The 71,466-nt window shown below is 45.8% G+C and overlaps 3 protein-coding genes across 3 annotated transcripts; all 3 read left to right on the forward strand.

Moving 5' to 3' along the window:
* The first annotated feature begins 13,954 nt into the window (after nucleotides 1-13,954).
* LOC148138329 (putative G protein-coupled receptor 139) lies at nucleotides 13,955-32,271 on the forward strand. Its single transcript, XM_087981541.1, has 2 exons — nucleotides 13,955-14,024; nucleotides 31,367-32,271. The coding sequence occupies exons 1-2, from the start codon at nucleotides 13,955-13,957 to the stop codon at nucleotides 32,269-32,271; spliced, it is 975 nt and encodes a 324-aa protein (XP_087837667.1).
* A 15,096-nt stretch (nucleotides 32,272-47,367) lies between these two features.
* Nucleotides 47,368-50,034, forward strand: LOC148138330 (putative G protein-coupled receptor 139). The gene is made up of 2 exons (XM_087981632.1): nucleotides 47,368-47,422; nucleotides 49,085-50,034. Exons 1-2 carry the CDS (start codon nucleotides 47,368-47,370, stop codon nucleotides 50,032-50,034), a joined length of 1,005 nt encoding a protein of 334 aa, XP_087837758.1.
* An 8,799-nt stretch (nucleotides 50,035-58,833) lies between these two features.
* On the forward strand, nucleotides 58,834-63,018 carry LOC148138331 (putative G protein-coupled receptor 139). The gene is made up of 2 exons (XM_087981633.1): nucleotides 58,834-58,900; nucleotides 62,117-63,018. Exons 1-2 carry the CDS (start codon nucleotides 58,834-58,836, stop codon nucleotides 63,016-63,018), a joined length of 969 nt encoding a protein of 322 aa, XP_087837759.1.
* The last annotated feature ends 8,448 nt before the right edge of the window (nucleotides 63,019-71,466 follow it).

Raw genomic sequence — 71,466 nt, forward strand, 5'->3', positions numbered from 1 at the left:
TTACTGGATGTTTTAGATGGATAGCTGCGATTTATACGAATTTATGACTGTAAAGACTAAACATGGTCTTTCTTTAGCGGAACGCTAGATAGTCTTTGAAAGGATGAACGCAATTTTAATAAATAAACCAACGGTGACCATCCCTGATTTTTCCAGACTTTACAAACTGGCAGTGGAATCTTGTTGACCTGGGACTGTGTGTGGTCTTGCTACAGGATGGTGAATCAGGAATATGAATCAGGAAAAATCTTTGGATACTTCTCCCAGAAACATTGTCGCATTCCCCTTCCACACTTCCCTCATCACACACAAATCCCCCTCCCACACATCACCTTCACACACAGATGGCCCACGCACACTTTCCTCCTCACACACGCATGACCTTCGCCCACTTCCCTCTTCACAGACACATGACCCTCGCTCAGTTCATTCCTTACTCATATATCCCTCTCCCACACTTCCGTCCTCACACACACGATAACTCCTCACTCCTCCCTTCTCACACACACATCCCCCTCCCATACCTCCCTCCTCAAATGTACACGCTTGCACGCTTCCTTCCTCACATACACATGACCCACTCACACCTTATTCTGCGCCCCACACATGCTCACACACATACCAAGCGATTGTCTTTAATTCCCCGTTCCGTTTTCTCATTGTATCAATGACCCTGTGGTAATAACAAGTCTCTGCTGCGAGGTTTCTGAAGATCTGAAGAGTTTAAGTCGGGGTGGGAGAGCGAGAAAAGTCTCTCTGACACTGAGAAGAGTTTTACAGACCGCCTCTGTGCCCTGGGATCTGAGGCTCTCACCACGGGGAGAAATTACTGGGAGCTGTAGATAGTGGAAAAACTGTGCTGGAGGATGGGAGTAGCCTCAGAGTCTGTGCAGAGGAAGGACTGGGTTGGTCAGAGAATGGATTTGCCCCACTGAACCTTTTGGTGATCAGTTTTATATTAACTGCTTCCCTCAATCCGATTTCCCAGTGGGTCTGATCTTCAGGAGGTTGGGATTTCATCTCAGTTATGCGTCCCCCTGGCAGACTGTAACTAAAATACCAATGTTAGTGGATTAAAAGAAAAAAGTCACTGAAAAATCTTCCTTTCTCTTCATTTGCGCCCTGCTTCAGTCAAATGTCCCCTGACCCACTCACGGGTTGAAAGCATTTCTGGTTGGAACAGTATTTATTGCCCATCCCTAATGACAGGGTCGTTAAGAATCACCACATTGCTGTGGGACTGGTTTCACACTTAGGCCAGACCCAAGGTCAGAATGTCTGATTTCATTCCCTGAAGTTTGTTCCCTCCAACACTCAAGAATGATTCATGGTCATCATTAAGCTCTTAACTCCAGATATTTAACTTAGTTCGAAGTTCACTATTGGAGGATCGGAACTCAGCTCTGCAGATCATTTCCAGAGTCTCTAGATTAACAATCGAGCAACAATCCCACGAGGTCATTGCCTTCACACCATTCAGCTCCTCACCAGACGCCGAGTCTGGAGATGGGATTTCTCTTTGCTTTCATTCTCACTCCATAACGTGTCATGGAAATTAAATCGACTCGACTCAAATGCTAGCAAGAGCAAACAAAAAGCTTTATTGTAACCTCTGCGGGGGACCCATACACTTGGCAAAACGCCTCATGTAAGGGCTCAGAACAGCGTTCACATGTTCTCTTTATACTATACTTCGCTTCTCCTTATCACACGCTCAAGGACATGTGCTAGAAACATTCGAGTTCCTTTCCACATATGGAGTTGTTTTTCACATTCCTTTGCTGTTGATATAATTGCTTACTGCCCTTATATTTTACCTGACTCTTGCTGAATCTGACTGTTTGCAAGACTTGCAAGGTCAAGCTGTCTGCTTGCAAAATCCAGCAAAGGTAGGCTGTCTGCATAAAGATTTAACAAGACATTAGATTTAGCAAAGTATTCTCTTTCAGATTTCACAGCAAATATTAATTTTGTTAATTTTCCATTACATCTCCCCCTTTTTGGCATTTTATGACAACAATGCCAAAAATAACAAATAAATTGTACAGAGCCACATAGCTATACATCAAATTACTTAGGGAACACCAGCCCTTTCCTCAGACACCACCTAGCTGTAACACAGCTTTGTGGTGGTATCGTCACTTGTTCTGGTGTGCCCTGTACATAGCCCATTCTCACACGTCACAGTCGTCAACGTCACTGTAAGGTGGGGTCCACGTAATCTGGTTTCCCTGCCGTTGGGATACTATCGTTTTACCATTTGGTATCCCACTGCACTCATAAGCAAGTGGCGTAGGCAGGTACACAAGCAGGGTCCTTCACAAGCACTGTGAGTAAGACCAGCCCTACAACTAGTAGAACATGTCGGATCCAATATCCCCATCCTCCCCAAAGGGAGGTGAGCCACCAGAACCAGGAGTCATTTGCTGGGGGAGGTAGTCGTATCGCCGCCTTCATATGATTTGTTGCACTGGTGACATTTTGGGATTTATCAGGAATATTAAAACAGCATGAGGTTTACAGGCGCCCCCTCTCTCTGCCGTCAGTATGTCTAGTACTAATCGATTTTGTATCACTGCTTCCCTTATAGCTGTTAGCTCACAGTGGCTCAGTGGTTCACACTGCTGCCTCACAGCACAGGGGTCCCAGGTTCAGTTCCACCTCGGGCAACTGTCTGTGTGGAGTTTGCACATTCTCCCCGTGTCTGCGTGGGTTTCCTCCGGGTGCTCTGGTTTCCTCCCACGCTCCAAAGTTGCGCAGGTCAGGTGAATTGGCCATGCTAAATTGCCCATAGTTGTTAGGTGCATTAGTCGGAAGGGGGTGGGTTACTCTTCAGAGGGTCATTGTGGACTTGTTGGGCCGAAGGGCCTGCTTCCACACTTTAGGGAATTTAATCTAATGAGTGCTAGACCTTCCACCATCTCATTTCCTAACAGTAATACACTATATGCAAGACCATTAATCTTGTTTATTGCCACCGTTGACCCTGCTCCTAAGAGAATAAACCACTCAATGTTCGCTCCTGGTGTAGTTCAGGGGTTTGCGAGTGTGTACTCATCCCAACGCCGTGGGATGTCCCTTCGGGTTCATCCATTACTGGCTTTGGGACAACACTGTTGTGCCAGTGGGCAGTATCGCGGGGTAGCAGCACCCCTTCCACCCCAGGGGAAGGTGGTGGTACCCTTTCTCTCCACAGGCCCATATTATACCCGCCATCATGGTCTGATTATTGATAAAGGAACAAGCAATGTTTATGATCGTACCATTTGGGTAGGTTGCTGAGCAAGAGTCATTGTTCAAGTACAGCGTTGTAGTGCACTGGGAGATCCCCAAATGGAGTCTCCCCTGATTGGTGCAAATACACATTAATCCCCTGCCTTCCACTATATGGAAGGCTGTGTTGGAAGCGTGTCAGCCTTGGGACTGCAGTTAGCCTTGAGTTCGGGTGGTGGCGCAAGATTTACCCTAATTGCTCCCCCTATCAGGGTCAGGGTGGTCACTGCCCGCGGAAGCAGACAGCTAGCATTTCTCGCCAGGCTCTCTGTGATTGGTTCAGCGGTCCACCATTGGGCTGTGTGCAAACATATCCAATAAGGGTGGCCAACGCCTAATCTCCGGTGTTGTATTACGGCCAAAGCACATGCTCTGATCCCCTTCACGTCTAGCAATGGCCCTTCACACTTACCAACCTACTGGCGTCGCAGTTACGCCATTTATCTCATGAAGGGCCAACTCCACAACCGGGTTAGACTCGCTCTCTAGCCTCGGCCGACTCCCTCCAGGTTCAGGTGTGACATTAATGCCCTCTGCACTGCTTGGGGTTAGGTCTATGATCTGGTTTGGTTGGTTGCCGTGCCCCGGTGCTACTATTTTCTGTACGACCTTCTGCACTGCATCTCGGAGGGGGGGGGGGGGGAACTGTACCACTATATTCACCTGCCTATAGACTATAGATGTTGGAGAAGGCTCTATCTATTCCACACCACCAGACTCCCACATCGCTCTCTGAGTCTTGGATACTATTATTATCCATGTCCTAGCACCTCCTTCGTTGATAATAGAATACCTATTTCCCATGTCAGGCGCCCCTGTCGCCGTGGTGGTTACTACTAACTGACAGTCACTAGGACCACAAGGATCCCCGCATAAATATTTATCGTCCCATTTATAGTCGTCCTGGTTTCTAAAGGCCATGGTCGCATGTGAAGGTTCCCTTAGCACCCTCAGTTAACGTTAATGTCTGCGGCTGTATCCCAGATGCCCCTGCCCTTACGAATAGGCCTATCAGGGCGTTTGCTAACTGTGAGCTGGGGCAGCCCCATATTGATATGAGGCATCTAGCAACCTTACAATCCCAATGTATATAAGTCCAATCTGTTTTTCAGCGTTTCACTACTTGCACGTATTTGGTTCCAGTGTCGTCCAATGTCTCCTCAAGTCCAGCTACACGTTTGCAATGGCTGGCGTGTATCCACGTGGCTCTTCCTGCGATCTTAACAGCTCTCTGTGTTGTAAGGAGCACTTGAAATGGCCCCAACCACCTTTTCGCCTTCCAGTTTTTCCTCCGGAAGTTTTTCTCCAGGTTTTAGATTGTGCAGCTTCCCTCCTGCTGGTTGGGGTAGTGCTGCCTTCACTTGATTCTGCATTTGAGACAAAACTTTAATACAGTAACACAACATCTCATCCACACAGTGGTCTGTTATCTGTCTTAGCTTAGGTCTTGGGTCAATTCCTGTGTTGGGCGGTCCACCAAACAAAATCTGAACGGGCTAAGATTAGCTCTTCCTCTCCTCCTCGATCTCATATACATCAGCACAATCGGAAGTGCCTTTCTCCACGTCACCCCTTGTTCCTCTCAACATTTTGTCAATTTATTTTTTTAGGGTAGCACTTTGGCTTCCCACTGCCCCACCGCTCGCTGGGTGGTAGGCACTATGTTGTCTCATGTTCATTCTGAAATAATCACTGATCTGCTGTAGGGCATTATTGACAGTGTCCCATTGTCACAACTGAGCCTTTCAGGGATGCCCCATCTCGGGATTATTTCAGTCAGCAGAGCCTTGGCTACTGCACTGGCATCCTGTTTAGACCTGAGGAACACTTCCACCCATTTGGAAAACATATAAACTATTACCAGACAATACCTTTTCCCTTCGCTTCGTTAGTTCAATAAAATCCATCCGTATATGCTCAAAGGGTCTTTGGGGTTGGGGTGTGCTACCTGATTCATCCGTATTCCCCTCCCCACATTATTAGTTGCACAGATAGCTGTGCTAGATCCTTGCTTCCTCCACCTTACGTAAGCTGCCTTCTTCCTTTTGACGAGAAGCTCCTCTGTTCTCGTCATCCAAGGCTCCTTAATCTTACCCCTTCTTACCTGTCTCAGAGGAACAAATTCGTGCATCACTCACAATAACTGCTCCTTAAACAGTCTCCACATGTCTGCTGTGCCCTTTCTGTGGAACAATTGCTCCCAGTCTGTACTTCCCAACTCCTGTCGGATAGTGTCATAATTTCCTTTTCCCCAATTAAATATCTTCCCTCGGTAACTGCTCCTTTCACTTTCCAAGGCTACGCTAAATGTGAGGCAGTTGTGGTCACTGTCACCAAATGCTGGCCTCATCAGTGACACCCACATCCCGTGAACGAAAAGACATAAAACGACCCTCCCAGATGTGTCTGGATTGGTGCTTGTGCTTATGTGTGCGTGTATAAGTGTGTTAACGTGCATGTGTGAGTGTGTATCAGTGAGTCTGGGTGTCTGTGCGACTCCGAGAGTGTGCGTACGCGCATATGTGTGACAGAGAGAGATAGAGTCTGAGACTGTATGAGTGCGTGCGAGTGTGAGTTTGAGAGAGCTTGTCAGTGCATGCGCGGGTGATTGTGTGATTGTGCATCCCTATCTGTTTATTTGTGTAAGACTGTGAATGTGTCTGTCTGTCCCTGTTCCTGTCTGCCTGACTATATGTGCGGATGCCGGCCTGTTAAATGTATCCCTGTGAACATGGGTAGGTGAGTGATTACATGTTTATATGTGAGTGTTTTGTGCACATTTCTCTGCACGTGATTTTGAGGCCGTGCGAGTGTGAGTCCGCATCTGTCTATCTTTGACGATGAGTGTGTGAGGGAGAGAATGTGACTATGCATTTCTGTAGGTTTGTGTGAGAGAAAAATGCATCTCGGAGTCAGAGAGTGTGCCCCTGTTTATGTCCTTCTGCATTCGTGTGCACAAATGCACCTGTGTGTCTGTCTGCATTTTGCCTTGTATGCGGGGGGTATGTCCCTGTGTGTATCCATGTGTGCAATTGGTCATATGTGTGTCTATGTCTGTGTGTGTGTGCATGTGGATGTTTATACCTTTGTTTCTCTGTGTGTGCGTGCCTATGTGTTAATATTCTGAGATTGTGTGTGACAGAGAGAGAGATTCTCTGTGTGTTTGTCTACCTGTGTTTACATCTGTATGTTTCTGTGTGGAGGTGTGTGTGCGTGTGTGCGCACGCGCGCCTGTGGGTGTGAGTCTGCGTGTTTCTCTATGTACGCGCCTCTGTATATTGATGTTCTGTAGCTTCCTGCAGTTTTTTCTCCATTTTAATAAGATTAGCTCCTCAATTCTCCCTGCCAAAGTTCGTCATCTCACATTTCCCCACGTTATGTAACATCTATCGAGTTATTTTTTCCAAGTCATTTAAGTTGTCTACATCCATCTGCAGACTCTAACATCTCCACCATTTGCCTTCTCACATATTTTTGCGTCATCTGCAAACTTAGTGATAATACAGTCACTTCCCACAACACGGGTTCTGATATTACTAAGTGGAAAAAGATAGAGCAGATCCCCGCCCCCTTCCCGTCTCCAGTCCCCCTGCTTAGTGATCCCAAACCCTGACCTTTCTGACCCCGGTCTCCCCAGTTATAGGCCACATCTGTTGCTGTCAAATGGTCCGTGGTGGTGTCGGCCATTCAGCCCATCTCGCCTGTTCCGTCATTCAATGGGATCATGGCTAATCGGCGACCTAACTCCATAGACCCGCCTTTAGTCACATCCTTCAATACTTTTGCTGAACAAAAAGGTATCGATCCCAGTTGTAAACTTAAGAACTGATGCAGCATTGACTGCTTTTTGTGGAAGAGGGTTTCGAACCTCTCCCACTCTTCTGTGTCCAAGTGCTTCCTAAAATCTCTCCTGAACAGTCTGGATCTAATTCTCAGACTATGCCTTTGAAGGAGATGATCGTTGACTTCAGAAAGAGCGGGGAGCGCACCCCTGTCTACATCAATGGTGCTGAGGTGGGGATCGTCGACAAGGTAAAGTTCCTAGGAGTGATGGTTACCAACAATCTGTCCTGGGCTACTCATGTCGACCAGATGGTCAAGAAAGCACAACAATGTCTCTCCTCCCTCGGGAGGGTCCGGAATTTTGGCATGTCCACAAGAGCTCAGCAAGTTTTATAGGTGCATTCTATCTGGATGCATCACAGCGAGGTTTGGCAACTGCTGTTCCGAAGTCATCAAGAAACTACAGAGAGTTATGAATACAGTCCAGGCCAACACGCAAACTAACATTCCCAACCATTCCTTCCATCTATACTTACCCCTGCCTCATGAAAGGAGCCAACATAATGAAACACCCATCACATCGCAGGAATACTGTCTTCCTCTGGGTAGGAGAGAAAGTGTTTGTGTATTGGTATGAATAGATTCAAGAACAGCTTCTTTCCTGCTGTTATTCGACTTATCAATGGAATTCTCAAATGTTAATTTTAATGTTGATCTCACCCTCTGTGCACTTTCTCTGCAGCCGTATTCTCCACTCTGCCACATGAACTATGCGCTTTGTATTGTCTGAGCAGCTTGCACTACACACAGAACACTTTTTTTAGTAAACGTAGGTATATGAGAGAAATCAAATCAAATCAAATACGAGTTCTAAAATATTCAACGAGTGGAAATAATTTATTTTTGGCTACCCTGTCTTTACCTGTTGGTTTCTTGAAGATTTCGATCAGGTAAAGCCTAGACTTCCAAAACTCTCGACAAGCCCAAAGGCACACCACTGTACCGGGGAAAGAAAAGCATTCTCCTCTTCCCTATTTGCGATTCTCCCCCAAGAGGAAGCATCTTTTCCATATCCACCCAGCCACATCCTCTCAGGATCTTGGTTGGTTCAATTAAGTCCCCTCTAATTCTTCTGAACGGTAAAGGATATGCGCCCAGCCTGTCGATCCTTTCCTCATCAGGGAGCCCGGTAATTCCAGGAATTAGTCCAGTAAACCTTCTCCAAACTGTTTCCAACACATTAATATATCTCTGTGAGTACATTAACCAGTTATGTACACAGTACTCCAGCTGCAAGTTAATGCGATGGCATGTTTGTCTTATGAGGTAGAGATGACTGGTGGTGGTTTAACCCGAGGGACACCACGCCTCAGTCACGGGGTTGGTTAAGAGGGGAGTCCTTCATGGTGACTTCAGCCAATGTGGGAATAGAACCCATGTTATTGGTATCATTCTGCATAGTAAATGAAATGTCCAGTCAGCTGAGCTAACTGACTTCAGTCCAGGACACGCTCTGTATAACTTAATCCATTGCTCCTTCCTCCTCCAACTAAAAATAAGAGATTCAATGTCCAGGTAAGAGGAAATAGAATGCCGTGAGAGGTAGGTTGGCAACGATAGTTCCAGTGGGTGAAGGAGCAGGTAAGTAGTTGGTGAGTGGCAGTAAGCTTTGGGAGATTGTTATCAGAGCAGAGAACACCAGCAGCTTTAGTTTAGAACATAGAACATAAACAATCCAGCGCAGAATAGGCCCTTCGGCCCTTGATGTTGCGCCGACCTGTGCACTTTTCTCAGTTCATCCCCCTGCACTATCCCAAAATCATCCAGGAGCTTACCTAAGGATTGTTTAAATCTCCCTAATGTGGCTTAGCAGGTAGGGCATTCCACGCCCTTACCACTCTCTGTGTAAAGACCTTGCCTCTGACATCTGTCTTAAATCTATCACCCCTCAATTTGCAGTTATGCCCTCTTGTACAAGCTGACGTCATTATCCTAGGAAAAAGTCTTTCTCTGTCTACCCTATCTAATCCTCTAATCATCCTGTATGTCTCTATCAAATCCCCACTTAGCCTTCTTCTTTTCAATGAGAAAAGACCCAAGTCCCTCAGCCTGATATATAGGGACACCACTCCCTGCCAATGTCCCTAGGAGCCCTTCACCATCCTGACTGGGAAATATTTCACTGTTCCTTCAGCGTCGCTGTCAAACTCCCAGAATCCTCTCCCTAAGGACATTGTGTGTCAGCCTACAGGAAGGTAGCTCGCCACCACTTCCTCAAAGGGTAACTGGGGACAAGCAATAAATACTGACCACACTGCAATATCTACATCATTGCACAAAGAAAATGAACTGACCTGTTAATTTGGGATCAAGAAATTGATTAAAAACCGTTGTTGATTTAGATGCCCCCCTTTTGGCAACCCAGCAGTCTCAGTCTGCCAACACGCAAGTGAATGTTTTCTTTTATTCCAGTTCAGTTTTCTAATCAGTTCTAATTCATAGCAATGCAATGCATTCATTCAACACTGAAACAACTGCACGGAGGCCGGTATCCCACCACCAAGTCACCATCTTTTATTTATATGTGAACAGAATATGGCCACTGACACGCCAGCTCAAAGTTAGTCCCGAGAGTGAGAACTCTCGCTTTTGTTTCTCTTCTTTATTTTCATTTTTCTATTTATTTTATTTACCCCCACACTCCACTCCACAATATACGCACAGCAGTAGCACGTATATTTCCCCCAAAACCATCTGGTGCTCGTGTGTGCGTATAAAGTTGTGCGTGTATGTGTGTGTGTATAAGTTGTGTGTGTGTGTATGTGTGTGTGTGTGTACAAGTTGTGTGTGTGTATAAGTTGTGTGTGTGTGTGTATGTGTATGTGTGTGTGTATAAGTTGTGTGTGTGTATAAGTTGTGTGTGTGTGTATAAGTTGTGTGTGTGTGTGTATGTGTATGTGTGTGTGTATAAGTTGTGTGTGTGTGTATGTGTATGTGTGTGTGTATAAGTTGTGTGTGTGTATAAGTTGTGTGTGTGTATAAGTTGTGTGTGTGTGTATGTGTATGTGTGTGTGTATAAGTTGTGTGTGTGTACAAGTTGTGTGTGTGTGTGTATGTGTGTGTGTGTATAAGTTGTGTGTGTGTGTATATGTGTATGTGTGTGTGTATAAGTTGTGTTTGTGCGTGTGTATGTGCAGGGATTCAGTAAAAAAAACATCATTGTGCAAAAACTTTCTTCTATATGTCCACCACCAGGGAAAGTGGCCAGTGAACCGCTAACAAGCAAAACCCGATAGAAGGACAATGCTGACATGAGAGATAAAAAGCAAATAGAGTGATCAAGATTAAATCACTCCCCCCACCCGCCACAGTCTCCACCTCTCCCTAAGTACGTCAACAGAACTGGTGAGCACTGCATGCTCCCTTTCCAACATCACCCGGGCTCGAACATAACCGAAGAAGGGCAGACAAGTGACAGAGACAATCTCCTGTTCATCGTTTCTCTTTTGTTTTTTTCCTTTTATTTTCCCCAGCACCCATGTTGTGTGCGTGCAGGTGTGAGACACAGTAAAGGACAACAGGTATACAAATCTTTATTCAATTTCCACCGCCAGGGAGAAAGGAAACACTAGGTTGGCCAGTGACAAGCAGTGCCCTTCACATCAAAGGGCAATTCTGCGTGATCAAAAAAGCGAAGGGAAGGGTAGCAATTAAATAAAAATAGAGTTGGGGGTGGGGGGAATAAAGCACTCCACCCCCTGCGGTGATTACCTTTCCCTGAACAGCTTTCTCCTGTTTATATTTATAGGGCTCCCTGGTCGGCCCAGGTAAACAACCCCAATCACGGATCTCATAGTCATTCCAATTACTACATCCCTCCCGCACTAAGTCCCGGAATGAAGATCTGTTCTTTATCTTGCAGCTTCTCCTGGAACGTTTATGTCCCAGGTCAAGATATTCTGACTCCCTGATTCAGTCACGGACGGCATGGACCAGACTGCAGCCCGTCTCTTGCGCCAGGAGCATCTTTGGAAAGCTTCCTCTTCCTCTTCAGGCAGCGACAGCATCAAGGCTGCATCCGTCGCCGACTCTGAAGTTTCTTGATGTGAGATGGGCCGGGGGAACACACAGCTTCTGGCAGCTTTTCTGCCTGCTGAAAGGGGCCAGTATTGATTAGATTAGATGGCTAGATTCCCCATAGTGTGGAAACAGGCCCTTTCGCTCAACAGGTCCACACCAACCCGCTGAAGAGTAACCCACCCAGACCCATTTCTCTCTGATTAATGCACCGAACACTATAGACATTTTACTATGGCGGATTCACCTAACCTGCAAACCTTTGGACTGTGGGAGGAAACCCACGCAGACACGGGGAGAATGCGCAAACTCCACACAGACAGTCGCCTGAGGCTGGAATCGAACCCAGGTCCCTGGCGCTGTGAGGCAGCAGTGCCATCCACTGGACCACCGTACCGCCCCTAATATAATTTGCTCCTGTCCCGTTTGCAGGGTATCAGCTTTCATGTGGTCCACAGGTTTGTTCAGGACTGCCTCACTTGGCCAATCTTTGTAAGCCACTGGACCTGATCTTGCATCTACCTCGTTTCTTACCCGTGCCGGGCCTTTTTGGTGGTTTCTACATCAAATGTCATTCCCGGAAGTAAGTTGCCTCTCTCATTTAGAGGGGGTATGTAGCAGGCATTGGCATTCCTCCTGCCGTTTCACCCTCTCCCCCAGGTCTGGGAATAGTAGGTTTAACATGATGCAGAGGCTGCTTCCCATCAACAGCTCTGCTGCAGCTATCCCTGCATTTGTATGAGGGGTGGTCCTAACTGGGCAGTTTGGTATCGAGTGAAACTGAAGGCTATTCCTTCAAGCCTCTCTTCAATGTTTGGAGCACACCTTCTGCCACATCAGTGGATGGGGGATGGTTTGGAGCTGTCCCAAAAATTCCAAATGCCATTCGACTTTTGGCCATACTCAAAATCCCTGCTGGTAAAGGACATTCCATTGTCTCTGACTGATGCTTCCTAGGGTCTGTGTACCCGGACGATGCACACAGCTTTTCAAACATCATCCATGGAAACGATATGCACATCCAACCACTTTGACTGAACCTCTACAATGACCAAGAACACTGAGCCATGAAAGACCCAGCTTGGATGACAAGCAACCGAATCCAGGGCTTACATTTGATTGGAGCAATCAATCTTGCTGTCCATAATAAAATGTCCTCTACAGTGAGGGATTGGGGATTTATACAGATGTGAGAAGTGCTTTACCGTTTGGTCAATAAACCCACAAGGCAAACTGGCCAATCAGGCTTTACATTCGGTGTGATCAATACTGCCCATTTCACAAACTGGACCGGTCTGATGATTTCTTCGCTTTCCAACCTCCTGGCTTCTGCCTGTACTTTTGCCTGTAAGGTAAAGGTCACTGGGCAGGCCTTGTAGAATCGTAGAATTGCTTCCTGGTCAATATGCAAGATGGCCTTCTCCTTTGATAATCGAAAGACATTACATAAAACATGTCTGGGTACTTAATTAGGACTTCAGTCAGGCAGCTATTTTCTGATCGAAGAATGCTGAGAAAATCAAGATGAATCTCTCTCAGCCAATTTTGTATCATCAGACTTGGGCCGGAGTATTTTACTACAATAAATTGTAACGACACCAGCTGCTTCTCATATGAGATCAGAACTGAAGTTGTACCCGTAATCTGGAAAGGTTGCCCGGTGTAGGTTCTCAGACTAGCCGAGGACCTTTGCTAGTCTTAAGAGTCATAGAGTTTTACAGCATGGAAGCAGAGTTGGAGTCCAGAGTGAATTTTGTTCAAGACTGATTTTACAATCACTGATACATCCACGCTGGTATCAACCTCCATCAGACCCAGGTGCCCAGTTAACCAGATCATTTTTTTTTTAATTCTCATTTGGATGTTGCTAAGCAATTAGCTGTTCCGAGCCAGATGTTCCAAAGCGTGCACTCTCCTGGTTACTGGCCCATGAGTTCTCTTACTGAATTGAAGCCGAATGGGACCCGTTTGCTGTCGCATGTCCACACACCAACAACAGATACAATGGTTTGCCAGCCCAGATCCTGAAGAAAATGCTAACTGCTTGGCGCAGGATTGGCTCTGTTTTAGGATTTAGCTGTGGGTTGTGATGGAGTCCCTCTGTTCATGATATGTCCTGAATGAGGTGATACAATTTCTTTTACTCACGTGGTTTCTGCCAAGCATGGCCGGCCTGTATAAGGAGTGCAATCCCACCTTACAACTCATATGCTGCACTTGCCGTATTTCCTGATGTCAAAGCCAATTACTTGCCTGCTTGAAGTCTAGAAATAATAAAGTAAAGGCTATGTCTAAGTCTGGTATAGAAAAGCTTGAGAACAAACTGTAATAAATTGTTCTCTCATTCGAAAATATTTCAAAACTGTACTTTATTTCTTCATTGTTCTACTAAATGCGAAGATGGACTGTAATGTTTAACCTTTAACTTTTTTTTCTATGTCCTGCTATTTTATACCTAAGATTTTGTACCTAGGTATTTGTACCGAAGATGACGCTGGAAATGGCGATATTGTGCACTTTTTACTCATGCACTTCTGCAATTGAGTGCACGTAATAATAAAGTCTAATTCTAATTCTCAAGTAATTAGTGACATTCTATTTTTCAAAATAAATTCACCCATGTAATAACCCTCAGAGGAAAATAGTTAATTGGTTGCTTGTTCAAAATACTGCGACTAATGACATTGGTGATTCGAACAGATTTGCTGGCACACTGGGCAGTTAGCTTCCAAATAAAATGAGGTTGTGTTGACAATATTATGGTATTTCGGCGGACGGAGATATTGACGCCGCAGTAACAGACAGGCCTGACGTTAACAGAATGAAATACACAGCAATCTTACAGGTAGCCCGAATATACTACCCGATACTTGCAACTGTTGGCATTATTGGTAAGTGTTTATGCAAAACCTATTTAATTTTACTCCTTTAGCTTTTACTCAATGTTGACATACTGATCCCACCTTTCGTTACTTCCAACCTAGACAATCTCGTGGTTTTACCAATAGCTCAGTTTTACTATTGTTTGCCTCGGTCTGTTGAAGCAGGTTTATTTGTAAATGTTTTACAAAGTACTTAGCTTCCATATAGAGCAGGCTGAGTCAGCAATTTTTCCCCAACCCAAGTTGTACTTGAGAAGGTGGTGACGAGCTGCCTTACTCAAACCTTTGCAGCCAATTTGGCGTAGTAGCATAGAGTCACGGAGTCACACAGCCTGGAAACAGATCCTTCGCTCCAACTCATTTGTGCTGACCACTGTTCCTGAACTGAACTCGTCCATTTGGCCGTACTTGGCCCATATCCCGCTAAACCTTTCCTCTCCATGCCCCTGCCCAAATGCCTTTTAACTGATTCAGCCCCACTGAAGGAATTGTGACGTGTTTCCAAGCCTGGAAGAGGAATGACTTCATGGGAACTGGCAAGTAGAGGCTTTGCTGAATACCTGCTGCTTCTCGGCTGCAGTGTGTGTGAGGATGAGAGAGAGAGAGCTGTCTGAGGAGCTTTGGTGAGCTGCTGCAATGCATCTTGCAGTGAGGTTTAGTGGATGTGGTGGCAATCTTGTGAGCGGAATATAAGCAAACTGCTGTGATAGCAGATTTCGTGCGAATGATCTTTGCTTTATTAGTTCTGTCATTTCAGAACTTCCATGCTCCGTGAATTTTCTTCTGCAGAACGTTTCATACACTCGTCGAATCGCTACTGTGTTGAAGTAGGGCCATTCGGCCCATCGTGCCCACGCTAACACTCTGAGAGCATCCAGCACAGACCCACCTCCCATACACTCTCCCCTAAATTTGCAGTTACCATTGCTAGGCGAAAGTGAGGACTGCAGATGCTGGAGATTCAAGATTAGAGTGGTGTAGGAAAAGCACACCAGGTCAGGCAGCATTCGAGGAGCAGGAAAATCGACATTTCGGGAAGGAGCCCTTCATAGGAACCATTCCTGATGAAGGGGTCCCGCCCGAAACGTCGATTTTCCTGCTCCGCGGATGCTGCCTGACCTGTTGTGCTCTTTCAGCAGCTCTGGAATCATTTACCACTGCTAACCCACCTAGCCTGCACATGCCTGGACACTATCGACGATTTAGCTTGGCCAAACAATCCTAACCTGCACATCACTGCGGAAGGAAACCGGAGCACCCAGAGGAAACCCACACTGACACGGGGAGATTGTGCCAACTCCACACAGTCACCGGAGAGTTGAATTAAATCCGGGTCCCTGGTGATGTGAGGTGTCAGTGTTCACCACCGAGCTCCTGTGCCACTCACAAATAGTTGTTTGGTTTCTGTATTTCTTGGAGAAAGTGGGAGAAGGTGAGGACTGCAGATGCTGGAGATCAGAATGGAAAAGTGTGGTGCTGGAGAAGCACAGTTGGTCAGGCAGCATCCGAGGAGCAGGAGATTTGACGTTCTGGGCAAGAGTCTATTTGTCCTCCTTACACCAAAGCTCCCATTTCTGAGTGTGGCTCTCAACGCTATCTTCTTGGAGTTCTGCACTCTGCTGTTTGTAACTAGATTTATTTTTACACTCGAAAGGTCAAACATGTGCTCTGTTAATTTTGAGGGACCAATAATTCCTCAAACCAAAGAAGTTAATTTTGCTGACTTCTTTTGAAGCTCTTCCTGCCATATCTTGACATTCTCCGAAGCCTGGATTCTCACGCTTCCCTTATCTTTACAAACTCCTGGTAATGCAAGAATCTCGACATGAAATAAGAACATTGGAAACAGGAGCAGACGTCGGCCATCCTTAAAGCTGCTGGCTGTTACATAAGATCATGGTTCACCTGCTCCAAGTCTCAACACTTCCTTTGTGCCAGCTCCACATAGCCCTCGACTCCTTGACATTTCGAAAATCCATCACCTCGACTTTAAATACTTTCAGTGATCCATACTTCTAAAATTTTCTGGATGGAAAATTCCAGATATCTACTCCGCTCTGACAGAAGAATTTCCTTTGAAATATGTTTGCAGATGGCACCAAAATTGGTCGAATAGTGTATTGTGAAAAAGATTTTCTAGGATTACTAAGATATCTTGATCAATTACACCAGTGGGACGTGGAGTGGCAGATAGAATTCAATTTGTGTAACTGCGAGGTGCTGCGTTTTGATTTGATAAACAAGAAGGCCTGCACAGGTAATAGAAGGGCTCTGTGTAGTGTTGTCAGACATAGAGACATTGGTGAACAGGCCCATGATTCTTTGGAAGATTTGTCAGAGGTGGATAGGATGGTAAAGAAGGCAAAAGTGGGTACTGCAGATGCTTGAGATTAGACCCAAGATTAGAGTGGTGCTGGAAAAGCACAGCAGGTCAGACAGCATCCGAGGAGCAGGAAAATCGACGTTTCAGGCAAAAGCCCTTCATCAGGTAAAGAAGGCATTTGGTATTCTTGTCTCGACAGCTCACACCATTGAGCAAATGAATTGGGATGTCATGCTGCAGTTGTACAGGACGTTGGTGAGGCTAGTTTTGGAGTGCTGTATACATTTCTGGCCATCTGAATAGAAAGGATATTGATAGATTGGAGAGAGTTCCGTTAAAATTTACCAGGATGTTGCCAGGATTGGGCGGCTTGAGTTATAAAAAGAGGCTGAATACGCTAGCGCTATTTCCCCAAGAGCCTCAGATGCTGAGGGGTGACCTTATTGTGGTTTATAAAATCATGAGGGGCTTGGATCAGATGAAAGGTTGAATAAACTCGGACTTTTCTCTCTGGAGAGAAGGAGGAAGAGAGGAGACCTGATCGAGGTGTACAAAATAATGAGAGGTTTGGATAGAGTCAACAGCCAGAGTCTTTTCCACAGGGCAGGATTGACTGGTACGTGAAGTCATAGTTTGAAGATATTAGGAGGAAGGTATAAAAGAGACGTCAGAGGTAGGTTCTTTAGGCAGAGAGTTGTGAGAGCATGGAATGTGTTCCCAGCGGTGATGGTGGAATCAGAGTCATTAGGGACATTTAAGCGACTGCTGGACATGCACATGGATAGCAGTGAGTTGAGGGGTGTGTAGGTTAAGTTACTATATTTTACATTAGGATTAAACCTCGGCACGACATTGTGGGCCAAAGGGCCTGTTCTGTGCTGTACTTTCCTATGTTCTATGTTTTATGAATGGCAAAGGTATTTTCCCTCGGTGGGGCGGGTGGGGGGGGGGGGGGGGGGAGGGGGCAGTGCTGGGAGGTGGAGTCCAAACCTGGAGGACACAATTTTAAGGTCAAAAAAGAAAGATTTAAAAGGAACCCGAGGAGCAACATTTTCATACAGAGGGTAGAATGAACTGCCCGAGGAAGTGTTAATGCAGGTACAGTTGCAACATTTAAATAACATTTGGACAGGTTTATGAATAGTAAAACGATTAGAGGGACATAGGCCAAACAAAGGCAAATGGAACTAATTTAGTTTGGGAAACATGGGCGGCACGGACGAGTTTGACCGATGGGTCAGTTTCCATTCTGTGTGACTCTATGACTCTAAGATTGAAAAGCAACGTAAAACATAAGGTGATTCTCATCAGTGAACAACTTAGTGAACACAACCAATGGGATCATGGGCACGTGTATTGTTAAAGGGAAACAGGTCTCTATAAATAAGAGACATGTACGTTCCCTGTGTTCCACCCCTTTATCATCGAAGCTCACTATTTCGGTGCAATATTCCAATGAAACCAATCTGGACTTCAACTGGAGCCCACACATTTGGCCAAGGGAATAAAATAACTGAATGAGGTAGCAGTTATTTCTTTAGAATCTTGGTGCAGCTTAGCAGATATTCGCTCCCAAACCTGTAGCTTGATGTTACTTTTGCCTCAACAAGGCCAGTGTCAGAGAATGCTTCTTTCACACATTCATTGGAACAAAGTATTACGTCATCAGTTGCAGTCAATTTCATATTTTATTGCTGCTGCTGGGTCTTCCCATTGCTGAAAGCAACACAAGATTGAAATATCTCCACACAGGCCAGCCTCCCATTGCCACATCATCAGTTATTTACGTGTGCCTAAGACATCCAGGAGAAAGTGATGCTGCAGAGCCAGAGTCGAAACTTGTGGCGCTGGAAAAGCACAGAGGGGCAAACAGCATCTAAGGAGCAGGACAGTCGACATTTCGCACATAAGCCCTTCATCAGAAATATGGAGGGGAAGGGAGGGTGAGAGATAAATGGAGGGGTAGGGCTGGGGCTGGGGAAAGTAGGTGGGAAGACGATAGGTAGAAGCAGATGGAGGGTAATTGTGAGAGTTCGGTTGGGAGGATGGAGTCGATAGGTGGAAAGAAAGATGGACAGGTAGGACAAGTCAAGAAGGCGGTGCCAAATTGGAGGGTTGGACCTGGAATGAGGTGGGGGAGGGGTGATTTGGAAACCAGTGAAATCGATGATGATGCCGTGTGGTTGAAGGGTCCGAAGGCAGAAGATAAAGCGTTCTCCATCCAGTTCTCAGGTGGCTTTGACTTGGTGATGGAGGAGGCTCAGGACTTGCTTATTCTCAGGGGAGTGGCAGTGTGGAGGGGGGGGTGTGGGTTGAAATCATCAGCCGCACGGTGGTGGGGTTGTTTGTTGAGTGTGTCCCAGAGATATTCACTGAAATGCTCCGTAGTTTGGTGTCCTGTCTCCCTGATGTTACAGAGACCACATCGAGACCAGCAGACATAGTAGATGTGGTGGGTGGATTGCTCTAGGTTTCTCAGAGCCCACTGTCGGAATGAACAGGACTCTTGACACTCCTCTTAATGTTTGTCCACAAGGGTTCCCTGGTGTGCCAGGGAAGCATCCCCACATGGTGTGGCGGCCTCTCCATCCGGTGTGGAGATCTCTAGACCTAACAAGGCCTCAGCGTGGTCTCCCCATCTTGAGGCAAAACTAGAGCAAACTCCCGGTTTCATCGTTCTCAAGGTACACCTCAACTTGGTCTGGAGCCAAGGCCCAGTGTGTTCTGGAGTCTAGGTTCCACGTGGTCTGGGTGGAAGACCACCATTATCAACTTTCATTTGGGCGGCACAGTGGCACAGTGGTTAGCACTGCTGCCTCACAGCGCCGGAGACCCGGGTTCAATTCCCGCCTCAGGCGACTGACTGTGTGGAGTTTGCACATTCTCCCCGTGTCTGCGTGGGTTTCCTCCGGGTGCTCCGGTTTCCTCCCACAGTCCAAAGATGTGCAGGTCAGGTGAATTGGCCATACTAAATTGCCCGTAGTGTTAGGTAAGGGATAGATGTAGGGGTTGCGCTTCGGCGGGGCAGTGTGGACTTGTTGGGCCGAAGGGCCTGTTTCCACACTGTAATCTAATCTAATCTAATCTAATCTAATTTCTGCAATGCTGGACTTCTTATTTCTATATTTTCTAAGATATTGTACTCATTTCAGTACAGGCAACAATATAGTTAATTCATAGAACATAGAACACATAAAGTTACAGTACAGCACTGGCCCTTCAGCCCATGATGTTGTGCCGAGGATTGATCCTAATCTAAAATAAAATGACCTAACTTACGAATCTCACAATTCACTGCTGTCCATGTGCAATCAATTCAATTCAAATTAGGTTAAGAGCCCCAGTCAGGAAATTTGTGTTCTGTGAGGTCCTTTTGGTTGACCTCGTTCCAATTACTGCAAAGATTTCGAAAGTGGTTTACAGTTGACATAGAAATAGTTTGTCTTGTGTAGAGTTAAAGTAAACCATAAATTAGGACAATTGCAGGTTCAATATATACCTTGAATATACACAAGGTAGCAGATTAGGATAATGCACAAAGGGTCATGTTGCAAACATGCAGCTGGAAGTTGTTTATGGGGAGACAGCTGGGTAAGGATGCCCTTGAACATGCAGTTGAAGAATTTCATAGTCAAGGGTAGTAATATCTGGATTACTCCCAATGCTACGAGCTAGTGAGGGCAGGAATAGGAGGATAGAGCAGATGAATGCATGGCTGAGGAGCTGGTGTATGGGAGAAGGATTCACACTTTTGGATCATTGGAATCTTTTTTGGGGGAAGAAGTGACCTGTATTAGAAGGACGGATTGCACCTAAATTGGAAGGGGACTAATATACTGGCAGGGAAATTTGCTAGAATTGCTTGAGAGGATTTAAACTAGTAAGGTGGGGGGGGGGTGGGGGGGTGGGACCCAGGGAGATAGTGAGGAAAGAGATAGATCTGAGATGGGTACAGCTGAGAACACAAGTGAGTCAAACAGTCAGGGCAGGCAGGGACATAGTAGGTCTAATAAATTGAACTTCATTTATTTCAATGCAAGGGGCCTAACAGGGAAGGCAGATGAACTCAGGGCATGGTTAGGAACATGGGACTGGGATATCATAGCAAATACGGAAACATGGCTCAGGGATAGGCAGGATTGGCAGATTAATGTCCCAGGATACAAATGCTACAGGAAGGATAGAAAGGGAGGCAAGAGACGAGGGGGAGTGGCACTTTTGATAAAGGATAGCATTACAGCTGTACTGAGGGAGGATATTCCCGGAAATACATCCAGGGAAGTTATTTGGGTGGAACTGAGAAATACAGAAAGAATTATCACCTTATTGGAATTGTATTATAGACCCTTCAATAGTTAGAGGGAAATTGAGAAACAAACTTGCAAGGAGATCTCAGCAATCTGTAAGAATAAGAGGGTGGTTATGGTAGGGGATTTTAACTTTCCAACATCGACTGGGACTGCCATAGTGTTAAAGGTTTACATGGAGAGGAATTTCTTAAGTGTGTACAAGACAATTTTCTGATTCAGTATGTGGATGTTCCTACCAGAGAAGGTGCAAAACTTGATCAAGGGAAATAAGGCAGGGCAAGTGACTGAGGTGTCAGTGAGGGAGCTACAGCGAGAGGCTGAACAGGCTGGGCCTGTTTTCCCTGGAGCGTCGGAGGCTGAGGGGTGACCTTATAGAGGTTTACAAAATTATGAAGGGCATGGATAGAATAAATAGACAAAGTCTTTTCCCTGGGGTCGGAGAGTCCAGAACTAGAGGGCATAGGTTTAGGGTGAGAGGGGAAAGATATAAAAGAGACCTAAGGGGCGACATTTTCACACAGAGGGTGGTATGTGTATGGAATGAGCTGCCAGAGGAAGTGGTGGAGGCTGGTACAATTACAACATTTAAGAGGCATTTGGATGGGTATGTGAATAGGAAGGGTTTGGAGAGATATGGGCTGGGTGCTGGCAGGTGGGACTAGATTGGGTTGGGATATCTGGTCGGCATGGACGGGTTGGACCGAAGGGTCTGTTTCCATGTTGTACATCTCTATGAATCTATGACTCTATAACTTCTACCACTTGTCCCCTGAAGTAAACTGCTTCTCTCGCTTAGAGGAGGCATGTGGCCGGCATTGGAGCTTCTCCTGCCGTATATCCAGGAATTTCAGGTTTAACCTGGTGCAGAGTATTCTCCCCATCAGCAGCTCTGTTGGAACTACCCCTGTAATTGCGTGAGGGTGGTCCGATCATCAAACAGGAACTTGCACAGTTTGGTATTCAGGGAAGTCTTCAGTTTGGGAATACTCCATGACCATTGGACTGTCAATGGTTTGGAGATGCCCAAACATGCCGAATGCCATTCGACTTCCGGAAATACTCAAAATTCCTGCTGGTAAAGAACGTCTGTGGTCAATACATCCGAGAGTCTGTGTATCACGAATGAAGCTCACAACCTTTCAATCATTATCCCTGAGTTTGACACATTAACTCTCTACACGTCCAACCACATTAACCAAGAACATTGACACATGAAAGCACCTGCACAGTTGATGTGTAACCGAGTCCAGCGTTTACCTTTGTTTGGGGCAGTCAGTCTTGCTCCCCATAATAAAATGGAGTCTCTATGACTCTATGCTTTAATGTCTGAGATCCATCACAAATGGGTTAACTTTGGTTAAGATGTCCAGATGCCTTCAGTTATAGATTTTGAGTTAGTCACAGAGTTTTAAAATATGCGCTTATGACCTGAAAAGAAAACTCAATAAGCTTTAAGGAGATTCCATGAAAAATCCTCTGGACAGGAAGGGAGGACGCCCACACTGCTAGAGAGAGGATTAAATTATGGGTTGCTGAAGTCAGAAGTGTTGAAATGTGGTTCAATACAGCATTCATATGAAATCTTCTGGGAGAAAGTGAGGACTGCAGGTGCTGGTGATGCTGAAAATGTGTTGCTGGGGGATCCAAGATGGCGGCGACCCAGCAAGACTGAGTCTATAGTGCTCCTCCCAAGACTTGGGTAAAGTGGGTCACCCACCCCCTACCATGCTCACCAAATCATTCATAATAATTGTGTAATTTAATTAGTTGTGTAATATTACATTTAAACAATTTAATCCTAAGTAAAAATGACTAAAGGGAAGGGAGCCCGCAGCTCTCAGCAAGCAGGACCCCCTCCCCCACCCTCTCCAGCTGCAGCAGAGGCATCCACAGCCGCCCCGGGAGAGATACCTACAGTAACAAGCCTTGGAGAAATGATCTCCAAACTGGACTCGAAGATCGATGCCTTTATTGCAGAATCCAGAAATCGTTGGGACTCGCTCTCGGCCGCGCTGCAGAAGCACGACCGAGAAATCCAGGAAATCGAGCACCGAGTCGGAGGGGCGGAGTTAAAGGCCGCGACCTCCGAAACTACAGCGCAATCGGCCGTGGATCAGGTCCGGACTCTCGAACAGCGAGTCTGGACCTTAGAGAATCATATTGATGACCTTGATAATCGAGGTCGTCGAAAAAATATTCGTTTGCTGGGCCTTCCCGAACGGGAAGAGGAAGGCCAGCTTACAGCATTCCTGGAGCAGTGGCTGCCACAACTTTTAAATCTGGAGGCTGGATCAGGCCAGGTAAGGGTAGAATGGGCCTACCGGGTCGCAATACGGGGGCCCGGCTCGAACCAGCGCCCGCGCCCGGTCCTGTTCCGGCTGCAGAGCTACAGGGAGAGGCAGATACTCCTAGAAGCCTCTAGAAATCTCGGAAAAGACCCCCAAGCTATGATCTATAAAGGATCCAAGATCATGCTATTTCAGGACTTTTCCCTGGCTCTGGTTCGAAAGAGGAAGGCATTCGACGAGGCGAAGAAGCGTTTAAGGGACTGAAATATTCAGTACTCCTTACGCTACCCAGCGACGCTATGCTTTAACCATGAAGGATCCGTATATAACTTTGGATCACCAGAAAAGGCTAAGGAATTCTTGGACTCTCTTAGATAAACTGTAAGACATAATGGATGTTGGTCTGCCTTTCCCCCCCGCTTTGGTTTATATCCCCCCCTTTTTTTTCCTCTTTTCTCTTAACTTACTGTTTAATATTATCATGGGGGTGGGGAGAGGGATTTGATTTTCTCCCCCCTCCTTGGGGTTGTTTTCTGTTATTATTTTATGTATATATGAGGGATGTATGTATATGTGTGTGTATATATATATATATATAAAAGCTGGGGGGTTTGGTTAATGTTGGTGGGGGGAGGTGGTTACCTTATTCAATTTTACCGCTGTCTCTAGGAGCGGGGTTGTTTTCCCCTTGTTATTTTGTATTATTATATTTAATTATTATTTGTTGAGGTGGTAATTTTATAGTTATATGTTTATATATGGTATTAACATTACCAAATATATCCAGGTGTTGGTATGGGTGGGGGTAGGGTACTCACTGTAAACTCTAACTTTGTATTATATTTGAATTCTCCTCATTTTATTGAGGAGTGCCTGGGTCAAGGGTGGGGCATTGGTTGGGAGAGGATATGATGGACTTTTGGAGAGGAAGTGACACCCCCTGGGAACAAGGGGGAAAGTCTCCACTTAGATACGTTTTATATTTTTTTTATTTAGAAATAGTTTTTTATTGTATTGTTGTGGGTGTATTAGAGAGGCTTTATTTTTGTAAATTTTATATGTTCTACGCTCGGGATGTTCTGGATAGGGTTCCCCCTCCCGAGGGGTCTCGGATTGGCCCAGAGGATTATGGTTGATCAGTCGGTTAAGTGGTGCACCTGGAATGTCAAGGGGAGTAATTCGCCAGTCAAAAGGAAGAACATATTATCAAATCTTAAGAAGGAAAGAGTTGATACAGCTCTCCTACAGGAGACATACCTGTCAGATAAAGAACACTTGAAATTATGACAGGGCGGGTTTGATCAGGCCTTTTTTTCTTCTTTTAGCTCAAAAAGCAGGGGAGTTGTTATTCTTGTTCGGAAGAATTTCCCTTTCAAAATCCTAAAGCAGATAAAAGACGAATCTGGACGATATATCTTGATTAAAGCCCTCATAAATGGAGAGGAATATGGGATTTTAAATTTGTACTGCCCTCGGGCACACCCCTTTAAAATTATAATGGAAGCCTTTTCAAAATTGATGGCTTTTGATGCCCGTCATACAATTATAGGGGGAGACTTTAATTGTATTATGGATCCGGAAATAGATAGGATTCTCAAGAGTACTGCAGGAGTATCTCCCAGATCTAGACAATTGATGGATCTGAACAAAGAATTAGGATTAGTAGATGTATGGAGATGTCTTCATCCACAGGGCAGAGATTTTTCTTTCTACTCTAATCCACATAAATGTCATACCAGAATTGATATGTTTTTTGCCCCCTCGATTTTTTTAAATTCCATATCATCCTGTAAAATAGGTAATATAGCAATTTCTGACCACGCTGCTGTATATATGGAAACTAAGGCGAGGAACAGTGGGACATCCCCTCGGCATTGGCGTATGGACCCCTTCTTAATGAAAGATAGTAAATTTGTAAAGTACTTCTCTCAAGAATTTAAAACTTTTTTAGAAATTAATTCAGGTACAGCTAGCAACCCGTCAATGATGTGGGAGACCATCAAAGCTTACACGCGAGGCTTGATCATCTCCTACTCAGCGACCCAGAAGAAATTAAAGGGAGAACAACAGCGTCTGCTTGAAGCTCGCTTAAAAGCGGCTGAAACAGCATACACTGATAGACCTTCTATTATTAAATTGCAAAGGATTACAGCTCTTAGGACAGCTCTAAACACTACGCTTACTCAAACGGCTAAGAGGGAATATTATTTGCAAAGCAAAGGTTATATGAATATGGCGACAAACCGGGTAGATACTTAGCATTTCTTGCAAAGAAAAAAAAGGCCTCTCAGACTATTACATCTATCAAGGAAAGTACGGGTATTTTGACTCATGATCACAAAAAGATTAATGCGATCTTTAGAGAATTTTATTCTGAGTTATATAAATCACAGGGTTGTGAAGATAGGACGAAGAGGATGCAGTCATTTTTTAAAAATTTGACTTTTCCAGGCCGAACTCCGGAACAAGTATCGATCCTAAATGCTCCTCTTACACTCCAAGAAATACTTGATGCAATTAGGCAACTTCAAAATGGTAAGGCGCCGGGCCCACATGGTTTTCAAGCTGAATTCTATAAAGAATTTACAGAAATACTGGCTGGTCCACTTATGGACATGTATAACTATGCATATAGTCAGGGCTGTCTCCCGCCTTCGCTGAAAGAGGCAAATATCTCTCTTACCCTTAAAAAAGGAAAGGACCCAGAAGATTGTACATCATATAGACCAATATCCTTGCTAAATGTAGATTTTAAAATTCTCTCTAAAAAGTTAGCACTGAGACTAGAAAGGATACTGCCACATATTATAAAGGAGGATCAGACGGGGTTTATTAAGGGCGGTAGATCATCCAATAATATCAGAAGGGTTTTGAATATGATTCAAGCCTGCCATCAGGGAAAGATACCAGGAGTAGTGGTTTCATTAGACGCGGAAAAGGCTTTTGATAGGGTCGAATGGTCATATTTGTTTTACACATTGGAGAGGTTTGGTGTTGGACAGGTGTTTACCAAATGGGTCTCAACATTGTATAGTGATCCCAAAGCAGTTGTGGTTACCAATGGATTAGGCTCGGATAGCTTCAGTGTGGGTAAGGGCTGCCGTCAGGAATGTCCCCTCTCACCATTGTTATTTATGCTAATAATTGAACCACTAGCAGAAGCTATATGAGCTGATCCTAATATAACGGCCTCGAGGATTGGTACAAGTAAACATAAAATTACCCTTTATGCAGATGATGTTCTTCTATTCCTCAGTAACCCTTTGATGTCGCCTAATCCAAGTTATTAATACATTTAGTGCATTCTCAGGCTATAAAATTAATTTTTCAAAATCGGAGGCTATGCCAATGGGTGGCCTTGCTGTGATACCCCGCTTAGCGGACGGTTCCCTTTTTCCCTTTCGCTGGTCCCTGGAGGGTTTCTTATATTTAGGCATTTTTATTACTCCAGTATTTGGTCAGTTGTATAAGGCTAATTTTGTGTATTTATTGGAAAGGATAAGGCAGAATCTCCAGCGATGGGGAGACCTGCCAATTTCCTGGCTGGGTAGAATAGCACTAATCAAAATGAATGTCCTGCCCCGTCTCCTATATCCTATGAGAATGCTTCCGGTGATGCTGCAGAGGACGGCTCTATGTAAATTATATGGCTGGCTGAGTTCCTTTATCTGGAACCATAGGCGGCCCCTCATTAAGCTGAAGAAGCTACAGCTTCCACAGGCAAGGGGTGCATTGGACTACCCAGACTTTAGGAAATATCAGTTAAGTTCCCTGTTAAGTTACATAGCTGATTGGGTCTTGTCTGATCCACAATCAATCTGGCTGGACATCGAGGCTTCTCAAGTAAAATACCCACTTATTAACCTTTTATTCTCAGACAAGAGGAAAATCATTACAGATCACTGTAAAAACCCTATAATACCAAATACAATCAAGGCTTGGAATATAATGCTGCAAAATGAGGGCAATTCACATAAAACATCCCCCTATGCACCGATAGTGGGAGCATGGGGATTCCAACCGGGGTTAACAGATGCCACTTTTAAACTCTGGAGATCCAGGGGTATCTCATGTCTAGGGGATCTATTTAAAGATGGGGTCCTGATGTCTTTCGAACAGCTGCGTCAGAAATTTGGATTACCCAATGGAGACCTCTTTCGATACTTCCAAATTCGAGATTATATACAGAAGAAGACTACGTTATTAGATAGTCTTTATAAATCCGATAGAGAATGTAGTGTCCTATGACCAGTGGGGGTATCTTCCGTCAGTACTATTTATCATTTACTACATGATGAAGTATCGGGAGATATGGATAATCTGCTTAAAACATGGGATCAGGATTTGGGACTAGAAATCTCTATAGAAACGTGGAATGATATTTGGGAAAATGCTAGAAGAATTACTATTTGTAACAGAACCCAGGCTATCCAGCTGAAGATACTTCATAGGGCCCATATAGCACCGGTTCGATTGGCAAAATTTAAGGCAGGAGCATCTCCAATGTGTCCTAAATGCAAAATAGAGGTGGGCACTCTTGTACATTGCTTATGGACCTGTCATAAGATCCGTAGATATTGGACTAAAGTAGCAAGTACCCTGACAGAAATTTTAGGAACGGAAATTAAAGTGGACCCTGTGTCTCTCCTCTTGGGCTTTTCGAACTTTCCCTCCCTGGACACGTACGGGAAGAGACTATTTTCTATTCTTTCTTTCTGTGCAAGGAAAAATATTTTGGTGAACTCGGCGGCTGAGGGCCCCCCCTGGACTTTCAAATTGGCACAGACTAATTATGGAATGTATTCCCTTGACTTCCTTACAAATATGGTGCACCGAAAGACCGAATTATTTTATAAAATATTGCAGCCCTTTTTGAATTATATAAATACAGATATTTCGGCTATCCTAACAAGGGCTTTTATTTAATTGAGATTACAAACCTGGCTGATCCGGGGCCCCTCGGGGGAGGAATCCTGCACGAATACGGGTTTTATTATATCTGATGCTAACACATTCCGAGCATGTAAGAGACTTAAATATACACTCTGGTTAGTTGTAGGTTAGATTAGTAGATAGTTGAGTTTTGTTTGTTTTTTTTCTGTTTTTTTTGGTTTTTTTGTTTTGTTTTTTTATTGTTAAATTTTGGCTATTGTATATTTGAACTAATTGTATATCAATGTTTATATCTGAGAGTTTTGTTTATTTTTGTAAACTTGTAAAAATGTTAAATTTCTAATAAAAATATCTATATAAAAAAAAGAAAGTGTGTTGCTGGAAAAGCACAGCAGGTCAGGCAGCATCCAAGGAGCTGGATTCAAGGATCCAAGGATCCATATGAAATCCCCAGGAATAGAGATAAGGTTGTCTGGGAAACATCATGAGATGATGGAACCCTGCAGCTCGTACATAAAAACTGTCCATCACAGATCATACATTCACATGATTAATTGGATTGGGTGTGTATATAAGCAATTAATAATATGATTGGTCTCTAGTTGCTAACGTTAAAATGAAGGTATAAACGTTTAGGACTTTCCTTTGTTCAGTAAAAGAGTTTCTAGACCCCCAGAGTTTTCTTTCCACAGGTGTTTGGTACTGGAAGTGGACTCTGGATATTGAGTGATTGATTTACACCCCAACAGCACTGTATATTTCACTCCACGAAACTTAACCTCACAGACACAAGTTGTCTTAACATTTCTTTATATATTCAAACTGAAATCTGAATTCTGGCTAATTCTTTTCTTCATTCATGCGTGGGATGTGAGCATCGCTAGCTGGACCATCATTGAGAGCTCTTCCCTCGCCCTTGAGAAGGTGGCGGTGAGCTGCCTTCTAGAGGTATTGTGGCCCACCTGTCGCGGTTGACCCACAATGCCCAGAGGGAAGGAATTCCAGGATTTTGACCCAGCGACAGTGAAGGACTGATGGTGAATTTCTAAGTCAGGGTGTTGAGTGGCTTGGAGAGAAACGTGCATGGAGTGGTACTCCCATGTATCTGCTGCCCTTGTTCATTCAGATGGAAGTGATGGTGAGCTTGGAAGACGCTATCTAAGGATCTTGGGTAAATTTTGTATACATAGTAAATGCTGCTACTTCTGAGTGTTGGTGATGGATGGGGTGGATATCTTTTGCGGATGTGGTGCAGTCAAACAGGCTTCAATCACAACTTCCAATGACAGTGCTATTATTCTGGCCAAATATTACATTTCCCAAGTTCAATATCGATTTTCATGTCCTCCTATGCTTCCTCATCTCCAGCCTCTAGCTTCTCTGATCAATAGCTCCTGCTGAATTGTAACGAGCATAACTGAGAAAGTGTGGCAGCCTGTGTGGTTGCAGGCCGGTCCAACAAACCTCATACTCGATGATGTTAGCTCCACTTCATAAAATATATATTGTTGCAAGGTTTGTGAAGGTTTGTAGCTCAGGTTCAGGTTTAGAGTGTAGGTTTGCTCGCTGAGCTGTAGGTTTGATATCCAGACGTTTCAGTACCTGGCTAGGTAACATCATCAATGGCGACCTCCAAGTGAAGCAAAGCTGTTGTCTCCTGCTTTCTATTTATATGTTTGTCCTGGATGGGGTTCCTGGGGTTTGTGGTGATGTCATTTCCTGTTTGTTTTCTGAGGGGTTGATAGATAGCATCTAGACCTATGTGTTTGTTTGTGGCGTTGTGGTTGGAGTGCCAGGCCTCTAGGAATTCTCTGGCATGTCTTTGCTTAGCCTGTCGCAGGATGGATGTGTTGTCCCAGTCGAAATGGTGGTTTTTTTCATCCGTGTGTAGGGCTACGAGGGAGAGAGGGTCGTGTCTTTTTGTGGCCAGCTGGTGTTCGTGGATCCTGGTGGCTAACTTTCTTCCTATTTGTCCTATGTAGTGTTTCTGGCAGTCCTTGCATGGAATTTTATAGATGACTTTGGTTTTGTCCATGGGTTGTACTGGGTCTTTTAAGTTTGTTAGTTTTTGTTTGAGAGTGTTGGTGGGTTTGTGTGCTACTAGGATTCCGAGGGGTCTCAGTAGTCTGGCTGTCATTTCTGAGACTTCTTTGATATATGGTAAGGTGGTTAGGGTTTCTGGCTGTGTTTGGTCTGCTTGTCGTGGTTTGATCTTGAGGAATCTGCGGACTGTATTTTTTGAGTATCCGTTCTTCTTAAATACATTGTATGGGTGGTTCTCCTCTGTTTTTCGAAGTTCGTCTGTGCTGCAGTGTGTGGTGGCTCGTTGGAATAGTGTTCTGATACAGCTTTGTTTGTGTGTGTTGGGATGGTTGCTGGTGTAGTTAAGTATTTGGTCAGTGTTTGTCGGTTTTCTGTATACGCAGGTTTGTAGTTCTCCCTTGTCCTTTCTTTCGACTGTGACGCCCAGGAATGCGAGTTTGTTGTCGGTTTCTTCCACCTTGGTGAACTTTATGCCTGTGAGGGTGTTGTTGATGATGTTAAATGTCTCTTCTATCTTGTTTCGTTTTGTGATAGTAGCACACAAACCCACCAACACTCTCAAACAAAAACGAACAAACTTAAAAGACCCAGTACAACCCATGGACAAAACCAACACCATCTATAAAATTCCATGCAAGGACTGCCACAAACACTACGTAGGACAAACAGGAAGAAAGTTAGCCACCAGGATACATGAACACCAGCTAGCCACAAAAAGACACGACCCCCTCTCCCTCATAACCCTATACACGGATGAAATAAAACCACCATTTCGACTGGGAAAACACATCGATCCTGGGACAGGCTAAGCAAAGACATGCCAGAGAATTCCTAGAGACCTGGCACTCCAACCACAACGCCATAAACAAACACATAGATCTAGATACCATCTATCAACCCCTCAGAAAACGAACAGGAAATGACATCACCACAAACCCCAGGAACCCCATCCAGGAGAAAGCTATAAATAGAAAGCAGGAGACAACAGCTTCGCTTCACTTGGAGGTCGCCATTGATGATGTTACCTAGCCAGGTAATGAAACGTCTGGGTATCAAACCTACAGCTCAGCGAGCAAACCTACACCCTAAATATATATTGTCATGGCTGTTCATGCACTAAGTTCCTGATTAGGTCTTATTACCATTTTTTTAATTTTGTTTTGTCCATTACTGGTTTGATATACATGCAAAATCTGTTAAACATTTGTGTGAATCTATCAGCATGATATACTTGTGTTAAAATATTTAAGTCATTTTGGTTTTTCTTCCTCATTTATTTATGTATTTTATGTTCTTTACTGGTTCAAAGCATGCTTTATTTCATTCTGGTATGCTTGAGTCAATACTTCCATTGCAGTTATTCACCATGTGTAGTGTAATTGAGTTAATATATTAAACTGAGTCAATTAGCATGTTTTAGCAGACATGTGAAGCTGATGTTTTTGCTTTGACTGTTATCTTGAAAAGGTGCACATTTCTTCATTTTTCTTACAGTTAACTTAGTGGGAATTGTGATCCTGAAGCGAGGCAATTGTGGGCTCTCCAAATGTATCACTCGCTATTTGTTGGCAATGTCTACAGCAGATCTACTTCTCGTCATTCTCAATGTCTTACTAAACCGAATTAACAATCTTTATTTCCCAGTTACTTTCTTATCCATCACTCCTGTGTGTGCCGTGAAAGTTGTTCTGTACATCGGAGCCTTAGACTGCTCTGTTTGGTTCACAGTAGCTTTCACATTTGATCGGTTTGTCGCGATTTGTTGCCAGAAGGTAAGAGCAAGATATTGCAATCAGAGAACTGCATTGATAGTGATAATAATTGTGAGTGTGCTCGGCTGTTTGCGGTCAATTACATGGTATTTTGTCTTTGATCCTGCATTTGTTATTGACAATGTACCATGGTATTGCATCCTAATATCAGACTATTATACATCATTATTTTGGAAAGTATATGTATGGTTTGACACTATAATTACACCATTGCTTCCAATTGTATTGATTTTGGTGTTCAATGCTCTGACTGTCAAGAATATTATAACAGCTAATCACATTCGCTGTCGCCTCCAGATCCACGGAAGTGGACAAAATAGTACTGATCCAGAGGTAGTAAACCGGAGAAAATCCATCATCTTGCTCTTTGCATTGTCTGCTAATTTTATACTGTTGTGGATGACTTATGTCATACGTGCTTTAAACTGGCAAGAAGTAAACTACAATTATGAAAACAAAACATTAAATGACCCAATATTTGTCTTTCAAGAAATTGGCTTTATGTTGCGGCTTCTGAATTCATGCACCAACACCTGCATATACGCTCTAACACAAACAAAATTCAGAGAGGAGTTAATCAATGGAGTGAAATACCCGTTTACTCAAATTTTTAAACTATGCAAATAAGCATACGGGTGTGGCCTCTATTTGAAGATACATTTCCAGTCATAAAACAGAATCCTTAGAATGAAAGCACTTGTGGATTTCCTGTGGCTGCATTAACTGGAAGGTAGACCAAGTCCTCAGAATTGGAAAAGAAACACTTGGTCATTTAAATTGGAAATAATCAGTTTTGCAAAAAATTAACAAATTCAACTTAGCAGTATATTTCACTGGGATTGAGTATCTGACGAGGGTGTTGCTGAGTTTTTCCATTTGTGTTTCACGTTAATACATTTTCCAATTTGTAATGTAGTTATGGCTTTGTTTTTTCTCATTAATAAGTTATGTTCTTGTGCTGCAAGGACAGTAGCAGCCTCATCTGAATATGTTCAGTGATTAACTACCATGGCAACAAAATGCAAAGATTACACTTAAAATCTTCCAAACTGGGATCTGATTCAACCAGTATTGTTAGCAGCTGCGACCATAAAATACAATATTCAGAAGTGATTTCCACAATCCACGTACAGTCCCCAGCATTGCTTCCTAAAAACAACTTGTTTTGTTGTTCCAATTGTTGCATATTATCTCCCATCATCCATCTTTTAAGCTACCCATTGTCAACATTCCTTCAGACTCTTCACTGAGGTTGTGCCTTGCATTTTGTTTTTTATTAGCTGTTCTAACATGTCAGTTGATGTTTTAGTTCTTTTCTACAATTGTGAATCTTATTGTTTCTTTCTGCCGTCTATTTCTGGGCTCATTAAGTACAAATCATAATGGATTGTCACCAGATCTGAAAGCTCCCTAAACATTGACACTGAGCCCCAAGATTCACAGTGAAAGAAATACTGAGCACTGACACTGATCATGCAGAAGAATCTTGACCACTGACACTGATTGCGAAGGAAATCCTGACCCAGCCAGGATGTGCTGAAGTAAATGTATAAAAAGTACATGATCTCCTTTGCTCAGTGAATAAGCACATGGTAAACTCAGTGACTTACTCCCCACTGACTATAAAATAAACCATTTGATAATTGGAATGGAACTGGGTGTCAGGTGATTGTGTTAAGTTATTCCTTTCCAACAAGGGATGAGTGACGTTTGGTGGTTTAGTGGAACATTGAGTAAATGGTCTATTAGACTATAAGGCTATAATAAATAAAAACAGGAAGTGACAAATTGATCATGTTCCTTCAGTCAATAGGATCATGTCTGCTCCGACAGTCCTCACATCCACTTTCCTGGCCTTTTCCTCGACTGTTTAATGATTGGTGTTTCTCAGCCTTAAATCATCACAAGAACGACACCCTCATCAAGTCTCTGTGACGAGCAGTTCCAAAGACTCAAACCCTCTGAGGAAAGAAATTCCTCCTCAACTCAGTTTTAGATTGATGCACCTTTGTCCACTTGCTAAAATGGGTTCAGCTGCAGCAGCACTCAAGAGGTTTCACACCGTCCAGGACAAAACAACCTCTGCTTGATTGCCACCAAATCCGCAAACATCCCCTCCCTCCCCCATTGACACTCAGTAGCAGCAGTGTGTACCATCTGCATGATACACTGCAGGAACTCACCAAAGATCCTCAGGCAGCACCTTCCAAACCCTGACCACTTCCATCAAGAAGGACAAGGGCAGCAGATATGTGGGAACACCACCCCTTGCAAGTTCCCCTCCGATCCACTCACCATCCTGGGCCTCACAGCGCCAGGGACCCACGATTGATTCCAGCCTCGGGGCGACTGTCTGTGTGGAGTTTGCACGTTCTCCCCGTGTCTGCGGGGGTTTCCTCCGGGTGCTCCGGTTTCCTCCCACAGTCCAAAGATGTGCAGGCCAGGTGAATTGGCCGTGCTATATTACCCATGGTGTTAGGTATATTAGTCAGAGGGAAATGGCTCTGGGTGGGTTACTCTTCGGAGGGTCGGTGTGGACTTGCTGGGCCGAAGGGTTGTTTCCACATTTAGGGAATCTAATCCTGACTTGGAAAAATATTGCTGTTCCTTCCTAGGTCAGAATCCTGGAATTCCCTCCCGAAGGGACATTGTGTGTCTACCTGCCAGTACGTGGACAAGAAAGCAGCTCACCATCACCTTCTCAAGTGGCAACTAGGGACAGGCAATAAAAGCTGACCCAGCTGTAATACCTCCATCGTTGCACAAAGAAAATAAGTTGATCTGTTAATTTGAGATCATGAAAACTATTAAAAACAGTTCTGCATTTAAATACCGCCCTTATGACACCCAACGTGTCAACATGCAAGTGATAGTTCCCTTTTATTCCAGATCAGATTTGTAAACAATTCTTATTCACAACAATGTAATGTATTCATTCAACACTGAAATAACTGCACAGAGACCATCATCCCGCCACCAAATCCCCATTTCTTTAGATGTGCACAGGACATGGCTCTGACCAGTCAGCAAAAAGCCAGTCACTGGAGTCTGGAGACTCTCTGATCTTTTTTGTAATTTCTTTTCGCTATTTTTTATTTATCCCCTACATGTCCACTCCTAACAGTAGCTCTTACACCCACCACCACCAATGTCACCTATAGTCCTGTGCATGTGTGTCTATGTGTGTGTCTGTATGTGTGTGTGTCTGTGTGTGTCTGTATGTGTGTCTATGTGTGTGTCTGTATGTGTGTGTGTGTGTCTGTGTCTGTGTGTGTCTGTGTGTGTGTCTGTATGTGTGTGTGTGTCTGTGTCTGTGTGTGCCTGTGTGTGTGTGTCTGTGTGTGTCTGTGTGTGCCTGTGTGTGTGTGTCTGTGTGCGTGTCTGTGTGTCTATGTGTATGTCTGTCTGTGTGGGTGTTTGTGTGTCTGTCTGTGTGTCTGTGTGGGTGTTTGTGTGTGTGTGTGTGTGTGTGTGAGAGAGAGAGAGAGAAAGAGAGAGAGAGAGTGCGTGTATGGGGGGGGGGGGGTGACTCCACAAAAAAGACACCAATATGCAAAACCTTTATCCTACATTTCCACCATCAGGAAAACACCCATGTGGCCAATGAACCATGAACCAGCAAAGCTCGGTACAAGAGTAATGCCGACATGTGTGAAAAAAAGGGACGCCACTGTAGTCCGCGCATTGTGTCCAAAGCATCTCGGGACAGTTTCCTCTTGTTCCTCGTGTCGTAATGTTATCGAGGCTGCATCCATCTCAGACTCTGAGCTTCCTTCGATTCTAGACGAAAGGACAGGCCTACTGGCTGTTCTGAGGGGCCGGGAATGTATTCCTCCTGGCCTGTTTATGAGTTAGCAGGTTTCATATGGTCCACATGTTTGTACAGGGCCGTCTCGTCTACCCAAACTTTGTATGTCACGGGACCTGACCTCACGCCGAACTCTCCTCGCACCCTTGCAGCACCAGTCCCCCTGTTCCAGCACCAAACCTTGTCCCAAAGAACAAAGAATAAAGAAAATTTACAGTCCAGGAACAGGCCCTTCGGCCCCTCCAAGCCTGAGCCGATCCAAATCCACTGTCTAAACCTGTCACCCAATTCCTAAGCATCTGTATCCCTCTGCTCCCCACCTACTCCTGCATCTGTCCAGACACATCTTAAATGAATCTCCCGTACCTATCTCTACCACCTCTGCTGGCAACGCGTTCCAGACGCCCACCACCCTCTGTGTGTGAGGCACTCACCGCGTGTATCCCCCTTAAACTTTCCACCTCTCACCTCTAAAGCGTGTCCTCTCCTTACTGAATCCCTCACCCTGGGGAAAAGCTTGTCTCTATCCACCCTGTCTATACCCTTCATGATTTTGTAACCCTCAATCAGGTCCCCCCCCCCCAAACTCCTTTTTTCTAGTGAAAATAAACCAAACCTACTCAACCTCTTCATAGCCAGCACCTTCCATACCAGGCAACATCCCCGTAAACCTTCTCTGCACCCTCTCCAAAGCGTCCACATCCTTTTGGTAATGTGGCGACCAGAACTGTACTCAGTATTCTAAATGCGGCCAAACCAATGTCTTGTACAATTTTAACATGACTTGCCAGCTCTTATACTCAATACCCCGTCCAATGAAGGCAAGCATACTATATGCCTTCTTGACCACTCTATCCACCTGTGCAGCAACCTTCAGGGTACAATGGACCTGCACTCCCAGATCTCTCTGCCCATCAACTTTTCCCAAGGCTCTTCCATTCATTGTATAATTCGCTCTAGAATTAGACTTGCCTAAATGCTGCTGATGGGGAGAATACTCTGCACCAGGTTAAACCTGAAGTGGGAATCGTGGTCATGCATTTTTTTTTTATTGATTCCAGTTTGGATGTGGTAGAGCAATTGAACTGTTCCAAGCCAGATTTAGGCTGGCTTTCCAACGTGTGCACGCTCCTGGATGTGGGCCTATAAGTTCTCTTACTCAACACAGGCCTACTGGTGCTCTTTTGCTATCTCAAGAATGCAAAATAGCAGCGGCAGTTGTGGCTTGCCAGCCGAGATACTGAAGAAAATGTGAACCACTTGCCCAGGGCTTGGCTTTGTTTTGGGATTTTGCTGCGAGCTGACCGAGGCTCCCATTATTCAGGATATGGCCTGAATGAGGCTGTGTAGTTGTCTTCACTAAAGTGGTGTTGCTCAAGCTCAGTCCCTTGGTGAGGGTGTCCACACCCATTGTTGTACTCTGCCACTCATATGTTCCACTTGACACAGTTCCTGAAGGCAAAGCCAATTCTTTGATGTCCAGGTGGGCTTCAGTTTGTAGGCGCTGCACGGTTCCATCATTAATCTGTCCCTTATTGACATCGGAAGAAGTCCACAGAAGCCGGTCTCCTGTCAACAATTCAACTTTTATTTACACGTGCGTAGTATTTGACACTGATCCGACTTCCTTAGAGCCAGCTCTCTGAATGAACAGAACCCTGATACTCCTGTTCATACCCATCAGCCAGGGCTCCCTGATTGGAGTGGGATAACAGCCCAACCTGGGGATTCATATTCTATATGATCCACCTGCCTGGCCACATTGCAATCACACCACCACCCACATTCTAACCACTCCCCAGTTGGCACCCCACGTGACTGGCCCCTTGGCACTCCAGCCACCTCGCACTCTACAAACCTGGTGATCTACATCATTTTCCATCTGGCACTTTATTTTTGCAGCACTGTTAAATGTTAGTTACGGTATGTGTTATAAAATAGTTCTAGCCAGGATGGAAGTACGGTCCGGCATTCCCGAGGGGGTCCTTGAATGGAGTCTCCTCTCAGAAATGCAGAGCTCCGTTCTTCCATCAGAAAGAAATGGGCAATCATTGGAAAACCTGTCCCAGTGTTTTGCTGATTTGCTGACAACAAAGAAGGAAAAGTTACATCTAACAAAGATATAGATTAGCTTTATCGGAAACTCCAATACATTGTTCTTTCGAAAATATGTCAACACTAATCTTTTTACATTTAACTTGATCACGTTATTTTTCTGATTAATACTAAGAAGGACGGTAAAGTTGATCTTTTAGCTTTGTTTCTTTATTTTTCAAGTTTTTGCCTAAGATTTTGTACCTAGATACCTTTGTACCTCAGATGGCACTGGGAACGGTGAGATTGTGCACGTTTCACTGTGCTCCTGCACTTTTGTACTTGAAGACACGTGACAATAAAATCTTGTTCTAATTCTCAAAAAAAAGTGTCATTTTATTCTTCAATATAAATTCCGCTCCGTAATAACTCTTAGAGGAAAGTTGTTAATTTGTTGCTGCTTGGATTACTGCAAATAACGTAATTAGTGATTCAAACAGATTTATTGTCCCACTAGACATTTAGCTTCTAAATAAAACCAGATTGTGTTGACGGTATTGCTGTATTTCGGCGGACAGAATAATTGATTCCACAGTAACAGACAGACCTGACTGGGGGAGAATGGAATACTCAGCAATCTTACAGGTAGCACAAATTTACTACCCAATGCTTGCAGCGGTTGGCATCCTTGGTAAGTCCTTAAATGCAGCTTTGTTTGTGTGAAACCTATTTGATTCAATTCTCTCATTCTTTACTGAAATTTCACTCAGTGGGTGAAGTAGTTTCCTGTGATTTGGCTATTTGTGATTGGTGCAATTCGAGTGGTTTCACCAGTAGCTCATTTTTATTTATTTTTTTCTAAACTGAGGCGATTCTAAATCTCCTCATTGCATTTTCTTTTCTACACCCCCACACTACCGCCTAACTGTGGTAATGCTTATATTTTCCCCAGCCCCCATGGTGTGTGTGTGTGCAGGTGTGAGACACAGTGAGAGACACAAGGTGCACGAAGCTTTATTCAATTTCCGCCACCAGGAAGATAGGAAAACACCCGGGTGGCCAGTGACAAACACTGCCCTTCACATCAAAGGGCAGTGCTGTGTGATCAAAACAGTGAAGGAGAGGACAGGGATTAACGCAAAATAGAATTGGAGGGAGAAATGATGCACTCCACTCCCTGCGGCGCCCACCTCTCCCTGAACAACACTAGGGTGTTGGTGGACACCGCGTGCTCCTTCTCCAAGGACACCCGGGCTCTAACGTAACCGCGGAAGAGGGGCAGGCAGTCGGCCCTAACGACCCCCTCCACGGCCCGCTGCCTGGACCTGTTAATGGCCAGTTTGGCCAGGCCCAGGAGCAGAATGTTCATTTTTATTATTGTTTACTTCCGTCCTCTGATTCAGATTTATTTTTGAACATGGTATTTAGTTCCAGTACAGAGCAGGCTGAGTCAGTATTTATTCCCCACCTGTAAAGGTGGTTTTGAGCTGACTTCTCAAACCACTGCAGACCGTTTGATGTAAAAGCACCCACATAGAATCAGAGTCATAGAGCATAGAAACTGACCCCTCTCAACTCGTCCCAGCCGACCACATTTCCTAAATTGAACTATTCCCATTTATCTACATTCGACCCATATCCCGCTAAACCTTTCCTATCCATGTCGCTGTCCAAACCTTTTTTTTTGCAATCGTCCAGCAAAAATGAAGGAATGGTGACCTGATTCTAAGCTAGGAAGGTGAGTAACTTGAAGGGAACGTGCACGTGGTGTCATTCCAATACATCTTCTGCTTCGTGACAGAAGGCTCTAAGGTTGGGTTGAGCTATCTGAGGAGCCTTAGTGAACTGTTGTAATGCATCTTGTAGATGGTACACACTGCTATTACTGAGCAACAGTAGGGGAATGGAGTGAAGGTTTGCCAATGCAGAGGCAATCAAGTGGGCTGAAGTATCCTGGAATAAATGGCAACTACTGCAGATGCTAGAAATCTGCTACAAACCAAAGAAATGTTGGATGAACTCGGCACAGATGGCAGTTTCTGTGGAGAGAGAAACATCAATTACGCTTTCAAGTATAGCATGACTCTTCCTCAGAATTTGGATGGATTCAAACTTCTGAGTTGGAGCTGCATCCACTCAGAACAAGTGGGAGTATTCAATCGCACTCCTGATTTGCACCTTGTTGATTTTAGACACACTTTGTGGATCAAAAGGTGAGTTTTTCACAGCAAGGTTCAAGCCTCTGACACACGGCCAGAGCAAAAACACTTATATGGCTCATCCAGGACTATTTTGGGTCAATGGTAATCCTCAAGATGTTGAATGTGGTGGATTCTGTGATGGCAATATAATTGGATAGCAAAGAGAATGGTTAGAATTTCTTTTGTTTGAGACAGTAATTGCTTGACACTTTTGCGGATCAAATGTTATTTACTGCTTTTCTGCAAAATCATAAAGCCATCAGGTATCGGGGCAAAATTAGGCCACTCTGCCCATCAAGTTGCTCCACTATTCAATTATGTCGGACATATTTCCAAACCACATTCTCATGCCTTCTCCCGGTAACTCTTGATCCTCGTACTCATCAACAAACTAGCTGTTCCTGTCCTAAATACACACACTGGCATAGTCTCCTCGGACTCCTGAGACAATGAATTTCACAGGTTCACTCCCTCCGAAACCCCCCACCCCATGGCCGAAGAAATTCCTCCCCATCTCAGTCCTGAAGTGTCGTCCCTTCACTCTGAGGTGCTGCCCTTGGGACCTAGTCTCTACTGCGAGTGAAAACACATGGGCGGCACGGTGGCACAGTGGTTAGCACTGCTGCCTCACAGCACCAGAGACCCGGGTTCAATCCCCGCCTCAGGCGACTGACTGTGTGGAGTTTGCACATTCTCCCCGTGTCTGCGTGGGTTTCCTCCGGGTGCTCCGGTTTCCTCCCACAGTCCAAAGATGTGCAGGTCAGGTGAATTGGCCATGCTAAATTGCCCATAGTGTTAGGTATGGGGTAAATGTAGGGGTATGGGTGGGTTGCGCTTCGGCGGGTCGGTGTGGACTTGTTGGGCCGCAGGGCCTGTTTCCACACTGTAATGTAATGTAATCTGCGCCATGTCCACTTGATCAATCTGTGTGCACTTGAACAAATATTTACACAGCATGATGCTGGTGACTAGTTACTCTGTACGTCTACAACTGGACTGGTGCAATTTCCTTCTGGTGAATTGCACTGGCGCACTGGGACAGGGCTGTGTTTGTATCGATGTTATCCCCACCTCTGGACCAGGGAATCTAGGTTCAAGTCCCATCTGATGCAGGGGTATGTCATGACTCATCGCTGAGCAGGTTGTTTCAGGAAACATATTGATGGTTTTTAAATATCTGGCACTGTGTATAAAGGGAAGTTATTCACATCACATATAGTTTTGTAACACTTGTTCCAATCTTCCTTACTACATTGTTTTGCACGGCATTGAGTTAAACCTGTTCTTTTTTCCACTTGGAATAAAGATAAAGTTCATCCACGCAATTTGACATCATCATATTATTTTATAGATATATCCCTGTACCTGTGGACCAGCAGGATTGTAGATTTAGTGAGAATGACCTTTGATTTACATTAGTTATGTCATTTCAGCACGTTCATACTCCCTAAATTTCCTTCCACAGAATACTTCATAGAATCATAGAATTCTTTCAGTATGGAGTTAAACCATTCGACCCATCAAGATCAGGCAGATCCCTGAAGTGCATTCAACCCAGACCCAACCCTCTCACTTTGCATTTCCCACTTGCATATTCCTGGCTATTATGAGACAATCTACCCTGTACATCATTGAACAGTGGTGGGAAACTGGTACACCCAGAGGAAACCCACGCACACGCAGGGAGAACATGCAAACTCCACACAGGCAGCCACCCGAGGCTGGAATCGAACCCAAGTCCTGGAATTGTGAGGCAGCAGTGTTAACCACTGAGACACGTGCAGCCCCAAACTGTTTGCTTTCTGTTTATCTTTGTCTTTTTGTCCTCCCTACAATAAAGCTTCCATTTCGGAGTGTGGTTCTCAACGCCTACTTCTGGGAGTTCTGCACTCTGCTGTTTAACGAGATTTCATTTCACAGTTCAAACATCGTGATATGCTAATTTTGAGAAATGAAGGATTCCACCAAAGCAAAGAATTTTGCTGATTCCCTTTGAAGTGCTTCCTTCCATATGTCTCTTCCTTCCATATGTCTCTTCCTTCCATATGTCTCTTCCTTCCATATGTCTCTTCCTTCCCTCGAAAGCTTGAATTCTCGCACCTCCATCGCCTTTGCAGACTCCTAGTAATTAAAGGTTTTGACATCATATAAGATCATAGGAAATAGGAGCAGAAGTAAGCGTAGCCCTCAGCTCCTGAATATTTCAAAGATCTTACTTCTTGCTCTTCAGATACTTTTTAGTATTTGTAGCCCCCAAAATATTCTGGATGGAGAACTCCAGACACTCACTCACCTCTGAGAGAAGAAAGTCCCTTGAAGAAGCATCGTTAGCCAGTTTGCAGGTGGCATCAAAATTCGTGCCATGGGAGACCATGGAGAAGGTCATGTAAGAATACAAAGGGATCTTGATCAATATGGCCAATGGGCCGAGCAGTGGCAGATGGAATTTAATTTAAGTAAATGCAAGGTGTTGCGTTTTGGTCAAAGGAAGACTTATACAAACAATGATGAAACAAGTCAGGATGCATACTGTTAACGGAAAGGACCTGGGTGGTGTTGTCAACGAGAGACTTTGGAGTTCATAATTCTTTAAAAGTTTTGTCACAGGTAGACTGGGTGGTAAAGTAAGCATTTCACACTCTTGCCTTCACAGCTCAGATTATTGAGTATCGGAGTTTAGATGTTGTGTTGGCGGTTGTACAGGATATTGAAGGCTCATGCCCGAAACGTCGATTCTCCTGCTCTTTGGATGTTGCCTGACCTGCTGCGCTTTTCCAGCAACACATTTTCAGCTCAGGGTATTGGTGAGACCAGTTTTGGAGTACTGAGTACAGATCTGATCATCTGCCACGGAAATGATATTATGAAGAGAAAATGAGGACTGCGGATGCTGGAGATCAGAGACAAGTGGGTGGTGTTGGAAAAGCACAACAGGTCAGATAGCATCCTAGGAGCACAAGAATCGTTATTTCGGGCAGAAGCCCATCATCAGGAATGAGGCTTATGGGCCGAAGGGCTGTGAGATAAATGGGAGAAGGGGTGGGGTTGGGGGGAAGGTAGCTAAGAATGCAATAGGTGGATGAAGGTGGGAGAGAAGGTGATAGGTCGGTGAGGAGGGTGGAACAGATAGATGGGAAAGATGATGGATAGATCAAGAGGGCAGTGCCGAGTTCCAGGCTTGGGACTGGGATAATATGGGGGGAGGGGAAATGAGGAAACTGGTGAAAACCACATTGATCCTGTGTAGTTACAGGGTCCCAAGGTGGAATATCAGGCATTCTTCCTCCAGGCATTGGGTGGTAAGGGTTTGGTGATGAAGGACACTAGTCCAGCTTCCTCAGAGTAGGGTCTCAGAGTGAGCAGAACCTCTGGCACTCATGTTTAAATCTGTCAGCTAGGGCTCCCTGATTGGGCCAGATTAATAGCCTCAATATGGGTCGACAGTGTGGTGCTGGAAAAGCACAGCAGGTCAGCCAACATCCGAGGAGCAGGAAAATTGATGTTTCAGGTAAAAGCCTTTCATCAGGAATCCAGATGAAGGGCTTTTGCCCGAAAAGTCAATTTTCCTGCTCCTCCAATGCTGCCTGACCTGTTGTGCTTTTCCAGCACCACATTCTTGACTCTAATCTCCAGCATCTGCAGTCCTCACTTTCGCCTCTCCTCAATAAGGGCACTCTGTGAGATCCACCTGGTGGCATCACTCCCATAAAGAGATGGCCAAAAGGGGTTTTCAGTTAACTTCGAAATAGTTTGTTCGATTTAGTATTTAAGTAAACTAAAAATTAGGGCAACTGTAGCTGCGTAGACAGAAGACATCTAAGGTAACAGATGAAGATCATACACAAAGGGTCCTGTTGCAAACACACAGCTGTTGTTGTCAATGCTGAGAAAGCTGAATAAGGACACCTTGCAGTGTGCTGATGGACGAACCCCATGCCCAACTGATTTTAAATTTGTGACTGATCAAAAATAAATTTACTATGGTTAAGATTTCCAAATGCTTATTGTTATAGATTTTGAATTAGATAGAGAGATTAAATTTATTATGTATATGCACATTATATGTGTGTGGATGTGTGTGTGTGAGTGTGTGTGTGCAATTATAGCCGAAAAATAAACTTCAGGAAGCAGTAAAAAGATTGAATTAAAAGTCATCTGGACAGTAAGATATGGCCCCCACCCTCTTAGCAATGAGGATTGAATGACAGGCCCTAAAGTCAGCAGTGTGGAATTGCTGTTAAATTCAGTCTGCTTTGTGAAAGCCCCAAGGATAGAGATAAGGGTGTCTGGGAAACATCAGGAGATCACGGAACACAGAGAGTCGTCCATAAAGATTGTCCATCACTAGCCATACCATCACATGATTAATTGTATTGAACGTATATGTAAGTAATTAATAATATGATTGGTCTGTAATTGCTAACGTTGGGTTAAAATAAATGTGTAAAAGTTTATGTCTTTCCTTTGTTCAGTGACGAGGTTTCTGAACCCCCAGAGGTTTCTTCCTACCAGTGTCACATCAATAAATTATTTGGTGTTGGAAGCGAACTGTGGGTGTTGAGTGATTCATTGAGTCATTCCGCTCTGACACCACAGTCCAATTGCACTCCACAAAATTTAGATTAGATTAGATTATTTACAGTGTGGAAACAGGCCCTTCGGCCCAGCAAGTTCACACTGACCCGCCATAGCACAACCCAGCCAGACCCACTCCCCTACATTTACCCCTTCACCTAACACTACGGGCAATTTAGCATGGCCAACTCACCTAACCTGCACATTTTTGGACTTGTGAGAGGAAACCCACACAGACACGGGGAGAATGTGCAAACTCCACACAGTCAGTCACCTGAGGTGGGAAAATTTCACAACGCATTGGCCGGGTAATGAACCCAGGCCTCCCGCGTGGCAGGCAAGAATGCTACCACTGAACCACCAATGCAATTTAACTGGACCAAAGAAAGCTGTCTGAACACTAATTTATTTATATAATCAATTGTAATTCTGACTTGGCCTTTATTTCGATCATGCACGGGATGTGAGTGTCACTGGCTGGGCCCAGGATTTATTGCCTGTCCCTAGTTGCCCCTTGAGAAGGTGGGGTGAGCGGCCATCTTGAACCACTGCATGTGCTGTAAGGTAGACCCACAGTGCCTTGTGGGAGTGAGTTACACAATTTTAACCCAGCAGCAGTGAAAGAAAGTTGATGCAGAACACGTAACATAGAACATAAAACTGCACAGCGCAGGAACAGTTATTCGGCCCACGATGCCAAATTAATCTGCCTGCTCTTAGTAGATATCAACTGGTTGATTGATTGATTTAGTTTCACGTGCACTGAAATGCAGTGAAAAGCTTTGTGTATCATCATTAAAGGTAGATAATAGCAAACAAGGCGCTTATCTAAAAATCTTTTAAAAGCTCCTATCCTATCTCCCTCCACCACCATCCCTAGCAGAGCGTTCCACGCCCCTACCACTTTCTGTGTAAAAATAACCTGCCCCTCATTTCTCCTATGTACTTTACCCCACTACCTTAAATTCATGCCCCTTAGCTTTAGACATTTCAACTCTGGGGAAAAATTTCTGAGGTTCAACCCTATCTATGCATCTCAGAATTTTATAGATTTCTATCAAGTCTCCCCTCAGCCTCCGCTACTCCAGAGAAAACAACCTGAGTTTTTCTAGCCTCTCCTTAGAGCTCATGCCCTCTAATCCAAGCAGCAACCAGGTAACCCTCTTCTACACCAAAGTTTGTGCGAAGATTTGTAGCTCGGGTACTCGTTGCTGTGGTTCTGTTCGCCGAGCTGGAATGGCATTCATCCACAAACTCCATCAACAAACACATTGACCTGGACCCAATATACCAACCACTACAGCGGACAGCTGAAACTGACAACCGGAAGCGGCAGGGACAGACCACTATAAACACCGGAGGAAACATCAAAGAAGCGCTTCACAGGAGGCTCCCAAGCACTGATGATGTCGCCTAGCCAGGGGACGAAACGTTTGCAACACCTCTTCTACACCCTCTCCAAAGCCTCCACCTTCTTCCTGTAATGTGGTGACTAGAAGTGAATGAAAAAGTATGGATTAGCAAATGTCTTATAAAGTAACAACATGATTCCGATTCTTGTACTCCATTCCCCAAGCAATAATCGCAAGCATACCAAATGCCTTCTTTACAACCCTATCGACCTGCGTGGCCACTTTCAGGGAGCTATGGGGTTTCACCCCAAGATCCCTCTGTACATCAATGCTGTTCAGAGTCCTGCCAGTAACTGTATACATTTCTTTAACATTTGCTCTTCCAAAGTGCAACATCTCACACTTGCTGATTTAAACTCCACCTGCCATTTTTTCAGTCCATATCTGTCACTAATCTGTATTCCCCTATAGCCCTTGACAACCTTGTACACTACCACAACTCCACCGAACATTGTATTATCTGTAAGCTTACTAACCCACCCATCTACATTTTCATCCAAGTCATTTCACAGCAAAGGTCCCAGTGTGGGTCCCTGCAAAACACTACTAGTTACTGAACTCCAGCCTGAGCAATGCCCTTCCATCACTACCCTCTACCTTCTTTGTGCAAGCCAATTCTGAATCCATGCAACCAAGTAACTGTGGATCCCATACATCTTAATCTCTGGATGAGCCTACTATGAAGGACCTTGTCAAAAGCCTTACTAAAAATCCATGCAGACAACATCCACTGCCCAACCCTCATCGGTCACCTTCATCACCTCCCAAAACAAAAATGAATCAAGTTAATAAGATGTGACCTGACCTTCAAAACACCATGCTGATTGTCCCTAATTAGGCCATGTGTTTACAAATGCAGAGTAAAAACAATGACTGCAGATTCTGGAAACCAGAATCTAGATTAGAGTGGTGCTGGAAAAGCACAGCAGTTCAGGCAGCATCCGAGGAGCAGTAAAATCGTCGTTTCGGGCAAAAGTCCTTCATCATGCATGTAAGTGCTATCCAGAAGCATTGTTTCCTACAGCTTCTCGATGTAGGATTCACAGGTCTGCAGTTTCCTGGGTTATCCCTATTTACCTTCTTGAACAGAGGAACAACATCAGCTACTTTCCAGTCCTCTGGACCTCTCCAGTGGCTAATGAGGTGACAAAGATCTTTGTCAAGGTCCCAGCAATCTCCTCTCTTGCCTCTCACAATAACCTGGGGTAGATACCATTGGGCCCTGAGGGCTTATCCACCTGAATGCACTTCAGGAGACCTAATATCTCTTCTTTCTTGATCTCAAAATACCCTAGCAAACTAGAATGTTCCACACAAATCTCACTGTCCTCCATGTCCTTCTCTTGGATAAATACTGATGCAAAGAACTCATTTAGGATCTCACCCATATCCTCTGCCTCCAAGCACATGGTCCCTCCTATATCCTTGAGTGCACCTGCCTTCTCCCTAGTTATCCTCTTGTTTTTGAAGTTTGTATAGCATGTCTTCAGATTCTCTTTAACCCTATTTGCCAAGGTTATTTCATGACCCATTCTTGCTCTCCTTATTCCCTGCTTGAGTTCCTTCCCGCACTCTTTATATTCCTCATGGGCCCTGTCTAATTTTAGATTCCTACACCATACATATGCTTCTTTTTACCTTTTTATTAAATTCATACCAACCCTTGACATTCTTGCCCCTCCCTTACTGGAACATGTCGGTCCTTAACACTCATCAGCAGGTCTTTCAACAATTCCCACATGTCAAATGTGAGATTGCCGAGAACAGTGCCTCCCAATTAACACTCCCTAGCTCTGCCCAATACTGATGTAATTTGCCCTCCCCTAGTTTAGTACCTTGCCACAAGGTTCTGACTGATCCTTGCTCATAGCTACTTTAAACTGAAGAAGTTTCCAAAATGCTCTCCCACTGAAAGGTCAGTCACCTGCCCAGGCTCATTAGCTAATATTTGGAAAGATAAAGTCATCTACTGTGAGAACTCTATTATTACATCTTTCCACAATCTGCCTACGCATTTGTTCCTTAGTGTCTCGATGGCTGTTCGGGGGAACCTATAGTATAATCCTATCAGAGTGATTGCACCCAGCTTGTTTTTGAGCCCAACCCATACTGCCTCAGTGAATGAGCCCTCCAGCATGTTCTCTCTCAGTGCAAGAGTAACATTCTGCCTGATTATTAATGCAACTCCTCCACCTCTTTTACCTTCTTCTCTATCTTGTCAAAAACAACGAAGCCCTGGAGCATTTTGCAACTCATCCTGTCCCTCTTCAACCACAGCATCATAGTCCCATGTACTGATCCAGACTCTAAGCTCATCTACCTTAACTATGCCATTGCTTGCCTTGAAGTAAACACATTTCAGCCCATTGTACCATGATGCTCATTTGTCTGCCTCTGCCTGCCTTTTCTTTCTGATTTACTGGTCCGAGCATCTACCTTCCATTCAATCTCTTTAATGTTGCTCTGGTTCACAGTTCCCTGTCACTCTAGATTAAACCTCTCCTGTATTTCCAAGTCAGGATGGTGAGTGGCTTCAGGAGAACTTGTGGGGAGTGACATTCCCACGTATTGGCTGTCCTTGTCCTTTAGATGAAAGTGATGGTGGGTATGAAAGGTGCTATCTGTGAATCTTTGGTGAATTTCTGTAGCAAATCTTCAAGATAGTACCCACTGTAGCTACTGAGCGTGGGTGGTGAAGGGAATGGATATGTTTTGTGGATGTGGTGCCAATCAGGTGGGCAGTGATCACACTTTCCAATTACAGCATTACGTTTCTGACAAAATACCACACTTACCAAGTTCAATACTGATTTTCATATGCTCCTACGCCTCTTCGTCTCCGAGCTCTACCTTCCCTCATTAACAGCCCCTGCAGATTATGATTAGCATAAGTGAGAAAGTGTTAGAACCTGTTCAGTGACAGGCCAATCCAACAACGTAAACTTCATATACTACTATCTCATTTCCCGTTCAGAAAATTTCCATTGCCATGGCTGCTCATGTACTAAGCTCCTGTTTTGGCCCATTGTTGTAAAACGCCTTGTTCTTATACTATTTTGGGTTTGTTTTATTTTGTTCAATACCAGTTTAATAAACACAGAACATCTATTAAATATTTTGGTGAATCTGTCAGCATGACATGTTTGTATTTAAATATTTCATTCATTATAATTTTAATTCCTCATTTATTTATTTGTTTCATCTGTTTTTCTGTTGGTTCAAAGCATGTCTTAATTTCATTCTGGTTTGCTTGAGTCAATGATTCCATTGTAATTTTTCATCATGTATACTGTAATTGAGTTAATATATTAATCTAAGGCAGCTGATGTGATTGAGTAGAGATATTGTCCTAATGTTTTTGCTTTGACTCTAGTCATGAAGAAATGCACCTTCCTTTATTTATCTTACAGTAAACTTCGTGGCAATTGTCATCCTGACTCGAGGCAATTGTGGGCTTACAGACTGCGTCACTCGCTATTTGCTGGCAATGTCTACAGCAGATCTACTTCTTGTCATCCTCAATGTCTTACTACACCGAATTAACAATCTTTATTTCCCAGTTACTTTCTTATCCATCACTCCTGTGTGTGCCTCAAGAGTTGTTCTGCTCCTTGCAGCCGTAGACTGCTCAGTGTGGTTCACAGTTGCTTTCACATTTGATCGGTGTGTAGCGATTTGTTGCCAGAAGCTAAGAGCAAAATATTGCAATAAGAGAACTGCACTTGTAGTTACATTAACTGTGAGTGGTGTCTGCTGTTTGCGGTCAATTTCTTGGTATTTTGCATTTGCTCCTGCATTTGTTATTGACAATGTACCATGGCTTTGCATTGTAACATCAGACTATTATACATCATTAATTTGGAAAGTGTACGAATGGATTGACACTATAATTACACCATTGCTTCCAATTGTATTGATTTTGGTGTTCAATGTTCTAACAGTCAGGAATATTATAACAGCTAATCGCATTCGCTGTCGCCTCGAGAGCCATGGAAGTGGACAGAATAGTACTGATCCAGAGGTAGTAAACCGGAGAAAATCCATCATCTTGCTCTTTGCATTGTCTGCTAATTTTATACTGTTGTGGATGACACATGTCATATGCTCTTTAAACTGGCAAGAAGTAAACTATAATTATGAAGACAAAACATTAAACGATCCAACATTTGTCTTTCAAGAAATTGGATTCATGCTGCGGCTTCTGAATTCATGCACCAACACCTGCATATACGCTCTAACACAAACAAAGTTCAGAGAGCAGTTAATCAATGGAGTAAAATATCCATTTATTCAAATTGTTAAACTATGCAAATATGCATGCAGGTTGGACGTCTATTTGAAGATGCATTTCCAGTCATAGAACAGATTGAAAGAGCTTGCCAAATTTCCCTGGCTGCATTAACTGAAGAAAAGACTATGGTCCTCCAAGTGGGAAAGGAGTCTTTTGGTCACTCAAACTGGAAATAATTAGTTATACAAAAATTCAAACATGTCAAATTAGAATGTTATTTCACTGAGAATGACTATCTGTAAAAAATGCTGCTGCTCAAAAGGCTAAGTCTTTTCTTTTGCATTTCATGTTAAGGTCTTTTCCAATTTCAAATGCATTTATACTTTTGCTATTTTTGTCCTTAGTAAGTTTATGTATTTGTGCTGCAAGGACAGTGGCAGCCTCATGTGAATACGTTCAGTGACTAACTACCATGGCAATGAAATGCAAAAATTAAACTTAAAATCTTCCAAACTACCATCACGATGACATCTGCTTTGACCAGAATTACTAGTAGCTGGGACCAGAACATAAAATATTCAAAAGTGTTTTCCTCCATTCATATTGGCCTTTGTCTCTACATCCAAAAAACGACTTGCCTGGTTATTCCCATTATTGTATACCTCAACCATTTGAATAAAACAAAGAACAAAGAAAATTTACAGCCCAGGAACAGGCCCTTCGGCCCTCCAAGCCTGAGCTGATCCAAATGTACTGTCCCATTAACAACCCTCCTGAACCTTTTTCACTATGAGTGCCTTGCATTTTGTTTTATTTAAGTGGTTCTAACATGTCAGTTCAGGTTTCAGTTACTTTCCACAATTGTGAACATTTTTGTTACTTTCCCCTGTTTATTTCTGGGCACATTAAGTGCAATTCACAGTGGAATGTCACATATCTCACTAGATCTGAAAGCTCCCTGAAAGTTGACACTGAGCCCCAAGATTCACTGTGAAAGAAATACTGAGCACTGACACTGATCATGCAGAAGAATCTTGACCACTGACACTGATTGCGAAGGAAATCCTGACCCAGCCAGGATGTGCTGAAGTAAATGTATAAAAAGTACATGATCTCCTTTGCTCAATGGTTAAGCACATGGTAAACTCAGTGACTTACTCCCCACTGACTATAAAATAAACCATTCGATGATTGGAATGGAACTGTGTCCAGTGGTTGTCTTAAGCCATTCCTCTCCAACGAGGGATGCGTGACGTTTGGTGGGTCCGAGGGACTTTGAGTAGATGGTGTATAAGATCATAAGGCTACAACAAATAAGAACCAGAAGAGGCCATTTGTACAGTTGATCATGCTCCTCCATTCAATAGGATCATGTCAGGTCTGACGGTCCTCAAGTCCTGCTTTTTTCCTCAACAAAATCAGAGTTTCTCAGCCTTAAATCGACATCAGGGCGGAATCCTCCACAGGACTCTGTGACAAGGGGAGAAATTGATGCACCTTACAACATAGAACATAGAACAGCACAGCGCAGAACAGGCCCTTCGGCCCTCGATATTGCGCCGACCTGTGAACTATTCTCAGATTGTCCCCCTACACTATCCCATCATCATCCATGTGCTTATCCAAGGATTGTTTAAATCCCCCTAATGTGGCTGTGTTAACTACAATGCAGGCAGGCCCTACCCACTCTCTGTGTAAAGACCCTGCTGCTGACATCTGTCTTAAATCTATCACCCCTCAATTTGTAGTTATTCCCCTCGTACTTGCTGACATCATCATTCTAGGAAAAAGACTTTCACTGACTACCCAATCTAATCCTCTGATCATCTTGTATATCTCTATCAAATTCCCTCCTTAGCCTTCCTCTCTCCAATGAGAACAGACCCAAGTCTCTCAGTCTTTCCTCATAAGACCTTCCCTCCAGACCAGGCAACATCCTGGTAAATCTCCTCTGCACCTTTTCCAATGCTTCCACACCCTTCCTATACTGGGGGTGACCAGAACTGTACACAATGCTCCAAGTGCGGCCGCATTAGCATTTTGTACAGCTGTAGCAAGACATTATGGCTCCGGAACTCAATCCCTCTACCAATAAAACCTAACACACCTTCTTAACAGCACTATCAACCTGGCAGCAACGTTCAGGGATCTATGTACATGGACTCCAAGATCCCTCTCCACACCCACACTATCGAGAATCCTGCAACATTCTTCCACACTGTCCACTACTCCACCGACTTTAGTGTCATCTGCAAACTTACTAATCCATCCACCTATGCCTGCGTCCAAGTCATTTATAAAAATGACAAACAGCAGTGGTCCCAAAACAGATCCTTGTGGCACACCACTAGTAGCCGGACTCCAGGCTGAATATTTTCCATCAACCACCACTCGCTGCCTTCTTTCAGAAAGCCAGTTTCTAATCCAAACTGCTAAATCACCCTCAATCCCATGCCTCTGCATTTTCTCCAACAGCCTACCATGTGGAACCTTATCAAAGGCTTTACTGAAGTCCATATATACCACGTCCACATGCTTGGTTACCTTCTCAAAAAACTCAGTGACGTTTGTGAGACGTGACCTACCCTTGACGAAATCGTGTTGACTATCTGCAATCACATTGTTGCTTGCTAGATGATTATAAATCCTATCTCTTTAATCCTTTCCAAAGCTTTTCCTACAACAGACGTAAAGCTCACTTGCTTAAATGGGTACAGCTGCAGCAGCACTCAAGAAACTTCACACCATCCAGGTCAAAGTAGCCTCTCTGGATTGGCACCACGCTCACAAACATCCCCTCGTTCCCTCCACCACTGACAGTAGCAACAGTGTGAACCAGCTACAAGAAGCGCTGCAGAAGTTCACCAAAGTTCCTCAGACAGCACCTTCCAAACCCTGACCACTTCCATCCAGAAGGGCAAGGGCAACAGAGACATGGGAACACCACCCCTGCAAGTTCCCCTCCAAGCCACTCACCATCCTGACTTTGGAAATATATCACTGTTCTTTCCTGGGTCAGAATCCTGGAATTCCCTCCTGAAGGGTTATTAGAACATAGAACATAGAAAAGTACAGCACAAAACAAGCCCTTAGGCCCACGAATTTGTGCCAAGACTTGATGCTAATGTAAAATATAGTAACTTAGCCTAAGCACCCCTCAACTCACTGCTATCCATGTGCATGTCCAGCAGTCGCTTAAATGTCCCCAATGACTTCGCTTCCACCACCTCAACTGGCAACGCATTCCATGCATTCACAACTCTCTGTGTAAAGAACCTATCTCTGATGTCTCCTTTATACCTTCCTTCTTCAAACTATGACTTCTCGCACCAATCTCTGGCTATTGACTCTATCTATTCCTCTCATTACTATCGATGACACCTTCAACCTTTGTGTCATCTGCAAATTTACTAACCCACCCATCAACCTCCTCATCCAAGTCATTTATAAAAACTACAAAAAGCAGAGGCCCAAGAATAGAGCCCTGTGGGACCCCACTCAACACTATCCTCCAGGCAGAATATTTTCCATCTACAGCCAGATAGCCAAATCTCCCTGTATCCCATACTTCCTGACTTTATGAATGAGCTAACCGTGGGGAACCCTATCAAATGCCTTGCTGAAATCCATATACACCACATCCACTGCTCGACCATCTTGACACCTCCTCAAAGAATTCAATAAGATTTGTGAGGCATGACCTGCCCCTCACAAAGCTGACTGCCTTTAATCACACTATGTTTTGCAAAATAATCATAAATCCTATCCCTCAGAATTCTTTCCCCAATTTTGCTGACCACAGACGTAAGACTGACTGGTCTGTAATTGCCAGGGATTTCCCTATTACCTTTCTTGAAAAGTGGAACAACATTTGCCTCCTTCCAATCCTCCGGTACGACTCCTGTGGAGAGTGAGGGGGCAAATATCCTCACCAGTAGCTTAGCAACCTCCTTTCTCACTTCCTGGAGCAGCCTAGGATAAATCTGGTCTGGCCCTGGGGACTTAGCAATCTTAATGTTTCCCAAAATTTCTAGCACATCATCTTCATCAATCTTGATCTGGTCAAGACTGCATCCCAGCTCCTCTAAGTTTTCAGTTACAACAATTTCCCTTTCCTTGGTGAAAACTGAACCAAAAAACTCATTTAGGGCTTCCTCTATCTGCTCAGACTCCACGCACAAGTTCCCTCTGCTATCCCTGACCAGCCCTACCTTCTCCCTGATCATTCCCTTATTCCTCACGTATGAGTAAAATGCCTTTGGGTTCTCCCTAATCCTTCCTGCCAAGCCTTTTTCATGCCCCCCGCCCCCCGCCCCAGCCCCCCCCCCAAGCTCTCCTCAGTCCATTTCTGAGCTCCTTTCTAGCAAGCCTGTAATCCTCTAAAGCTATACTAGATCCTTGCTTCCTCCACCTTCTTCCTTTTGACGAGAAGCTCCTCTGTTTTGTCATCCAAGGCTCCTTAATCTTACCCCTTCTTACCTGTTTCAGAGGAACAAATTTGTGCAACACTCACAACAACTGCTCCTGGAACAGTCTCCACATGTCTGCTGTGCCCTTTCTGTGGAACAATTGCTCCCAGTCTGTACTTCCCAACTCCTGCCTGATAGTGCCATAATTTCCTTTTCCCCAATTAAATATCTTCCCTCGGTAACTGCTCCTTTCCCTCTCCAAGGCTATGGTAAATGTGAGGCAGTTGTGATCACTGTCACCAAAGTGCTCTCCCACCATGAGATCTGACCCCTGTCCTGGCTCATTGCCGAGCTCCAAATCCAAAATGGCCTCTCCCCTCGTCGGCCTGGCTACGCACTGAGTAAGGAAACCCTCCTGAACACACCTGACAAAAACGGCTCCATCCAAACCATCTGCACTAAGGGTGTTCCAGTCAGTATCGGGAAAGTTGAAGTCACCCATAACAACAACCCTGCTACTTTTGAAATTTTCCAGAATCTGCCCCCTATGAGATCTTCAATCTCCCTACTGCTATTAGGGGGTCTGTAGAAAACCCCCAATGCGGTGGCTGTTCCCTTGCTGTCCCTAACTCCCACCCATACTGACTCAGTAGACAAACCTTCCTCAACAACCTTCGTTTCTGTAGCTGTGATGCACTCTCTGATTAGCAATGCTACACCCCCTCCTGTTTCACCCCCTCCCTGTTGTTTTTAAATGCTCTAAACCCTGAAACATCTAGCAACCATTCCTGCCCCTATGAAACCCACGTCTCTGTTATGCCACAACATCGTAGCCCCAAGTACTGATCCATGCTCTAAGTTCATCACTCTTATTCTGGACAGTCCTTGCAATAAAGCAAACACACTTTAACCGATCCCTATATTTCATTGTGTGAGAAACCTTCCTGATAGATTCAATATATCCTGTCATGTTCCTGTCTGCAACTACCCCCCTCTCAGACATGTGGCTCTGATTCCCACCCCCCCTGCCAGACTAGTTTAAACCCTCCTGAATCACACGAGCAAATCTCCCACCCAGGACATTTGTGCCCCTCCAGTTCAGGTGTAACCCGTCCTTCATGTACAGGTCCCACCTTCCCCAGAAGGTATCCCAATGGCCTAGGTATCTGAAGCCCTCCCTCCTGCACCAGCCTCGCAGCCACGTGTTAAGCTGCATTCGCTGACTGTTCCTCACCTCAGTCTCGTACCAAGAATTTTACCATTAGCCCAGTACTCTGCATTCCTGTTGCTCATTCCAAAGTGAATTAGCGCACACCTTTCCACATTAAACTCTATTTGCCAACCCTCAGCCCAGCTCTGCAGCTGATCTATGTCCCTCTGTAACCTGCAACATCCTTCGTCACTATCCACAGTTCCACCAACCTTAGTGTCATCCACAACTTTACTAACACATCCTTCTGCCCCGCCCCCCCATATCCATTTATAAAAATGACAAACAGCAATGGCCCCAAAACAGATCCTTGCGGTACCCCACTAGTAACTGAATTCTAGGATGAACATTTCCCGTCAACCACCACCCTCTGTCTTCTTTCAGCTAGCCAATTTCTGATCTAAACCGTTACCTCATCCTCAATCCCATGCCTCCGTATTTTGTGCAATAGCCTACCGTGGGGAACCTTACCAAACGCCTTACTGAAATCCATATACACCACATCAACCACTTTACCCTCATCCACCTGCTATGGTCACCTTCTCAAAAAGCTCAATAAGGTTTGTGAGGCACGATCTACCTTTCACAAAACCATGTTGACTATCTCTAACCACATATTCCTATCGAGTTGATTATAAATCCAACTCTTATAACCTTTTCCAACACTTAGATTAGGTTTCCCACAGTATGGAAACAGTCCCTTTGGCCCAACAAGTCCACACCAACCCTCTGAAGAGCAACCCACCCAGACATATTCCCCTACATTTACCCCTGACTGATGTACCTAACACTATGGGCAATTTAGCATAAAACTGTGTTGCTGGAAAAGCGCAGCAGGTCAGGCAGCATCAAAGGAGAAGGAGAATCGACGTTTCGGGCATAAGCCCTTCTTCAGGAATGAGGAGGGTGTGCCAAGCAGGCTAAGATAAAAGGTAGGGAGGAGGGACTTGGGAGAGGGGCATTGGGAATGCAATAGGTGGAAAGAGGTTAAGGTGAGGGTGATAGGCCGGAGAGGGGGTGGGGGCGGAGAGGGCGGGAAGAAGATTGCAGGTCAAGAAGGTGGTGCTGAGTTTGAGGGTTGGGACTGAGAAAAGGTGGGGGGAGGGGAAATGAGGAAGCTGGAGAAATTTAGCATAGCCGATTCACCTGACCTGCACATCTTTGGATCGTGGGAGGAAACCGGAGCACCCGGAGGAAACCCACACAGACAATGTACAAACTCCACACAGACAGTCACCCTGAGGTGGGAACTGAACCTGGATCCCTGGCGCTGTGAGGTAGCAATGCTAACCACTGAGCCACCGTGCCACCCACTGTACCTGCAACTGAAGTAAGGCTCACAAGTCTATAATTTCCAGGGTTGTCTCTACTCCCCTTCTTGAACAAGGGGATAACATTTGCTATCCTCCAGTCTTCTGGCACTATTCCTGTAGACAAAGACCACATAAAGATCAAAGACAAAGGCTCTGTAATCACCTCCCTAGCTTCCCAGAGAATCCAAGGATCAATCTCATCTGGCCCAGGGGACTTATCCATTTTCACACTTTCCAGAATTGCTAACATCACTCCTTGTGAACCTCAATCCCGTCTAATCTGGTAGCCTATATCTCAGTATTCTCTTTGACAATATTGCCTTTTTCCAGAGTGAATACTGACAAAAAATATTCATGTAGCGCTTCCCCTATCCCCTCAGACTCTACACGCAACTTCCCATTACCATCCTTGATTGGTCCTAATCTTTCTCTAGTCATTCTTTGATTCCTGATATACCTATACAAAGCTTTAGGGTTTTCCTTCATCCTACCTGCCAACGGCTCCCCATGTCCCCTCCTGGCTCTTCTGAGCTCTCTCTTTAGGGCTTTCCTGGCTAACTTGTAACTCTCAAGCCCCCTAACTGAGCCTTCATGTCTCATCCTAACATAAGCCTTCTTCTTCCTCTTGACAGGAGATTCAACTTATTTAGTAGACCATGGCTCCCGCACTCGACCACTTCCTCCCTGCCTGACAGGCATATACTTATCAAGGACATGCAGTCGCTGTTTCTTGAAGTACCTGGACACATTTCAATTGTGCCCATCTCCTGCAGTTTCCTTCCCCTATACAACCTAAATCTTGCCTAATCGCATCATAATTGCCTTTCCTCCAGCTATAACTCTTGCCCTGTGGTATATACCTATCCCTTTCCATCACTAAAGTAAACATAACTGAATTGTGGTCACCATGACCAAAGAACTCACCTACCTCCAAATCTAACACCTGGCCGGGTTCATTACCAAATCCAATGTGGCCTCGCCCCTTGTTGGCCTGTCTACGTACTGTGTCAGGAAACCCTCCTGCACACGTTGGACAAAAACTGAACCATCTAAAATACTCAAACTATATTATTTCCAGTCAATATTTGGAAAGTTAAAGTCCTCCATAACAACTACCCTGTTACTTCCATTCCTATCCAGAATCATCTTTGCAAAACTATACTCTACATCTCTGGAACTATTCGGAGGCCTATAGAAAACTCCCCAAAAGGATGACCTCTCCTTTCCTGTTTCTAATCTCAGTCCAAGCTACCTCAGTAGATGAGTCTTCAGACGTCCTTTCTGCAGCCATAATACTATCCTTGACTAACAATGCCACACCTCCCCCTCTTTTACCACCTTCTCACTGAAACATCTAAATCCCGGAATCTGCAACAACCATTCCTGTCCCTGCTCTATCCATGTCTCTGAAATGGCCACGACATCGAAGTCTCAGGTACCAACCCATGCTGCAAGTTCACCCACCTTATTCCGGATGCTCCTGGCGCTGAAGTAGACACACTTCAACATGTGTGAGCAATTACATTTCAGTCAATAAAATGTTCTTGTTTCAAGAGGCCAGCTCCTACCCTAGAGGGACAGAAGGGCAGCTTTGAGTCATATTTCACACTTGGAATAAACTGTCTCACTGCAGCATCAGTTGAAGTAATTTATGATCTCGGGATGGGGCTCATGGTGTTTGAGTGGACAGCGTTAATGCTGGCAGATGCCAGACGCTGGTTTTGTTGTTTCATTATGATGCATGACCAGCAACGTTCCTTCATAATCGGGATTGAAACTCGTTGTTATAGTTAATTGGTTCATTGACAGGAATTTGAAAAGCAGCAACAAAGCTGAGCAATGCAGTCACCTCGATCTCCCCAAGGAGCTCCCACACAGATCTCCCCAAGGAGCTCCCACACAGTATAAGGCAGCGTCTCTCAGAATGCATCAGCCCAGAGTCTCAAACAAGGAGCTTGGCAGCTGCCTGAAGGGACAGACCACCTCACACAGAGAAATGCATCGACCAATTGATCACGTGGAGAAAGTGTTTTACACCATTCTTGCTGTTATTGGCTTCCTTGGTAAGGAGTTAGACAATTGAACCTGTTTTAATCTGCTGCTGATCTGCTCTCTGGTTTTATCTTTTGAATAATAATGTCGCCAACTCATTGACTAGCCAGCCTTATCCAGACACCAGAACAGTGACAGCAATTCACTGAGCGGCATTCTGGATACAATTCTCCACTGACAGAGACTCCCAAAGTCCCTGCTGCTGCAGCACTCTCTGATCTCAGTGTTCTGTCGGCTGATCTGGCTTCATACGGTGTGAGGGTATGAGGAGTGATCAGGCAAGTTAGTTCTGAAGAAGGATCACTGGACCCGAAACACTAACTCTGTTTTCGGATCCCACAGATGCTGCCAGTCCTGTTAACCTTTTTATGTTTTTGTTATACAAATACAGTTAGTAAGTTTGCAGATGACACTAAAATTGGAGGTGTAGTGGACAGCGAAGAGGGTTACCTCAGATTGCAACAGGATCTGGACCAGATGGGCCAATGGGCTGAGAAGTGGCAGATGGAGTTTAATTCAGATAAATGTGAGGTGCTGCATTTTGGGAAAGCAAGTCTTAGCAGGACTTATACACTTAATGGTAAGGTCCTAGGGAGTGTTGCTGAACAAAGAGACCTTGGAGTGCAGGTTCATATCTCCTTGAAAGTGGAGTCGCAGGTAGATAGGATAGTGAAGAAGGCGTTGGGTATGCTTTCCTTTATTGGTCAGAGTATTGAGTACAGGAGTTGGGAGGTCATGTTGAGGCTGTACAGGACATTAGTTAGGCCACTGTTGGAATATTGCGTGCAATTCTGGTCTCCTTCCTATCGGAAAGATGTTGTGAAACTTGAAAGGATTCAGAAAAGATTTACAAGGATGTTGCAAGGGTTGGAGGGTTTGAGCTACAGGGAGAGGCTGAACAGGCTGGGGCTGTTTTCTCTGGAGTGTTGGAGGCTGAGGGGTGACCTTATAGAGATTTATAAAATTATGAGGGGCATGGATTGGGTAAATAGGCAAAGTCTTTTCCCTGGGGTGGGGGAGTCCAGAACTAGAGGGGCATAGGTTTAGGGTGAGAGGGGAAAGATATAAAACAGATCTAAGGGGCAACTTTTTCACCCAGAGGGTGGTACGTGTATGGAATGAGCTGCCAGAGGAAGTGGTGGAGGCTGGTACGATTGCAACATTTAAGAACCATTTGGATGTGTTTGGAGGATCAAGGTCTGGGTGCTGGCAGGTGGGAATAGATTAGATTACTTACAGTGGGGAAACAGGCCCTTCGGCCCATCAAGTCCACACCAACGCGCACCCACCCAGACCCATTCCCCTACACCTAACACTATGGGCAATTTAGCATGGCCAATTCACCTAACCTGCACATTTTTGGATTGTGGGAGGAAACCCACGCAGACACGGGGAGAATGTGCAAACTCCACACTGACAGTTGCCTGAGGCAGGAGTTGAACCTGGGTCTCTGGCGCTGTGAGGCAGCAGTGCTAACCACTGTGCCACCATGCCACCCACTAGATTGGGTTGGGATATCTGGTTGGCATGGATGGATTGGACCGAAGGGTCTATTTCCATGTTATACATCTCTATGACTCTATGACTCTCACTACAATTTCTGTTTTCACTAGAATTTCGAAGGTTAAAGGGTGATCTAAGGGAAGCCGTACAAGATATTAACAAGAAAAGATGGGGGGAGATAAAGATTAACTATATGCACTGGTTGGAGATTCTAGAATGAGAGCAATCAGAGTCTGAAAATGAGGGCGCAGAGCGTTAAGGAGGGATGTTAGAAAGCTCTTTGACACACAAAGGGAGGGAGAGGTTTGGATCTGTCTTCCACAAACACCAGGGGATACTGCAACAGTTAGAACATAGGACATAGAACAGTCCAGTTCAGTACAGGCACTACGGCCCTTTGATGTTGTGCTGACCTTTTATCCTACTCTAAGAGCAAACTAACCTCCATATTCTTCATTGTACTGTCTTCCATGTGCCCATCCAAGAGTCACTTAAATGTCCTTAATGTATCTGCCTCTACTACCACTGCTGGCAATGTATTTCACGCACCCAATACTCTCCGTGTGAAGAACTGACCTCAGACAGCTCTTCCTCCAATCACCTTAACATCACGCTCCTTGTGATAGCCAGTTGTGAATTTCAAATCTGAGATTTCTTTTGTTAAGCAAAGAAATTGAGGGATATGCATCCTGTTTTGATTTGTAAAGCTTCATCTAACTACCATTCCTTCTGGAAATTCTCTCCTCCCCACTGTCTCTGGTCAGTGGACTTAAGTCTCAGCAGATTGCCACCCTGATTCCTGTAAGTCAAGACTATTGTCATGTACAGACGTGTCGATTTACAGAATCAGTATCCTAAACCTCACGCATTGTCTCTAAGGGAGCCCTGCATGCTCTGTTATATCGCACTTATGTAAGGCACATGGAGTCAGCTTGTTTGAAACCTTATGCAGGTTCTGATTACCTGTTTCCTGGTCCTGTTGTGGCTCTGATCAGGATTTGGTCCAATGCTAATTGCAGGTGATAACCTGATCCAACGACTAGGGAAGTGTTTGGTTTATCGATCGCCCAATTACCAGTCCTATGACTGAGTTGGGAGTGGGGTTTCTGTACCTGCCAGAGCTAGATTACTTACAGTGTGGAAACAGACCCTTCGGCCCAACAAGTCCACACCGACCCATGACCTGCTCCCCTACATTTACCCCTTTACCTAACACTACGGGCAATTTAACATGACCAATTCACCTAAACTGCACATTTTTCGGATTGTGGGAGGAAACCGGAGCACCCGGAGGAAACCCACGCAGACACGGGGAGAATGTGCAAACTCCACACAGTCAGTCACCTGAGGCAGGAATTGAACCCGGGTCTCTGGCGCTGTGAGGCAGCAGTGCTGACCACTGTGCCACCGTGCCACTAGCGCTGAGAATCCATTACACTCATTCAAATAGTAACCATGCAAGCAAACAAAATCACAGATTTCCTTCTGCTCTCCTAAGACAGGCCGTGAGCTCAATCCCTGTCCAAACCCCACAATCTCTGGAGTGATCAGGCTGGGGGCCGATCTGAGGTGGGTGTGAGATTCAAATTCACTCAATCCCACACACTTCCACTCACAGGGTGTGCTGAAGTTTGGTGGGTAAAATATTATTGCTCTGTGGAACAGGAAGAGGCAATTTCTGATCAGTAATTCACTGTTTCTTTTTTCCCCTTTGTCTTCCACAGTTAATTTGCTGGCGATTGGTATACTTTCCCGGGGAAAGTGCGGCATTTCCCCTTGCACTACTCGTTATCTGGTGCTTATGGCAACTGCTGACCTAATGGTCATTATCACTGATGTCATGCTGAGGAGATTCCGCTATTACTATTACCCACTGTGTTTCCTGGACATCACTCCTGTCTGTAGTGTTACTGGGATCCTGTTACGTGCAGCCAGGGACTGCTCTGTTTGGTTCACCGTCAGTTTCTCCTTTGACCGATTTGTGACCATTTGTTGTCAGAAGCTGAGAAAAACATATTGCACGGAGAAAACTGCGACTGTGGTTCTAGCAACAACCTGCACCTTGTTCTGTTTGAAAAACATCCCCTTCTATTTTTCATTTGAATCTCTGAGGATAATCAATAATGTACCATTCTACTGCAATACAGAGTCAAGCTACTTTACTGAGACTTGGTGGGTGGGATTAGATTGGCTTGATACAGTTTTAACACCTTTTCTGCCGTTTGCTTTAATTCTGTTGCTCAATGCTCTGACAGTCAGACACATTTTAGTGACCAGTCGAGTCCGGAAGAGGCTGAAGGGTGAGAGCAAAGGAGAGAATCACAGAGACCCAGAGATGGAGAGCAGAAGGAGGTCTGTGGTTTTGCTCTTCACCATCTCTGGGAGCTTCATCCTCCTGTGGTTAATCTATGTTGTAGATTTCTTCTATTATATTGTTCAAGAAATCAATACTGCCGATTACCCACCTTTTCTAGATCACTTCAGTAAGGTTGGTTTTATGCTGCAGAACCTGAGTTGTTGCACAAACACATTTATTTATGCAGCAACGTTGTCCCGGTTCAGAGCGAAGATCAGTAACGCAGTGAAATACCTGCTTACACAAGCTCCGCGTGTTTTGAATAAATAACGCACCTCAGTGAACCCCACAGAAGATTCTAATGTCTGCAAGCTGTGCTTTTTTTTCTTAATTCACCCATGGGACGTGGGTATCCCTGGCTATGCCCAGTATTTAGTTGCCTCCCTTGAGAGTGTGGGGGTGAGCTGCCTTCCTGAACCATGTGCTGTAGGGTAGACCCACAGTGTCCCTGAGGGAGGGAATCCCAGGTTTCTGACCCAAGAAAGAACAGAGAGAGATTTCCGAGTGAGGGGCTCAGAGAGGAACTTGCGGGAAGGATGGGGGGGGTGTTTTATCCCGGGATGGTAAACACTGCTGTTACTGAGCGTCGGTGGGGGAGGGAGTGAGGGGATGTTTGTGGGTGTGGGGTCAATCCCGGGGGGGGGGGGTGTTTTATCCCGGGATGGTACACACTGCTGTTACTGAGTGTCGGGGGGGGAGGGAGGGAGTGAGGGGATGTTTGTGAGTGTGGTCCCAATCCGGGGGGGGGGGGAAGCTGTTTTATCCCGGGATGGTACACACTGCTGTTACTGAGTGTCGGGGGGGGAGGGAGGGAGTGAGGGGATGTTTGTGAGTGTGGTCCCAATCCGGGGGGGGGGGGGAAGCTGTTTTATCCCGGGATGGTACACACTGCTGTTACTGAGTGTCGGTGGGGGGGGGGGAGGGAGTGAGGGGATGTTTGTGGGTGTGGTCCCAATCCGGGGGGGGGGGGAAGCTGTTTTATCCCGGGATGGTACACACTGCTGTTACTGAGTGTCGGTGGGGGAGGGAGTGAGGGGATGTTTGTGGGAGTGCGGTCAATCCGGGGGGGGGGGGGGGGGGGTTGGGGAGCTGTTTTGTCCCGGGATGGTGTCGAGCATCTTGAGTGTTGTGGCAACTTTTCAACGTGAAAAATTCGGGAAGGCAATTCCATGACATCATCAGAACCCACCCTCCAAACAAATGATAACAAATGGCTGGGCTCCCTTGTCTTCAGCATCCAGCTCACTCATCCCAATGGGCTGCTACTCCAATGCAGTCTCCTCAGATGTTTCCTGTGAAGGAATACAGACTCAGGATGATGCAATAAAGATCCTCTGTGTTAAAACTGATGCAATGCCACCCTCTGCTGGCCACCCCACACCACTGCACAGAGGGTGATGGATTTGTTTTGTCCCACGTACCAAAGTGCAGTGAAAAGTTGTGTTTACAAGCACAACAGGCAGACTGGAATAAGCAAACATGTACAGGTCGGAGAGACTTACACAGAGATTTACAGGATACATTGCACAGGGTGTACTAGAGTGAGGCATAGTGAACAGATTAGGGAGAGTGAGGCACTGGACGTGCACGAGGAGAGATGAGCAAGATCCGCATTATTAGCGGTTAGACAGTCCATTCATGAGTCTAATACTTAGTGGGAAGACACTACTCCTGAACCTGCTGGTGCACGTGTTCAGGCTCCGGTATCTCCTGCCTGATGGAAAAGGTTATAAGACCATAAGACCATGAGACATAGGAGTGGAAGTAAGGCCATTCGGCCCATCGAGTCCACTCCGCCATTCAATCAGGGCTGATGGGCATTTCAACTCCACTTACCCGCATTCTCCCCGTAGCCCTTAATTCCTTGTGACATCAAGAATTTATCAATCTCTGCCTTGAAGACATTTAGCATCCCAGCCTCCACTGCACTCCGCGGCAATGAATTCCACAGGCCCACCACTCTCTGGCTGAAGAAATGTCTCCACATTTCTGTTCTGAATTTACCCCCTCTAATTCTAAGGCTGTGTCCACGGGTCCTAGTCTCCTCGCCTAACGGAAACAATTTCCTAGCGTCCACCCTCTCCAAGCCATGTATTATCTTGTAAGTTTCTATTAGATCTCCCCTTAATCTTCTAAACTCCAATGAATACAATCCCAGGATCCTCAGCCGAGCATTATCTGGGTGTGATGGGTCTTTGATAATGTTGGCAGCCTTTCTGTGACAATGAGCCGGGTAAATGGAGCCCATGGATGGAAAGTTGCTTCTGTGACAGTCTGGGCTGTGCGTACCACCCTGTACCATTTCTTACTGTCCTGGGCAGATCAGAAGCCAGGCCAGGCTATTATAAATCCGGACAGCATGTTCCCAACGGTGCATCTGTTACGGCTGGTGAGGGCATGCTGAATTCCCTGAGATGTCTGAGGTTCCTGTACCTTCTTGACCATCGCATCTCTGTCGGAGCTCCAGAACAGGTTGTCGGCCATCGTCACTCTGAGGAACTTGATGCTCTCCCCCCTGTTCACCTCCGCACTGCTGATGTAGATGGGGACGTGCCCCCTCCTTTCCTCCTGAAGTCAGTGGTCAGTTCTTTCACTTTGCTGATGTTGAGCGAGAGGTTGTTCTCACCGTCCCAGGTCACTCAGCTTTCTCTCTCCGTCCTGGATTTGGACTGGTCGTAGTTAGATATCCATCCTACGGTGGTGTCAATCAGTGAACTCGTGGGCGGAGTTCTTTTTGGAATTTGGCTACACAGTGTCGAGGGTTTGCGGGGAATACAGTGCGGGGCTGAGATCAGGGCTCCAATGTTGAGGGTTATGGTGGAGGAGGTGCTGTCACCTATCTTCAGTGATTACAGTCTGTGGGTCATTGCAAGGTTTGTGAAGGTTTGTAGCTCAGCTTGAGGTTTAGGGAGTAGGTTTGTTCGCTGAGCTGTAGGTTTGACATCCAGATGTTTCATTACCTGGCTAGATAACATCATCAGTGGCGACCTCCAAGTGAAGCGAAGCTGTTGTCTCCTGCTTTCTATTTATATCTTTCTCCTGGATGGGGTTCCTGGGGTTTGTGGTGATGTCATTTCCTGTTCGTTTTCTGAGGGGTTGATAGATGGCATCTAGATCTATGTGTTTGTTTATGGCGTTGTGGTTGGAGTGCCAGGCCTCTAGGAATTCTCTGGCATGTACTTGCTTAGCTTGTCCCAGGATAGATGTGTTGTCCCAGTCAAAATGGTGGGTTTTTTTCATCCGTGTGTAGGGCTACGAGGGAGAGGGGGTCGTGTCTTTTTGTGGCTAGCTGGTGTTCGTGTATCCTGGTGGCTAACTTTCTTCCTGTTTGTCCTACGTAGTGTTTGTGGGTCAGGAAGCTGAGGATCCCATTGTAGAGGGTGGAGTCCAGACCAAGGTCAAGGGATTTTGAGATCAGTCTGGAGTGAATAATGGTGTTGACAGCAGAGATACAGTCAATGATCAGGGGTCTGACGTTGGTGTCCTTGTGGGTAAATACAAGGACTGCAGATGCTGGAAACCACAGTCTAGATCAGAGTGGTGCTGGAAAAGCACAGCAGGTCAGGCAGCATCTGAGGAGCAGGAAACAGTGACGTTTTGGGCAAAAGCACTTCATCAGGAATAGAGGCCGAGAGCCTGAAGGGTGGAGAGATAAATGAGAGGGGGGTGGGGGTGGGGAGAAAGTAGCATAGAGTACAATAGGTGAGTGGGGGTGGGGATGGAGGTGATAGGTCAGAGGGGACCTCCCCTCCCCCCGACTCCCTCCCCATCCCCTCCCTCTCCCTCCCCCGACTCCCTCCCCATCCCCTCCCTCTCTCTCCCCCCCGACTCCCTCCCCATCCCCTCCCCTCCCCCTCTCTCCCCCGACTCCCTCCCCAGCCCCTCCCCTCCCTCCCCCGACTCCCTCCCATCCCCTCCCTCTCCCCCCCCGACTCCCTCCCCATCCCCTCCCTCTCCCTCCCCCCCGACTCCCTCCCCATCCCCTCCCTCTCCCTCCCCCCCCGACTCCCTCCCCATCCCCTCCCCTCCCTTCCCCGACTCCCTCCCCATCCCCACTCCCTCCCTTCCTCCAACTCCCTCCCCATCCCCTCCCCCTCCCTTCCCCGACTCCCTCCCTATCCTCTCCCCCTTTCCCCGACTCCCTCCCCAATTTCCCCCCTCCCTTCCCCAACTCCCTCCCTATCCCCTCCCCCCTTTCCCCGACTCCCTCCCCAATTCCCCCCCTCTCTTCCCCAACTCCCTCCCATCCCCTCCCCCTCCCCTTCCCTTCCCCCAACTCCCTCCCCATCCCTCCCCCTCCCTCCCCCCAACTCCCTTCCCCCGACTCCCTCCCCATCCCCTCCATTCCCTTCCCCGACTCCCTCCCCATCCCCTCCCTCTACCTTCCCCCAACTCCTCCCCATCCCCTCCATTCCCTTCCCCCGACTCCCTCCCCATACCCTCCCCCTCCCTTCCCCAACTCCCTCCCCATCCCCTCCCCCTTCCCTTCCCCCAACTCCCTCCCCATCCCCTCCCCCTTCCCTTCCCCCCTCCCCTGACCCCTCCCCATCCCTCTCCCTCCCTCCCCCTGACTCCCTTCCCCGACTCCCTCCCCATCCCCTCCATCCCCTCCCTCTACCTTCCCCCAACTCCCTCCCCATTCCCTCACCCTCCCCCGACTCCCTCCCCATCCCCTTCCCTTTTCTTCCGACTTCCTCCCCATCTCCTCCCCCTCCCTCCCCCTTCCCGGCTCCCTCCCATTCCCCCCCTATCTTCCACCAACTCCTTCCCCATCCCCCTCCCCCTCCCCTGACTCCCTCCCCATCCCCTCCCTCTACCTTCCCCCAACTCCCTCCCCATTCCCTCCCCCTCCCTCCACCCGACTCCATCCCCATCCCCTCCCCCTCCCCTGACTCCCTCCCCATCCCCTCCCTCTCCCTTCCCCCAAATCCCTCATCCCCTCCCCTCCCTTCCCTTCCCCGACTCCCTTCCCATCCCCTCCCTCCCTTCCCTTCCCCGACTCCCTCCCCATCCCCTCCCCCCTCCCCCGCTCCATCCCATTCCCTCCCCCTCCCTTCCCTTCCCCGACTCCCTCCCCATCCTCTCCCCCACCCCTCCCTACCCCGACTCCCTCCCCATCCCCTTCCCATCCCTCCCCCTCCCTTCCCTTCCCCGACTCCCTCCCCATCCCTCCCCCTCCCTTCCCTTCCCCGACTCCCTCCCCATCCTCTCCCCCTCCCCTCCCTTCCTCCAACTCCCTCCCTATCCCCTTCCCCTCCCTGGGTGTGTGTGTGTGTGTGTGTGTGTGTGTGTGTGTGTGCCTGTGTGCGTGTGTGTGCGTATGTGTGTGTCTGCGTCTGTGTGTCTGTGTCTGTGAGTGTGTCTGTGTGTGTGTCTGTGTCTGTGTGTGTGGGTCTGTGTGTGGGTCGGTATGTGTGTGGGTCTGTGTCAGTGTGTGAGTGTCCGTGTGTGTGTGTCTGTGTCTGTGTCTGTGAGTGTGTGGCTGGGTGTGTGTGTCTGTGTCTGTGTGTGTCTGTGTGTGTGTGTGTCTGTGTGTGTGTGTCTGTGTTTGTGTCTGTGTGTGTCTGTGTGAGTGTGTGTGTGTCTCTGTGTTTGTGTCTGCGTGTGTCTGTATGTGTGTCTGTGTGTGTGTCTGGGTGTGTGTGGCTGGGTGTATGTATCTGTGTCCGTGTGTGTCTGGGTGTGTGAGTGTGTGTGTCTGTGTGTGTCTGTGTGTGTGTCTGGGTGTGTGAGTGAGTGTGTCTGTGTGTGTCTGTGTCTGGCTGTGTGAGTGTTTGTGTGTGTGTATGTGTGTCTGGGTGTGTGCGTGTCTGTGTGTTTGTGTCTGTGTCTGTGTGAGTCTGTATGTGTGTGGGTCTGTGTCAGTGTGTGAGTGTCTGTGTGTGTGTCTGTGTGTGTGAGAGTGTGGGTGTGTCAGTGTCTGTGTGTGAGTGTGTGTGTGTCTGTGTCTGTGTGTGTGTCTGTGAGTGTGTGGCTGGGTGTGTGTGTCTGTGTCTGTGTGTGTCTGTGTGTGTGTGTGTCTGTGTGTGTGTCTGGGTGTGTGTCTGGGTGTGTGAGTGAGTGTGTCTGTGTGTGTGTCTGTGTCTGGGTGTGTGAGTGTGCATGTCTGCGTGTGTGTGTTTGTGTGTCTGGGTGTGTGAGTGTGTGTGTCTGTGTGTTTGTGTCTGTGTCTGTCTGTATGTGTGTCTGTGTGTGTTTGTGTCTGTTTGTGTCTGTGTGTGTCTGTTTGTGTGTCTGTGTGTGAGTGTGTGTGTCTCTGTGTTTGTGTCTGCATGTGTCTGTATGTGTGCCTGTGCGTGTGTGTCGGTGTGTGTGTCTGGGTGTGTGTGTGTGTTTTGGGGTGTGTGTGTGTGTTTTGGGGTGTGTGTGTGTGTGTCTGGGTGTGTGTGTGTTGGTGTGTGTGTGTGTGTGTCTGGGTGTGTGAGTGTGTGTGTTGGTGTGCCTGTGTGTGTGTGTCTGGGTGTGTGTCTGGGTGTGTGAGTGTGTGCGTTGGTGTGTGCGTGTGTCTGCGTGCGTATGTGTGTGCCTGTGTGTGTCTGTGTGTGCATGTGTGTGTGTGCGTGTGTCTGTGTCTGTGTGTGCGTGTCTGTGTGCTTGTGTCTGTGTGTGTCTGTGTGTGTCTGTACGTATCTGTGTCTGTCTGTGTGTGTCTGTATGTGTCCTTGTGTGTGTCTGTGTCTGTGCGTGTGGGCCTGTGTGTGGGTCTGTATGTGTGTGGGTCTGTGTCAGTGTGTGAGTGTCAGTGTGTGTGTGTCTGTGAGTGTGAGTGTGGGTGTGTCTGTGTCTGTGTGTGTGTGTGTCTGTGTCTGTGTGTGTGTGTCTGTGTCTGTGTGTGTGTCAGTGAGTGTGTGGCTGGGTGGGTGTGTGTGTGTGTCTGTGTGTGTGTCTGGGTGTGTGAGTGAGTGTGTCTGTGTGTGTCTGTGTCTGGCTGTGTGAGTGTGTGTGTTTGTGTGTGTGTGTCTGGGTGTGTGCGTGTCTGTGTGTTTGTGTCTGTGTTTGTGTGTGTCTGTGTGAGTCTGTATGTGTGTGGGTCTGTGTCAGTGTGTGAGTGTCTGTGTGTGTGTGTCTGTGTGTGTGTGAGTGTGGGTGTGTCAGTGTCTGTCTGTGTGTGTGAGTGTGTGTGTGTCTGTGTCTGTGTCTGTGTGTGTATCTGTGTCTGTGAGTGTGTGGCTGGGTGTGTGTGTCTGTGTGTGTGTGAGTGTGTGTGTCTGTGCATGTCTGTGTATGTCTGGGTATGTGAGTGTGTGAGTCTGTGAGTCTGTGTATGTGTCTGTTTGTGTGTGTCTGTGTGTGTTTGTGTGCGTCTGGGTGTGTGAGTGTGTATCTGTGTGTTTGTGTCTGTGTCTGTCTGTATGTGTGTCTGTGTGTGTTTGTGTCTGTATGTGTCTGTGTGTGTCTGTTTTGTGAGTGTGTGTGTGTTGGTGTGTGTGTGTCTGGGTGTGTGAGTGTGTGTGTTGGTGTGTGTCTGTGTGTGTGTGTTGGTGTGTGTCTGTGTGTGTGTGTTGGTGTGAGTGTGTATGTGTGTGTCTGTGTGTGTGTTGGTGTGTGTGTGTGTGTTGGTGTGTGTGTGTCAGAGTGTGTGTTGGTGTGTGTGTGTGTTGGTGTGTGTGTGTCTGTGTCTGTGTGTGTGTGCGTGTGTGTGTGTGTGTGTTTGTGTGTCTGGGTGTGTGTGTATCTGGGTGTGTGTGTCTGTGTCTGTGTGTGTGTGTCTGGGTGTGTGTGTGTCTGTGTGTGTGTGTCTGTGTGTGTGTGTCTGGGTGTGTGTGTCTGTGTGTATGTTTGTGTGTCTGGGTGTGTGTGTGTCTGGGTGTGTGTGTCTGTGTCTGTGTGTGTGTGTCTGGGTGTGTGTGTTTGTGTGTGTCTGGGTGTGTGTGTCTGGGTGTGGGTGTGTCTGTGTGTGTCTGTCTGTGTGTGTGTGCGTGTCTGTGTGTGTGTGTCTGTCTGTGTGTGTGTGCGTGTCTGTGTGTGTCTGTCTGTCTGTCTGTGTGTGCGTGTGTCTGTGTCTGGGTGTGTGTGTCTGTGTCTGTGTGGGTGTGTGTGTGTGTGTGTCTGGGTGTGTGTGTGTGTGTCTGTGTCTGGGTGTGTGTGTGTGTGTCTGTGTGTGTCTGGGTGTGTGTGTGTGTGTGTCTGGGTGTGTGTGTGTCTGTGTCTGGGTGTGTGTGTGTGTCTGTGTCTGGGTGTGTGTGTGTGTGTCTGTGTGTGTGTGTGTGTCTGTGTGTGTGTGTCTGTGTGTGTGTCTGTGTGTGGGAGTATGTGTGTGTGTGTCTGTGTGTGTGTGTCTGTGTGTGTGCGTCTGTGTGTGTGTCTGTCTGTGTGTGTGTGTGTGTCTGTCTGTGTGTGTGTCTGTCTGTCTGTGTGCGTGTGTCTGTGTCTGGGTGTGTGTGTCTGTGTCTGGGTGTGTGTGTGTGTCTGGGTGTGTGTGTGTCTGTGTCTGGGTGTGTGTGTGTCTGTGTGTGTTGTGTGTCTGGGTGTGTGTGTGTGTCTGTGTCTGGGTGTGTGTGTGTCTGTGTGTGTGTGTCTGTGTCTGGGTGTGTGTGTGTCTGTGTGTGTCTGGGTGTGTGTGTGTGTGTGGGTGTGTGTCTGGGTGTGTCTGGGTGTGTGTGTGTGTCTGTGTGTTTCTGGGTGTGTGTGTGTGTCGGTGTCTGGGTGTGTGTGTGTGTCTGTGTGTGTCTGGGTGTGTGTGTGTCTGTGTGTGTCTGGGTGTGTGTGTGTGTGTGT

This window comes from Chiloscyllium plagiosum, unplaced genomic scaffold, assembly GCF_037043375.1.
Source record: "Chiloscyllium plagiosum isolate Xiang-an unplaced genomic scaffold, Cpla_swu_hap1 HiC_scaffold_40, whole genome shotgun sequence".
NCBI classification, from domain to species: Eukaryota; Metazoa; Chordata; class Chondrichthyes; order Orectolobiformes; family Hemiscylliidae; genus Chiloscyllium; species Chiloscyllium plagiosum.

Excerpts from the sequence above, each read along its gene's own strand:
- LOC148138329 (XM_087981541.1), top strand. The coding sequence starts at position 13,955 with ATGAAATACACAGCAATCTTACAGGTAGCCCGAATATACTACCCGATA. Across the intron at positions 14,025-31,366 it reads TGCAACTGTTGGCATTATTG|TTAACTTAGTGGGAATTGTG; the intron begins GTAAGTGTTTAT and ends TTTTTCTTACAG.
- LOC148138330 (XM_087981632.1), top strand. The coding sequence starts at position 47,368 with ATGTCGGTCCTTAACACTCATCAGCAGGTCTTTCAACAATTCCCACAT. Across the intron at positions 47,423-49,084 it reads ACAATTCCCACATGTCAAAT|TAAACTTCGTGGCAATTGTC; the intron begins GTGAGATTGCCG and ends TTTATCTTACAG.
- LOC148138331 (XM_087981633.1), top strand. The coding sequence starts at position 58,834 with ATGCATCGACCAATTGATCACGTGGAGAAAGTGTTTTACACCATTCTT. Across the intron at positions 58,901-62,116 it reads TGCTGTTATTGGCTTCCTTG|TTAATTTGCTGGCGATTGGT; the intron begins GTAAGGAGTTAG and ends TGTCTTCCACAG.